Source organism: Vulpes vulpes, chromosome X, assembly GCF_048418805.1.
Source record: "Vulpes vulpes isolate BD-2025 chromosome X, VulVul3, whole genome shotgun sequence".
NCBI classification, from domain to species: domain Eukaryota; kingdom Metazoa; phylum Chordata; class Mammalia; order Carnivora; family Canidae; genus Vulpes; species Vulpes vulpes.
In genome coordinates this window covers 29,025,024-29,097,112 of record NC_132796.1, presented here as the reverse complement: position 1 = coordinate 29,097,112, position 72,089 = coordinate 29,025,024, and the positions used below count along the sequence as shown (strand labels likewise).

The 72,089-nt window shown below is 36.5% G+C and overlaps 1 pseudogene; it reads left to right on the top strand.

The window, feature by feature from the left end:
* The first annotated feature begins 19,507 nt into the window (after positions 1-19,507).
* Positions 19,508-65,536, top strand: LOC112919014 (small ribosomal subunit protein eS8 pseudogene; annotated as a pseudogene).
* The last annotated feature ends 6,553 nt before the right edge of the window (positions 65,537-72,089 follow it).

Sequence of the window (72,089 nt, the reverse complement as noted above, 5' to 3'; positions counted from 1 at the left end):
TAATAAGTTTTTAAATTCATTTGTATTTCCTTGATATTAGTGGTGATCTCTCCTTTTTCATTAGTGATTTTATTAATTTGAGTCCTTTCTCTTTTGTTTTTAATAAGGCTGGCTGATGGTTGATCTATCTACTATTCTTTCAAAGAACCAACTCCTGGTTTTGCTGACTGTTCTACAGTTCTTCTGGTGTCTATTTCATTGAGTTCTGCTTGAATCTTATTAACTCTATTCTTCCATGTGTAGGATCTATTTGTTGTTCTTCTCCAGTTCCTTTAGTTGCAAGGGTAGCTTTCATATTTGAGTTCTTTCCAGTTTTTGGATGGATGCTTGTATTGTGATGTATTTCCCCCTCCAGACTGCTTTTGCTGTATCCCAAATATTCTGAATGGTTGTATCTTCTTCATTCTCATAGTTTCCATGAATCTTTTCATTCTTCTCTAATTTCCTGGTTGACCCTTTCATCTATTAGCAGTAAGGTCATTAACCTCCACATGTTTGAATTCCAAGTTTCTTCTTGTGGTTTAGTTCTAGTTTCAAAGCATTATGGTCTGAAAATAGGCAGGGGACAATCACAATCTTTTGGTTTTAGTTAAGACCTGATTTGTGATCCAGTATGTGGTCTATTCTGGAGAAAGTTCCATGTGCACTTGAGAAGAATGTGTATTCAGTTGCGTTTGGATGTAAAGTTCTATAAATATCGGTGAAATGCATCTGGTCCAGTGTATCATTTAAAGCTCTTGTTTCTTTCTTTTAAGCTCTTGTTTCTTTAGATATGTTGTGCATATAAGCTCTGTCAATTACAGAAAGTGCTGTATTCAAGTTTCCCAGTATAAATATATTATTATCTAAGTATGTCTGAACTTTGGTTATTAATTGATTGATATACTTGGCAGCTCCCACATTCGGGGCATAAATATTTATAATATTTGTTAGTTCCTCTTGTTGGATAGATCCTTGAAGTAAGATGTAATGTCCCTCTTCATCTCTTACTACACAGTCTTTGGGATACACTTTAATTTATCTGATAAGAAGATGGTTACCCCTGCTTTCTTTTCAGAACCATTTGAATGGTAAATTGTTCTGCAACCTTTTATTTTCAGGATGTAGGTGACCTTAGGTCTAAAATGAGTCTCTTGTAGACAGCAAATAGATGGGTCTTGCTTTTTTATCCAGTCTGAGACCCTGAGCCTTTTGATGGGATTATTAAGCCCATTCATGTTCAGAGTTACTATTGAAAGATATGAATTTAGTGTCATCATGATACCTACTCAGTCCCTGTTTTGTGGATTGTTTCCTTGGACTTCCTCCAAGGATTGGAGGATTGTTTCCTTCCCCTTCCAGAGTCCCCCTTAACATTTCTTGCAGAGCTGGTTTGGTGATCACATATTCTTTCAGTTTCTGCCTATCTTGGAAGCTCTTTATCTCTCCTTCTATTCTGAATGAGAGCCTTGCTGGATAGAGTATTCTTGGCTGCAGGTTCTTCTCATTTAGGACCCTGAATATATCCTGCCAGCCCTTTCTGGCCTGCCAGGTCTCTGTGGAGCGGGCTCTGTTAACTTAATATTTTTCCCCATATAAGTTAGGATCTCTTGTCTCTTGCTGCTTTAAGAATCTTATCTTTATCTTTGGAATTTGCAAGTTTCACTATTAAATATCAGGGTGTTGAACGGTTTTTATTGATTTTAGGGGGGGACCTCTCTATATCCTGGATCTGAATGCCTATTTCCCTCCCCAAATTAGGGAAGTTCTCAGCTATGATTTGTTCAAATATGCTTTCTGGCCCTCTGTTCCTCTTGGCACCCTCTGGAACCCCAGTTCTACGTAGATTTTTCCTTCTGAGGCTGTCATTTATTTCCCTTAACCTTTCCTCATGATCTTTTAATTTTTTTCTCTTTTTTCCTCAGCTTCCTTCCTTGCCATCAACTTGTCTTCTATGTCACTCATTTGTTCTTCTACCTCATTAACCCTCATCGTTAGGACCTCCAGTTTGGATTGCATCTCATGTAATTGATTTTTAATTTCAGCCTGATTAGATCTAAGTTCTGCAGTCATGAAGTCTCTTGATTCCTGTGTGTTTTTTTCCAGAGTCTCCAGTAGCTTTATAATTGTGCTTCTGAATTGGCTTTCTGACATCAAATTGTAATCCAAATTCTGTAACTCTGTGGGAGAGAGGACTGTTTCTGATTCTTTCTTTTGAGGTGAGTTTTTCCTTCTAGTCATTTTGCTCAGTGCAGAATGGCTAAAAACAAGTTGTACTGGAAAAAGGAAGGAAAAAGGGGGGAAAAGGGGAAAACAAACAAACAAACAAACAAAAACAAGAAGGGGTATCCTCTGATTCTATATACTGTAAGTCCCTCAACTTCCCCTGGAGCTTTCCAGCACTGCTTGGTCTAGAACTTGCTCTTCCCCTGTCCTTCCAGCTGGTCTTCTGGGTGAGGGGCCTGCTGTGCTGATTCTTAGGTGTGTGCACATGGGGAGCTGCCCCGCCCCCTGCCAGGTGCAGGGCTCAGTGGGAGCTGTTTATCCTGTGAGGCCCCTGCTCCCTGGTGGCCCCGCTTAGTCCCAGGCACAAGGTGACACCAGGAGGAACAACAACCTAGGTGGCGTCCAGCTCTCCAGCCCTGGAGTCAGCTCCCGCAGTAACTATCGCAGCTCCCAGTCTGCAGGGGCCTGGATGCTCCCGGAGGGGGACGCTGATCTGCACACCTCAGGGCGGCCCGGCGCCAGGAGCCTCCTTGCTGTCTTGTGCCTCCCGGCCTCTGCCTGTCCCAAAGGGAGCCCCGGATCCTGGGCTGTGTCCCCTAGCACCTTGGACTCCTGGGTCTGCGCCGCTAGAATCGCGCTCTCGGGCAGCGTAGTCCCCTCCGCGCAGAGCCTCACCTGAGCCACCGCCTGAGCTACTCCCAGGGGTGCTGAAGCCCTTTAGGGAGCTCGGCCCACGTGTATGGCACTCTCCCCCAAGCCCACCTCCTCTGTTAGTGCCCCTTGTAGCCTGAGGGCATCACTGCCCCTCCTGCGGTTCTGCTGGAGTTCCCTGCAAGCACCTTTCCGTTGGGGAAGATTGGTAAAGTTCTTGCTTTTCTGGGCTGGGCTTTCCTGTCCTGGAGGCTCCTGGGCCCTCCTTGGTCCAGCTCCTCGTGGGAACCCCTCTCCCACTGGATGCTTTATTTATTTATTTTTTTTCTGTCTTCCTACCTTGATAGAAGCATGAACTCTTCTCTCTGTAGCATTCCAGCTGTTCTCTCTTTAAATCTCATGCCGAATTCACAGGTTTTCAGGATGATTTGAAAATTATCTAGGTAAGTTGGTGGGAACAGTGACTTGGGGACCCTACACTTCCACCATCTTCCAGTTTTCCTTTTAATATCTCCTGAATTTACTGTTCCATTTTCTCTGCCTCTACCTAATTAAGGTACATAACATATCAGCTAAATTAATACAACCTCCCAATTGGTTTTCCTGACTCCAGGCTCCTCCAAGACACTTCATCTTATACAATGATTAAAAAATAATCTTCCTGAAACACCTAAAAACAGCTGAAAATCCTTCACCTGATGTTCAGAAGCCCTCCTTATCTTGGCCTTATCCTCGCTTTCCAGGCTTACTCCCATTATAATCTTTCAAGATGCTTGGTGCCTGAAGGATCCCCAAAAGATACCACTGCTCATTTTCACTTTCCTCCTGAAATGACCCTTTTCCACTCTACATAAACAAATCTTACTCATCATTGAAACTCTTGCCAAAGTCTATTTCCTCTTTATGCCAACTCAAATAACAACACATTACCAGTCAGAGGTCAGTTAATATTCACTTGGAGAAGCAATTTAGTCAACTTGACTGATTGAATTTTTGAAGTTGGCTTGAAAATTCACAAGAAATATGTAACTGAAATGCTGGTGCTAGAATAGATATTATAAATGGATAAAGTTAACCAATAAGTACTCCAGAACACGATAAGTTCTGTACATATATATTTCATAAAAAAGACCAGAGAAATGATATATTCCAATGCAGATTACACATAGAATTCAAAACTGATCAGTGGAAATGTTAAACTTTCCATCAATAACATTGAAAATTTCTAGGAGCTTGGGAAGATGGTAGAGTAGAAGGACCCTGAGCTCACTCCATTCCATGTTTACAACTAGATAGCATTCACATCCAAGTCAGTAACCCAGAAATCGATCCAAAGACTGGCAGAACAAATTCCACAACTAAATATAGAGAAGAAGCTGCATCTGGAAGGTTAGGAAGGTCAGAAAGGCAGAGGGAGGCTCCCCCAGGAGGGAGGGAGCTGTGTGCATGGAGAGGGCAGAGAAACAGGCCCTCACACCAGGAAGCACACATATGGAAGACTAATCCCTATAAAGTTTGGCTTTAAAACTAGATGTGCTGAATTCCATGAGTTTTTAAAACCAGTGGGACTTGGGGCCTGGAGTTTCTAAAGTCAGCTGACTCAGCACTGGGCAAACCTGTGGGTGAGTGAAAGCTAGGTCACTGCTCTTAAAGAGACAGCAATCTGTGCAGAGAGACAAGATAAAAAAAAGGCAGTTTGTACAATGCTTGGGCAAACAGGTGACAGATTTCTTCATACTGATTTCAGAGCATGTTGAGGGACGACTTAGGAAACAAGGGAGTGAGCAGGCCCCATTTTCCTCCCCCATCTCCCAGCAGAAACACAGAGCTACCTGCCAGAGGCAGGACTGCACAGACACCTGTTGCTTTGGGCAAGGGCTCAGGGAAAATCTTCTTAAAATTGTGCATGTGCCCCATTCAGCCACTGGGTGCACAGCTGCTTCAGCAATAGCTCCTACCTATTGCCCTGGGCCACCTTTGTATGCCGAACCCAGCACAGTCCAGCCTCACCAAAATATCATTATGCATGGTGTCAAGCCTCATGCCTTCAGTTGCTGCAGCATTTCAGGGGATCCAACATAAGACTAGTGTCCCAAAGCAAATTTTACTAACCTTGCCAACCTGCTCCCAGTTCCCCAGTGGTCACACGACCCACAAAGCTAGCCTGACTGGGTCCCACTAACACCACAAAGGGCAAGCATATCCCTCCAACAGGCAGAGAGTCACTGCAGATAACTGTACTGAAAAGAAAAGTGACTCAGACACAACAGCAGAGCATAAACAGCATACACAGGGAACTCTCCTGAAGTGCCAGGTTCTGATAAGCAGGGGACGTTGTATTGCAGGGCATTCCAGGACCTCTTCTTCATAAAGTAACTACTCTCCTGACCAAAAGACACAGCTGACTTTCTTAACACAGAGAGACATACAAAATGAGGAGACAGAAAAATTTACTTCAGATGAAAGTAGAATACAAGACGTTTCCAGACATCTAAGCAAAAATAAAATAAAATAAAATAAAATAACATGCCTGATAGAGAATCTAAAACAATGATCATAAGAATACTCACTGGGCTTGAGGAAAGCGGGGAAGACAAGAGTGAGACTCTTAACACAGAGATAAGGAACAACATATAGATAAAGGGCTCAATAAACAAAATGAGAAACAAAACATACTTCATGGAATAAATAGCAGTATGAAAGAAGGAGAGGAACCAATTAGTATCCCAGAACACAGAGTAATGGAGAGTAATGAAGCCTAACAAAGGAGAGAAAAAAAGAATGATTCAAACTGAGAAAAGACCTAGGGATATCACTCACTCCATCAAAAAGGTATTAACATTTGTATTATAGGAGTCCCAGAAGAAGAAGAGAAAAGGTGACAGAAAACTTATTTAAGGAAATAATAGCTGAAAACTTCCCTAATCTGGGGAATGAAACATACATCCAGATTCAGGAGGCACAGAGAACTCCCATCAAAATAAAAAAGAAAAAGCAGACCAACACCAAGACATATTGCACTTAACCTTGCAAAAATATAGTGATAAAAAAATCTTAAAAGAAGCAAGACAAAAGAAGAAAGTAACACACAAGGGAAAACACATAAGACTAGCAAAAAAACAAAGGTTTTTCAACACAAACTTGGCAAACCAGAAGGGAGTGTCATGATATATTCAAAGTGCTTAGTGGGAAAAATCTGCAGCCAGGAATCCTGTATCCAGTGAGGCTATCATTCAGAATAGAAGGAGAGATAGAGTTTCCCAGCCAAAACCAACAAAAAAACCAACTAACTAAAGAAGTTCATAATAACTAAACCAGCTCTGCAAGAAATTTTAAAGGGGACTCTGAGTGGAAAGGAGAGACCAAAAGTAACAGTATAAGGATAGTAAACAGAAAAGCAGTAATAACGAATATTTCTGTAAAAACATCAGTCATGGAACTCCCAAAAAGGTATATAAGATATAATAAAATATACCTAAAATGTGGGGAGAAGATGAGAAAAGGATGGGTTCAAACTTAAATGACCATTAACTTAATATAGACTGCTATATGCAGAAAAGGCTGTATATAAACTTAATGGTAACCATATTTCAGAAACCACGAATAAACATGCAAAGAATAAAGAGAAATAAATCCAAATATATCACTAAAGAAAATCAGCAAAACATGAAAGAAAGACAAGAAAAGATCAGAGAAAATCTTTAGAAACAACCACAAAACAAGTAATAAAATGGCAATAAACACATATCCAACAATAATTACTTTGAATGTAATGGACTAAATGCACTAACCAACAGACATAGGGTAACAGAATGGATAAAAAATAAGACTCATCTATATGCTGCCTACAAGAGACTCATTTTAGACCTAAACACACCTGCAGGTTGAAAGTGATGTGATGGAGAAACATATATCATGACAATGGATTTAAAGAGAAAGCCAGGGTGCCTGGAAGGCTCAGTAGGTTGAGCATCTACCTTCAGCTCAGGTCATGGTCCTGGGATCTGAGATTGAGCCCTGCATTGGGTTCCTTGCTTAGCAGGGACTCTGCTTTTCCCTCTCCCTGGGCTTCTATCCCCTATTCATGCTCTCTCTCTATCTCTCTCTCTCTCCTCCTCCTCCTCCTCAAGTAAATAAATAGATTAGATAGATTAGATAGATAGATAGATAGATAGATAGATAGATAGATAAGAAAAGAAGAAAAAAGAAGTCGAAGAAGAAGAAGAAGAAGAAGAAGAAGAAGAAGAAGAAGAAGAAGAAGAAGAGGAGGAGGAGGAGGAGGAGGAGGAGGAGGAGGAGGAGGAGGAGGAGGAGAAAGCCAGAGTATCAATAATTATTTTGGACAAACTAGACTTTATTTTTTAAAGATTTTTATTCATTTATTCATGATAGACACACACACACACACAGAGAGAGAGAGAGAGAGAGAGAGAGAGAGAGGCAGAGACACAGGCAGAGGGAGAAGCAGGCTCCATGCCAGGAGCCCGACACGGGACTCGATCCCGGGACTCTAGGATCACGCCCTGGGCAGAAGGCAAGGCGCTGAACCGCTGAGCCTCCCAGGGATCCCCACAAACTAGACTTTAAACCAAACACTGTAACAAGAGACAAAGAAAGACACTATAGGGCAGCCCGGGTGGCTCGGCGGTTTAGCGCCGCTTTCCGCCCGGGGCGTGATCCTGGAGACTCAGGATCGAGTCCCACGTCGGGCTCCCTGCATGGAGCCTGCTTCACCTTCGGCCTGTGTCTCTGCCTCTCTCTCTCTCTCTGTCTCTCATGAATAATAAATAAAAAAAATATTTTTTAAAAACGACACTATAATCATAATAAAGTGGACAATCCAACAAAAAGATATAACCATTATAAATATTTATGTAACCAATATAGGAGCACCTAAATACATAAAACAGTTAATAACAAACATAGAGGAACTAACTGAAAATGATACAATAATAATAGGGGACCTTAACACCCCACTTGCATCAATGGAGAGATCTTCTAAACAGAAATCAACAGGGAAAGGATGGCTTTAAATGACACACCAGACCAAATGGATTTAACAAATACATCCAGAGCATTCCATCCCATAAGAGCAGAATACACATTATTTTCAAGTGCATGGCTATCATCAAGAAGACAGATAACAAATGTTTTGAGGCTGTAGAGCAAAAAGAACCCTTGAATACTATTAATGGAATTGTAAGTTGGTATAGCCACTCTGAAAAACAATATGGAGGTTCCTCCAAAAATTAAAAATAGAACTACCATATGAGCCAGCAATCCCACTTCTGAGTATATATCCAAAGGAAGTGAAAACAAGATAGCGAAGAGGTATCTGCACTCATGTGTTTACTGCAGCATGGTTCACAATAGCCAAGATACTGAAACAAACTAAATGTCCATCAATGGATGAATAGATAAAGATGTGAGATATATATGTACAATGGAATATTATTTAGCCATGAGAAAGAAAGAAATCCTGCCATTTACAAAAACATAGATGGACCTCGAAGACATTAAGGAAATAAGCCAGAGAAGGAAAGAAAAATATTGCATGATATCACTTATACATGGAATCTTAAAAAGCTAACCTTCTAGAAATAGAGTTGAATGTTGGTTACTGGGGCCTGGTGTTGGGGGAGATGGAGAAGAGTATAAAATTCCTTTTAGAAGATTAATACATTCTGAGAATCTAAAGCAGAGCACTGTGATTATACTTAACAATACTGCATTATACACTTAGAAGTTGCTGAGAAAATATATATTAAATGTTCTCACCACAATAAAGAAATGATAATTATATGGAGTGATAGAGGTGTTGATTTGACCTATTGTGGTAATCATTCCATGAATATAAGTGTATCAGTAAATAAATGGAGGTTTAATGGACCTAAAGGAGTTCTGAAGGAGTCTAAGACAAAAACATCTCAAATCTCCTGACTATTTTGTCTTCCTAAAAGAAACAGCCTCACCTCTGAAAGGAATCTGCCTACAAAAGGACCCAGTTCACCTATTATGCTGTTGATGGAATATAAACTAGTACTGCTACTCTGGAAAACAGTCTGGAGTTTCCTCAAAAAGTTAAAAATAGATCTACACTATTACCCAGTAATTTCACTACTAGGTGTTTATACAAAGGATACAAATAGAGTGATTCTAGAGGGATTATGCACCCCAATGTTTATAGCAGCAATGTCCACAATAGTCAATCTATTGAAAGAGCCAAGATGTCCATCAACAGATGAATGGATAAAGAATATGTGGTATAGATACACAATGGAATATTACTCAGCCATCAAAAATAATGAAATCTTGCCATTTGCAACAATGTAGATGGAACTATAGGGTATTATGCTAAGTGAAATACGTCAGAGAAAGACAAATACCATATGATTTCACTCATATGTGGAATTTAAGAAACAAAGCTGATGAACATAGGAGAAAGGAAGGAAAAATAAAATAGGATGAAAATAGGGAGGTAAATCATAAGACATGCTGAACTCTAGGAAACAAACTGATGGTTGCTAGAAGTGGTGGGTGGAGGAATGGGGTACCTGGGTGCTGGACATTACAGAGGGCACTTGATGTAATGAGCACTGGCTGTTATATGCAACTGATGAATCACTAAATTCTACCTCTGAAACTAATAATACAGTATATGTTAAGTACATTGAATTTAAATAAAGAATTTTAAAAACAAAAACAGAAAGAAGGACCCAGTTCAAATAAGCTTTAATTTCTGGTTAAAGTAGAAATTAAAGGGGCGCCTGGGTGGCACAGTTGGCTAAGCATCTAACTCTTAGTTTTGGCTCAGGTAATCATCTTGGGGGTGTGGGATTGAGCCCTGCATTGGACTCCACATCCAGCAGGGAGTCTACTTAGACTCTCTCCCTCTCCCTTTCTCCCTTCCCCCACTAAAATAAATAAGTCTTAAAAAAAAAAAAAAAGCAGAGACTGAAGAATTGGAAAGCACGGGAATTAGAAGTTATCCCAAGATGTCAGCAAAGTATACATCTATAAGAATGAGTCAATTACAGCTAAGGCTGTTAAGACTTCTAGGAAACATAGGGTGGGAAAATAGAGCCTTACCTGAAACAAGTTAGCCTCAAAAGTTGGAAAAGTAGCAAACAGACAATTATGTTAAGTCCCTGACTATAGTCATGAAGAAGAGAGACAGGGGCACCTGAGTGGCTCAGTGTTTGACCATCTGCCTTTGGCTCAGGTCACGATCCTGGAGTCCCAGAATTGAGTTGCATAACAATAATAGATTTTAATGAAAAATTGTGACTATCTACAGTGATGGATGTTAAAAAGACTTAGGGTAATGATAATTTTATAATATATGCATATATATTTTTAATTTTTAAATTTGAGTATATTTGACACAATGTTACATTAGTGTCAAGTGCACAACACTGTGATTCATCATCTTTATACATGCTATAAATGCTTTGCTATGCTCACAAGTGTAGCTACCATCTGCCACCATACATGCTATTGCATGTATTATTGACTATATTCCTTATGCTGTACATAATATCCCCATGATTTATTCATTCCATAACTGGAAGCCTGTATCTCCCACTCCCAAATATATGCTTATATTGAACCATTGTGTTGTACACCTGAAACTAATTTGGTATGAGATGTCAATTATATCTTAATAAAAAAATTAATAAGAAAAATAATATTTTAATGCATTTAGACTAGAAAAAATCAAGTGAACAAAAATAAAGATATAAAAGATATCAATATCTTTATAATAATGTACATATTATAGCCATATATTACATTTCTTACTTGATGAAAGAAAATACATTTTGCTTAAGGTCCCATGGAATATCTATAAAAATAAACCATATGCTAGGTCACAAATGAAACTGGAAAAAAATCCAAAATTGGAATTAATACAAAAAATATTTGTACAAAATATATAACTAGGAAATAATAACAAAATCAGATGAAAAGAGGTCTTTTCACCAAGGAATTATAAAACTTCGTAGTAGGTTACTCATGAGTCATAGGAAAAAATAAACCAAAATTGCAGAATATCAAGCAAACGGTAATAATGAGAATACTAATTATCAGGATCAATGAAATCCACCTAAATCTCTTCTCAGAAGAAAGTGCATAACCTTAGTAATTTATATGAATGAATATTTTGGAATTCAAAAATTGATACCCTGACTCAAAAATTTAGATAAAAAATAATGATAAGGAAATGAAAAAGGTACTCAGTAAAATAAGAATTAGGAATTGAGGGCAGCCTGGGTGGCTCAACGGTTTAGCGCCGCCTTCAGCCCAGGGCATGATCCTGGAGACCCCAGATGGAGTCCCACGTCGGGCTCCCTGCATGGAGCCTGCTTCTCCCTCAGCCTGTGTCTCTGCCTCTCTCTCTCTCTCTCTCTCTCTCTCTCTCTGTCGCTCATGAATAAATAAATAAAATATTTTTTAAAAAGAAATTGAGCTATAAAAGAAAAAATGGCAGGATTATTTTTGGGCTTTGTTACTAATTCCGAATTTTGTGATTTGTGATTACATAATACAAAAAAATAAATCCAATTTCAGACATTACAGGAAGGTACTCCTAGACCTAATTCCAGTCATATTCTTTAGAGAAACTACTTTTGATTATTTCTTTTTTAGATATTTGAGTAGTGCTTGTAATATTCTAAAATGTATTCTTCTTTATTTATCACCTTTGAGAAGTTTTTGTTGACTGGTTCATTGAGAGATGAAGATTGAGCTTACTTAAAGTCCCTTTCAATTGTCTCCTCCCAATTTTAAAATATTAAATGGACGTTAAAATTTTTAGAAGTTTTAAATTTACAGGAAATTTGAGAAAACAGTACAAAGTTCCCAAATAGATCACATCTAATTTCCCCCACTTTTAACATGTTATATTGATATGGTACATTTGTTACAGTTAATGAATCAATATTGATATTTTTCAAACCAAAGTCTATACTTCACTCAGATTTCCTTATTTTTTACTTAACGCCTTTTTCAGTTTGGGCTTCTATAAAAAATGCCATAGACTGGGTAGTTTTTTAAATAACAAACATCCATTTCTCATAGATCTGAGAGCTGGGAAGTTGAAGATCAAGGTGTTGACTGATTCAGTTACTGGTGAGAGCCCTCTTCCTGGTTTGTAGAGAGACACATTCTTGCTCTATCTTCATATAGTGGAGAGAAAGAGACCAAGATTCCTCTTATGTTGCTCTTTACAGGGCAGTAATCTTATCCTGAGGGTTCAACCCTCATGACTTAATCATCTCCCAAAAGTCCCTGTAAACTATCTTTTAGATAAGTGGTATCTCATTGTGTATTTGATTTGCATTGCCCTAATGACTAATGATATTCAGCATCTCTTCATGTGCTAATTGGACATTTGTATACCTTCTCTGTAGAAATGTCTATTCAAGTTTTTAGTTGACTTTTTAAAGTGGGTTGTTTTTTTATTATTGGGTTGTAACAGTTCTTTAAATATTATAGATATAAGTTCATTATCAGAAAATGATTTGCAGATATTTTTTCCCAAGTGAGTTGTCTTTTCACTTTATTTTTTTTTAAGATTTTATTTGTCAGAGAGAGAGAGAGAGAGAGAGAGCACAAGCAGGGGGAGTGGCAGGCAGAGGGAGAAGCAGGCTCCCCACTGAGCAAGAAGCTCAATGTGGGACTCTATCCCAGAACCCTGGGATCATGACCTGAGCTGAAGGTAGATGCTTAACCAACTGAGCCACCCAGAATGTCCTGTCTTTTCACTTTACTGGTGGTATCTTTTGAACCAGAGAAGTCTTTAAGCTTCATGAAATCCAATGTATCCATTTCTTTCTTTTATCCATTTCTTTGTGGTTTTGGTGTCATAACTGAGAGAGCTCTACCTAACCTAGGATCAAGATTTATTTCTCTAATTTCTTCTAAGATTTATACAGCTTCTACTCCTACATATAGACCTATAACCCATTTTGAATTAACTTTTGTGTACATAGGATGTCTTCCTATTTATTTGGGTCTTTTTTATATCTTTCAAAATTTTTTGTAGTTTTTAGAAGACAAATTCTACACTTTCTTTATTAAATTTATTCCTAAGTATTTTATTCTTTCTAATGCTCCTTTAAATGGAATTATTCTCTTAATTTTGCTTTTCACTGTTCATTCTTAGTGTTTAGAAATATATTAGCTTTTTATATATTGCTCTTATATTCTTCAACCCTACTGAACTAGTGTATCAGTTCCAAAAGTTTTTGAGTGGATTCCTTAGATTTTTGTATGTACAAGATCATAGTTTCACTTATTCTTTTCTAATCTAGATGCCTTTTTACTTACCTAATTTTCCTGCAATGTTAATACAAGCAGCAAGGGTAGACTGCATCCTTGTTTTATTGTAGATTTTAGGAGGAAAGTATTCAGTATCTCACCACTGTATGTTCTAACTAGCCACCACAAACTTCATGGCTTAAAACAATAGAAATTTATTGCCTTACAGTTCTGGAGGTCACAAGTCTTAAATGTTTCTTACCGCGCTTAAATCAGGATGCTGCAGAGCTGCATTCCTTTCAGGAAGCTCTAGGTGAAAATCAATGTTCTTTCCTTTTTCAGATCCCAGAATCTCCTATTATTGCTTGGCCCATGCCCTCTTCCATTTTAAAAGCCAGCAATGGCCAGTCAAGTGTTTCTCATCTGACAAACTTATGCCTCCCTCCTCCACATTTAAAGATAAAAAAAGATAAGCCAGGTATTTCCCTATTTTGAAATCAGCTGTTTAGCAACCTTAATTCTATCTGCAAATTTAATTACTTTTTGCCATGTAATGTAATTAGGATGCAGGCATCTTTAGGAGGCCATTATTCTGCCTACCACAGTGTGTTTTCTGGCCCTTAAAGATCCATGTCTGTCCTACATGCAGAATATATTTGCCTTATCCCAACATGCTCCCAAATATCAACATATTGCAGCATTGATGAAAAGTCCAGAATCTCATCTAAATCTTGTCACCTCAAAAGCCTCAAATCTAATAATTTAACCTATTTAAATCAGGTATGGGTAAGGCTCTGGATATAATCCATCCTGAGGCACAATTCTCCATATGTAATCCTGTGAACTTAAAAATCAAGTTATCTGCTCACAAAATACCCTTTTGGGGAAGTATAGAATAATAACTATAGACACACACATTTAAAAAGGGTGAAAATGAAAAGTATTAAAGGAGTCACCAGTTTCAGCGCATTGAAAATCTAGCAGGGCAAATTCCATTTGGTTTCAAGGCCTGGGAATAATCGTCTTTGATTTTTGGCTCTGCAATCTGACCTTATGGCTCCTCTCTCTGAGTCATTCTTCCTTTTTCATAAAGGGTGACTTGTGTTTGCAGCTGGGTAGTTTTTATCAGTCTGTTTACCATCTGTAGAATTTTGTGAGTACAATGACCATCTTTTATTTTGGCTCTGTCACACTTTTAATCCTAGCTGGCAGTGTTTCTGCTAGTATAAAATTCTCAAGAACCTTATGGGTTACCCACATATGTCACAAGAATTCATTCCTTTTGACAAGAGACTCCTCCATAGATTTTTCTTCAATATTTCCATCTCTATTTTTGGCTACTACTAAGATGGCTAAGGGACTGTATGTGTCACAAATTTAATATCTTCAAACACAACTCAATGCTCTGTCATTTTGGTCTTTCAAAGGTATTAGCAGAAACTCTCCAGCCACATGCAGTTTTTTTCACTAGAGCTCTCTTTTGTAACAGTGACTCTAAATTTTAGCATCTTTTGCAATCAGGACAAGCTAAGAATTTCCCAAATCATAAAGTTTTGGTTCCTTTTTGTCTAATAGCTCTTCTCTCAATTTATCTTTATCCTCTTCCATTTTACTAGTAGCAGCAAGGAGATAATAGTACCTTCAAAACATTGCTAGAAGGGCGCCTGGGTGCTTCATCTGGTTAAGCATCTGCCTTCGGCTCAGGTCATGATCCTAGGGTCCTGGGATTGAGTCCTGCATTGGGCTCCCTGCTCAGTGGGGATGCTGCTTCTCCCTTTACCCCCCCCCCCGCCCCCCATATGCATGCTCTCTCTGACAAATAAATCAATACAATATTTTTTAAAAAAATATTTTTAAAAACTTTGCTAGGAAATCTCAGCTTAGTAGCCAACGTCAGCACTTAAACTTCTGCTTTCCTCATAACTAAAGGGCACAATTCTGCTAAATTTTCCATCAGTATATAATAAAGATTCTCTTTCCTCTTTTATCCAACATGTTCTTCATTCTCCTCTATGACTTCAACAGTAGAACTTTTAGGAGGAGGGGCAAGATGGCTGAAGAGTAGGGTCCCCAAGTCACCTGTCCCCACCAAATTACCTAGAAAACCTTCCAATCATCCTGAAAATCTACGAATTCGGCCTGAGATTTAAAGAGAGACCAGCTGGAACGCTACAGAGAGAAGAGTTCGCGCTTCTATCAAGGTAGGAAGACGGGGGAAAAGAAATAAAGAAACAAAAGGCCTCCAAGGGGGAGGGGCCCTGAGGAGCCGGGCTGAGGCCAGGGCGAGTGTCCCCAGGACAGGAGAGCCCCGTCCCGGAGAAGCAGGAGCTGCACCGACCTTCCCCGCGGAAAGGCCTCCCGGGGAATTGGAGCAGGATCCCCAGAAAGGCGGGGATGCCCTGGGGCTCCCTGGGACACTAACAGGCACCTGCGCCCCGGGGAGAGCGCGCCACACCCCGCGGACGAGCTCCCTAAAGGGGGGCAGCGCCCCGCGGGGCCCCGAGAACAGCTCCACTATAAAATCAGACTTCCAGGATTGACCAGATGTTTCTTTGGCAGGATTCACTGCTGATTAACGCTGGAAAGGGGGTATATCTTTGGGGAGGTTATGGGGCATATTATAGAATTAATGTCATAAAGGAAAGCATAATATAGAAATCTCTTAAGTGGATAGTTTCTGTATGAGTCAAATTGAGTACCCCAGAGAAAGGAAATTAAGATTTCACTAAAGTAGGGCACCCCAGGTGGCTCAGCAGTTTAGTACAGCCTTCAGCCTGGGGCCTGATCCTGGAGAGCCAGGATCGAGTCCCACATCAGGCTCCCTGCAGGGAGCCTGCTTCTCTTTCTGCCTATGTCTCTGCCTCTCTCTGTGTCTATCATGAATAAATAAATAAAATCTTAAAAAAATAAAATTTAAACTACCTTCAAAACAATATCCACTTAAAATGAAGAGTTACAATTTCTAATAATGATTACATACAGTTAACACCTGCAACAGATTGTGGGTTAAGTTGCAAGATCCAATGATGATATTATCATACGATCATAAATTTCAATTCCATAGTAAGAAGAAAAATGTGCACAAATATATCTTAAGTTTTTTCATCAATTTATCTGAAATGAATTGTGAAGGAACCATGCAGAACTTCCAACATTAGCAGGCATTGGGATGTTTTACTCCTAATTGGTTTTCCTGAATTTTTTTAAGTTAATCGGGTTCCTAAAATTACTTTATGATATACACATATTGTCAGTAATATTAAAGCAAGTCAAATAGTGAGAATATCAGCTAAGATTCTGTGTTCTTGGTAATCCTCTTCGGTTTCTCTACAATGAGAATTATGTAGGTCTACAAGTACTGAGATTCTAACAAATGGATAACTGTTTAATAGTAAAGCTTGCTTTCTTTCCAGGAGTGTGAGTGGGGCCCATTATTTCTTTACTTGAAATAATTTTTCTTTTAAGTTTTATTTCAGCATATACTATTTGAAAATATGGCATACATATTTCATAAGATATTTTAACAAATAGTTATTAAATAAACAATTATAAAACCACCATTCAAGTCAAAAACAGTATCACCCATCAGACAGAAAGTCCTAACTTATCCCGTTCTAATGCAAACAACTTCCTCAACTTATCCTGATACTTTAGTAATTATTTCCTTATTATCATTATCATTTTGCAACCAGTGATGCACCACTAACTGATATTTTATTTTTATGGTAATAAAATAAAAGTATGTGTTATTTTGCATCTTTTTCTTTCAATAATCTGTTGCCAAGATTCAACAAGTGATGTATATCTATAGTTCATTTTCACCAATAAATATATTCCAATTTCACTGTGTTTATCCAATGTGTTTATCCATTCTACAGTCAAAGAGTGAGGTATTTCCAGTTTTGGGTTATTAAATGTAATGTTAGTTAGGATGAACACTGGGTGTTATACTATATGTTGGCAATTGAATTTAAATTAAAAATTAAAAAATTAATTTAATGTTAGGAATATTTTGTGACTGTGTATCTAGTACATATATTTACTTAGGTTTCTAGGGTAGCATTATCTAATGTAACTCCTGCACTGACTGAAATGTTCTATTTGCACTGTACATTAGAGTAGCCAGTAGCCACTTGTGGTTTTTCAGCATTTCAAATGTGGCTAGTGACAATGAAAGAGTGAATTATTTATTTTATTTCATTTCACTAAAATTAAATTTACATTTAAGCAGACACATGTGAAGGGTAGCTACCACTGGACAGCATAGATGAACTTGAGCATTATGTTAGCATTAATGACCACAAGAATTGAGGAGTAGAAAAGCTACTTCTGATTAATGTCAAGTCACAGTCAGACGAACAGAGAGATTATATGGCAGTCTTATAAACAATCTCTTACTTCTTGTAATACCATATGTCTTTTAAAATAGGACCCAAAATTAACTAACTGCATTATATGTATAATTATAATGAGAATTTAATTTACAGATTGTAAAGCTTATAATGCGAAATTGATAGTATCAATTGAAAATGAGTAAGACTTTAAGAATTAGAATGTGGACCTCTGGAGAAATAAAATGAAAAAGATATGAGGCAAACTTCCAAGTCTCTCTGATGTTGCCTTGCTATATGAAGCAGACCCTCCTTCTGTGTATGAAAAGATGAGGTTTCACTTATGTTAAAGCAATATAATAACATCAACTGAGGCAACTGTCTTGCAGGCAGAAGCATATTCTGAGCAAGCTCCAACACAACCACTCTTTATTAATTCTAGAACTATAAATAGGGTTAGACTTTGGCTTATTCTGGAGAATAAGTGCTAAGTCAGTCCCAGGAAGAAATAATTTGTACTCCAAAAAATTTCAGAAATGTGTGGAAAATACTTACAGAAATAGATTCTAAGGGAAGCTTTGGTCTAAGCCAAGTATGATATTTTAAATTATTGAACCAGGCAGAATTTATTGATATGGAAATAAGTGCCAAAAAATGAAGATTAAAAATATTAAGGTGAACTGCAAGTGGCTTTAAGAAATTGCTTGATTGGTTAAGTGAAACTTTGATTAGCAATGGCTTACCAAGAATGAATAAAGCTGAGATACTAGAACTTTCACAGCATAGTGTAGAAGAAATACAAGAGGTTATACAGATAGAGACATTGTAGTGGATATATCATCTGCATCCTATAAATCTACCCCAAACACTATAACCTTTGAGAGGGTCCAGAAGGCACACCCTTCACTAAGATATTACAAGATACCTTTAGATGAGAGCATTAACTTCTTGGAAACGTTCTATACTAGCTTTCTTCTGTATAATGCAGAGAGTAGAAAATGCCACTATTGAATGAGTCTCCCTATTTCAGTGGGGATGATGGTATTCTAGGGTGAGAAAGACCAAATGTTTAACCATCAGAAACAAGGTTGGAGCATTTAACAAACCAGGCAGCAGGAACAAACCTTTAATCACAATATTTGACCTATGGAATCATTGACAGTAGCTTATTAATCATATAAATTTTATAGATGGCAGTCTGTGAACATATTACTTCATCTCCAAAGCAGAGAAATATCTACATCTTGTAGCCAGAAACCTGACTTAAGTTGCCAAAATGGAAAGCCAGTCAGTTTCTGGACTTAAGTTCACAGGCCTAAATCTCTTTGACTGATGAAGAGGCCAGGCCTCCTTGATTGTGACTCTTCAAGCCTTCCCTAAAATGATCTATAGCCATTTGCAAAGGTTATTTTATAGTGGAAAATAGGAAATATCCATATGTTTCATGGATTATTAGATATTGACCTGAATTGGCAATAATTTCTGGACACACGCACAAAAAATGTCACTCTGGTCTATTAGGCAAAGTGTGAATATGGAAGTCAAGTGATAAAAAGAAGAATTGGCCCAAGTCAGTCTCCTATAGTGCCAGTAGAACAAAAATTCAGCTTGTGTCTGCTTTTTGCCAGTTCTTGAATATGTAACTGTCACCATGAACCAGAGGTGACAGACTAGGAAGGGCTGAATTCAGGCCTCCTGACTTCTTTTTCCTACCAGGAAAATAAACCCAAAGCAATTCGGATTCCCAGAAGAAACTACTGAGATTAGTCCCATCATCAAAGACTTGAAAAATGGACATTCAGTTTAACTCACTTACTTGGTCTGTGCCTATCTCAGATATTGACTGTGAATTATTATTAATATAGATTTTTTAAAATTACAGCTGTTATTATAGCTGTGGCATCCTTACTAGAACAAATGAACATAGCCCTGGCAAGGGTACATGACTATTGGTCTGGCAAGTGCTTCTATCTCTACACCAATCTGTAAGGAGCAGCAGCAGAAGTTCATTTTCACTGCAGTTTCAGAATTATGTCAATATAATTACTTCCTGCCATAGGATGGTTGAAACATATATTCATAATGATATGCCTCAAAAAATCAAAGTAGTCCTCTATATTGATAACATCACGCTGATTGGACCTGATGAACAGGAATTAGCAGGAAACTTTATGGTAAAGTTACTGAACATTTAGGACATGCCTCTCAGCCAACAAGCAAATAAGGGGGTTACATACCAGCTGAGGCGGTTGCTGCAGATTACCAAGAAAAAATGGGGTATATGATGGGGAAAGATATGTTATGCTTACAATCCAGGGTACTATATATCCACTACTTTCTTGTGCAATAATAAATATTAACAGAAAGTCACAGCAGCAATAACAACACAATCCTGCAGAACAAATGAGTATTCAGATCTTTTAGTTATGAAATTTTGGATCATCCTGCCAGGTTAAGAATCCAGACTAATTAAAATGCTTGTTGAGAACAATGATGATATGGAATGGTATTCAAGAAGGGAATTATAATTATCAACTCTGGCCTTTTGGCCACTTATAAAAATGACAAGTGCATTAGATATACATATTTCCTTTCTTGATTGTTATATATATATAATATATATATAAATATATATATAAATATATATATATAAATATATATATATATTATATTGATTTTATATATATATAAAATTTTTTCATTCCTTATCCTTTTAAACAACTGTTTTACATGAAGATTTTGGAGGTAGTTAACTTTAACATTTATTTTTTAGGTTACAGATCATTCAGATAAGATTGTGATTGAACTGGCAGCAAATTTGCCACTGCCCAAGGATAGATACATTATCTGTTGTGATTTAGTATCTCCTCTATTAGGAAAGAGGATGTGAATGTCTTTGTACAAAGAATTGACATCTTGTTAGCAGAAGCATAAATAAGTTAATATTCCTGTTGCATGGAAGTTCAAACATGTGGTGTGGCATGTAAGCTAATGCTTCACAGACAAAGGGCAGGACTGCACAGATATTTATATGGCATATTGCAAAGACAAATAAACTCTTTAATAATGTCTTGCATGATGCTAGAGAAAAGACTGGGTAAAAAGAACTTAGCTTTGTCAGCAAGGGCTGAGAAGGCTAGCAGATGGGAGGAGGAAAGAAGGAATATCCTTACTGTTTGCTTGCTGTTCCTGTCAATGCCATCCCAACATAATCACTTTGCCATGAAATCTGCAGTTGCTTCCAAGCAACACCTACTTCCTGTGTTCCCAGAACCAACAGCATTATGCTTTACCAGTGGTGCTCAATAAATGTTAATGAAAAAAAAGGAATGAATAAATAAATAAATAAATTTCAGAGTTGAAAGCAACTAAATATACTAGTCCAACCCTTTTATTACATAGAAATCCTCAAGAAATATATTTGGTGACATCAAGTAGCCATGAGAGGAAACACACAATGAAGAATAACAAAACTGAAGCATAATAAATACCAAGTTCTATGAAATCTTGCCATTTGCAATGACATGGATGGAACTGGAGGGTATTACGCTAAGGGAAATAAGTCAGTCGGAGAAAGACAACTATCATATGATCTCACTCATACGTGGAATTTAAGAAACAAAACAGATGAACATAGGGGAAGGGAAGGAAAAATAAAATAAGACAAGATCAGAGAAGGAGACAAACCATAAGAATCTCTTAACTCTAGGGAACAAACTGAGTGTTGCTCGAGGGGAGGTGGGTGAGAGGATGGGCACTGAGTGATGGGCATTAAGGAGGGCACTTGATGGAATGAACACTGGGGGTTATTTTTTAAAGATTTTATTTATTTATTCATAAGAGACAGAGAGAGAGAGAGAGGCAGAGACAGGCAGAGGGAGAAGCAGGCTCCATGCAGGGAGCCCGACATGGGACTGGATCCCAGGTCTCCAGGATCAGGCCCTGGGCTGAAGGCAGCGCTAAACAGCTGAGTCACCTGGGCTGCTGCCCAACACTGGGTGTTATATGCAACTGATGAATCACTGAACTCTACTCTGAACCTAATAATAAAAATAGAGAAATATCAAGTTCTATAAATCGCCCATCTTTTCTTTAAAGTTCACATTAAATTACATATGTATAACATACATGTAGGAAACAGTGAAACTGTTATGTGTAGCAAGCATACAGGAAAACACAGATATATATCTTTATACCAAAAAAATCATAAAAATGCTCTAAAGAAAATGATAGTTAAATTATGAGAAAAAGATTTCTAGGAAACACTTAGTTTGAAATATATTTTCCCTGCATCTGAAAACATGGAACTTTTATATCACTTGTAAGACTGTTAAAGTAGTTACACAGGAGAACTAGATGTCTAGACATTATTGTACTGCGAAGACTTTTACCAGAACAAGACTTCTAAGAATGAGAAATATCAATTGGAAGATATATACAAAATACAATTGATGAATTTTACCTAATCAGTACAGAAGCCTATACTTTAAGTACTGATCAATTACATAGGAGAAAATTATTCCGTGACCTAGCAGCACTTAGAGCAAACAGTTCAGTATTGATTAGAAATAGACATAGAGGGTAGCCAGGGTCACTCAGCGGTTTAGCACCTGCCTTCAGCCCAGGCCGTGACCTTGGAGACCTGGGATCCAGTCCCATGTCAGGCTCCCTGCATGGAGCCTGCTTCTCCCTCTGCCTGTGTCTCTGTCTCTCTCTGTGTGTGTCTCTCATGAATAAATAAATAAAATCTTAAAAAAAAAAGAAGAAATAGACATAGAACTGCATGAATTGGGTTGGAGATAGATCTAGGAATTAAAAACCTCATGTGTCTTTACTTTCAGAGCAATTATGCCTAATGTAGGCCTAGTACCTATAGCACTTATTAGAGAACCTCACAAAATGTTGTTTCTTATTTAGTACATTTTACATTTCTAACAAGCTCTCAAGTTAACCAGTTGAAGAGGTAAGGGACTCTGTTTTGTCATTCTTTGTTTTCACAATATAAGCACTATGTCTAGCAAATGAAGGATAGCAAATGATTACTGATGGATAAAATGCATAATAAGGATAATATTCATGAATAACTCTAAAGAATAAAAAAATGCCCTTAACACTTTACCAGATAGGAAGTGCTTTCTAAAGCTATACATATTTGGGGACACTTGCAAGCCCGGATAGCTTTTTCAGATAATTTCCAGCTTTAGCACACTAACAGGAGTGGGAATCTGAAATGTTTAAATATCATGTAACAACTTCCTCTGGTTGTGGTTGAAAAGACATCTGATCCAACCCAGGGCACATAGTTTCTGTCCTCTGTTAATTTGTAGACAGAATCTTTTAAGTTATATGTGAGCATTAGGCATTAAAGGTCATGTAACCTCAAGGGCTAAGAGTGACCTTATCTACATTTCACCATGATGGGCTGGTCCAAAAAAGAAAAGAAAGGCAGGATTCAGAGAGAGGGGGACAACGACAAAAAGACACACATACAAATAGAAAAAGGAAAGGAAAAACCATAAAGAAAATGAACAAGCGATGGTGAGATGAAGGGACTCTGGTCGGGAAGACTTTTTCACATTCTGGTTTGAGTTACAGGTGAGACTGTTTTTGCTACTTTGATTTTCTTAAAATCTCTTTTATTTTTTCACTTCACTTTGACTCAATTTTTTCAGCTAAATAATCCTATCACAAGAAAGCTCAAATTCTGTCATTCCTTTCTCCAATACATGAGAAAATTGAAGCTAAAAGACATTATGAGTAATTCTTGCCCAAGATCATGTGTCTAAGAAGTTTAGCCACTCCTCAGAGGCTGAATCAGAAAAAAATAAGGTCATTCTAAAAAAAATGTGTATCCATGTATCCCCACAGAGTAAATTCATATCACAGATTTTGTACTAGTGAAAATCAGAAGTAAAACATGTTCACTGGAGTGTTGGTAATGATAACAAAAAATGGAGGGGGGAACCTTCAATATACAACAGCAGAAAAATGGTTATGTAAATCATACCACAGGAATACATTTATATTTACACCTTATGCAGGCATTGAAAATGACTGTTATAAAACTATGTAACAATATTGACATTTCTATAACAAAATGTTTATTTCATAAAAGAGAAAACAACTGTTTATTAAAGATACTGCAACCTAGTAAAATTTATATTTGTATAGGAAAAAATGGAAGGAATCAGATCTGCAAACAGTATACTTAGTTTTGGTTTGTGGAATGTCTGGAAATATTTAGGAAATTGGTGACTGCTATCAATAATATTATAACTTTTATATACGAAATAAATACAGATTATGAGTGACCTTACATTCAAATATGTATAGAACATAATCTTAGCTGGGGAAATACCAAATATTTCTATCCTCCACAATTTCACTACCAAGAAAATATTTTGGTGTGTCAGTCTTATGATGGTAAAAAGTGAGAATTACCAGGAACATATTTATGTTAATCATTGTCAGTGGTTAAACTTCCTGATGAAAAATTAAAAACAATGTGGAATATGTAATGTAATTTAGTGTGTAGTTTATGGAAGTAAATTATTTTGTTTAACTTAATGCAACAAGCATTTGTGTAATAGACAATGTACTTAAAACTAAGGGAAGAGATAAACAATATTTATGCTCAATAAATTTATAGTCAAGTGGCAAAATAGATATAAAATAATTAAAAATAATATACTGGATTAAATAAGATTAATGTATGAAGTGCACACTTCCATTCCTTGGATTTTTGAATAAATTTCCTTAACAGCAACCCCATTGTCTAATAACTAAATTGCCTTTTCTCTTTTAAGACATAGTTTTCCTTTCATATTTTCACAACACTTATGTATTCGTCGGAGATTTCCTTCTACAAAATGTGCCTCATTTGTCCATTGAGGTATCCTACTAATTCTCATTCCAGCAACCATGCTGTTCAAATGACTGTGACTGATTATGAGGCTTAATTAACTTGTCAAGGGAAAGATAGTAATTTTCAGTCCATTTTCACTTTTCCATATGGCCAAAAAGGAAAAAGCCTATCTTCAGCATACACTCATACGTACATGTGCTACATCACAAAATGATGGAAAATTACTGAAACTTCTTTCCTGGAACTTAGAATGAGGGCTACAAATAAAGAATAATAGGTATCAGAGTTTTATTTTGTGGGGATTTTCATCATGTCAGGATTTGGTAGCAACAATATTTAGAAATAAATGTCATTAGTTGCTTATCCAATAAACGGCTGCCTATACAGCATACATTACCCCTCTCTGTTCCTAAAAAAGCTCCAATTCTGTTGAGGTATCAAGAGGGTAACATGCATCTCATCTGCCACAAGAGGTGTCACAATGCCAGGATGATAGGTTAGAGAGTAATCTCATTTTCTTGGCCAATGTTAGCTTCAGAAATGGGCCTGTAATGCGATTTACAACATTGAGACACAAAAGACAGTTTTGCTGGGGAGTTTTGGGAAAGATTTTATATCACCTTTCTAATTTTTTTCCAAAAGCAGCTAGCTCTCCCTTTTCTTTTTCTCTGGTCACTCTTAGAGATGAGGACTGGGTTTCAGTAAGCAATTTTGCTCCTAATCTGTGAATGAAACCAACCGTTCAATAGTAGAGAATAAAGCCAGAATCTCTGAGGAAAAGTATCACAACTAATTGTCAACCTTGAAAACTGCATCTGTGTTATGAAACAACACATTCAATCTAAATATTTAAGATAGATTAGCTTACCCTTTTGTTGTTTGATACAACTGCATTCATTAATCCACTCACAAATATTGACTGGGTAATCACTATGAGCTCGGAAATGTCGTAAGTGTGGGGTGATAAACGTAGTGAAAAACAAAAACAAGTATTTCTTCCTGCATAGATACCACATTCCTTTGGGATGTAATGGAATCATGCTACCTGACAGAAATGTCTAAGAGTGATTTAAAAAAAAATAACAACATGATATGAACAAGTCCCAGAGTATAGATGACCTCCAAAGCATAAGCTTTTTTTTATTCTCTGTGTGAAAATAAAGAATATTACATGGTTATAGCAGAAGCTGTTGTGGTTTCCTCAGGTTCCCATGTACATCTACGCATTGCTGTTTCGATTCTCTGTGTGTAGGACTCCAGAAACGGCCTGGAGGAGAGTGAGTGCCCCTGGAGGTAATCTTCAGCCAATGAGGGATGAGAGTTGAATATGCCTCAGTGGACAAACTCCACAGTTTATTCTCCCACAGTTTTTGAACTGCTGATAGATGCACAATTTAGAGCCCTTCCTCCCTTCTTGGTTTTGCTTCCTCATTCCATCACCATACTTCTGAGATCACATTCCAAATAATCCACTCATGCTCAAATCCTTATCAAAGATTCTGTAGTTGAAGGAACCCAAAGAAGACAATGCTAAATATAGCTGTCAATCACTTACCTGCTCCTCTTCATACTGCTTCTGGAAGTTTGAGAATAAATGTCTCCACTAAATACCAAAATACCGGCATAAAGACAAGTAAAGACAATCCTGATGCCTATCTTTCTGGCACCAGACATCATGAGTGACAAAAGAGAACTACTATGTGGTTTATTTCGATGTATCTTCTCTAATTTTAAGCAATGGTTCTTTGCACATCCTTCTCTGAACTTTTTTCTGTATCTTCTACCTTCCAAATGAGTTTCTGAGTTTCTTTTCATGAACTGACTTTATCTTACTCCATTTAGCTTTCCTACTCATAAATAGTCAATAAAGTTTTTAATACTGTGGGCTTTGGATATATGGTTGTGAATCTATTTCTTTACCACATTTTCTCTACGCTTCACATTCCTCTTTGTAAGACTGAATCTACATTTCTTTTTTTTTGTTGTTTTTTTTAAATAATAAATTTATTTTTATTGGTGTTCAATTAACCAACATACAGAATAACACCCAGTGCTCATCCTGTCAAGTGCCCCCCTCAGTGCCCATCACCCGGTCACCCCCAACCCCCGCCCTCCTCCCCTTCCACCACCCCTAGTTCGTTTCCCAGAATTAGGAGTCTTTATGTTCTGTCTCCCGTTCTGATATTTCCCACACATTTCTTCTCCCTTCCATTATATTCCCTTTCACTATTATTTATATTCCCCAAATGAATGAGAACATACAATGTTTGTCCTTCTCCAATTGACTTACTTCACTCAGCATAATACCCTCCAGTTCCATCCACGTTGAGCAAATGGTGGGTATTTGTCATTTCTAATGGCTGAATAATATTCCATTGTATACAAAGACCACATCTTCTTTATCCATTCATCTTTCGATGGACACCGAGGCTCCTTCCACAGTTTGGCTATTGTGGACATTGCTGCTGTAAACATCGGGGTGCAGGTGTCCCGGCATTTCATTGCATCTGAATGTTTGGGTAAATCCTCAACAGCGCAATTGCTGGGTCGTAGGGCAGGCCTATTTTTAACTCTTTCAGGAACCCCCACACAGTTTTCCAGAGTGGCTGCACCAGTTCACATTCCCATCAACAGTGTAAGAGGGTTCCCTTTTCTCTGCATCCTCTCCAACATTTGTGGTTTCCTGCCTTGTTAATTTTCCCCATTCTCACTGGTGTGAGGTGGCATCTCATTGTGGTTTTGATTTGTATTTCCCTGATGGCAAGTGATGCAGAGCATTTTCTCATGTGCATGTTGGCCATGTCCATGTCTTCCTCTGTGAGATTTCTCTTCATGTCTTTTGCCCATTTCATGATTGGATTGTTTGTTTCTTTGGTGTTGAGTTTAATAAGTTCTTCATAGATCTTGGAAACTAACCCTTTATCTGATATGTCATTTGCAAATATCTTCTCCCATTCTGTAGGTTGTCTTTTAGTTTTGTTGACTGTATCCTTTGCTGTGCAAAAGCTTCTTATCTTGATGAAGTCCCAATAGTTCATTTTTGCTTTTGTTTCTTTTGCATTCGTGGATGAATATTGCAAGAAGTTACTGTGGCTGAGTTCAAAAAGGGTGTTGCCTGTGTTCTCCTCTCAGATTTTGATGGAATCTTGTCTCACATTTAGATCTTTCATCCATTTTGAGTTTATCTTTGTGTATGGTGAAAGAGAGTGGTCTAGTTTCATTCTTCTGCATGTGGCTGTCCAATTTTCCCAGCACCATTTATTGAAGAGACTGTCTTTCTTCCAGTGGATAGTTTTTCCCCCTTTATCGAATATTAGTTGACCATAAAGTTCAGCCTCCACTTCTGGGTTCTCTATTCTGTTCCATTGATCTATGTGTCTGTTTTTGTGTCAGAACCACACTGTCTTGATGACCACAACTTTGTAGTACCACCTGAAATCTGGCATTGTGATGCCCCCAGGTATGATTTTCTTTTTTAAAATTCCCCTGGCTATTCGGGGTCTTTTCTGATTCCACACAAATCTTAAAATAATTTGTTCTAACTCTCTGAAGAAAGTCCATGGTATTTTGATAGGGATTGCATTAAACGTGTAAATTGCCCTGGGTAACATTGACATTTTCACAATATTAATTCTGCCAATCCATGAGCATGGAATATTTTTCCATCTCTTTGTGTCTTCCTCAATTTCTTTCAGAAGTGTTCTATAGTTTTTAGGGTATAGATCCTTTACCTCTTTGGTTAGGTTTATTCCTAGGTATCTTATGCTTTTGGGTGCAATTGTCAATGGGATTGACTCCTTAATTTCTCTTTCTTCAGTCTCATTGTTAGTGTATAGAAATGCCATTGATTTCTGGGCATTGATTTTGTATCCTGCCACGCTACTAAATTGCTGTATGAGTTCTAGCAATCTTGGGGTGGAGGCTTTTGGGTTTTCTATGTAGAGTATCATGTCATCGGCAAAGAGGGAGAGTTTGACTTCTTCTTTGCCAATTTGAATGCCTTTAATGTCTTTTTGTTGTCTGATTGCTAAGGCGAGGACTTCCAGTACTATGTTGAATAGCAGTGGTGAGAGCGGACATCCCTGTCTTGTTCCTGATCTTAGGGCAAAGGCTCCCAGTGCTTCATTCTCAATATCATTGAGAATGATATTTGCTGTGGGCTTTTCGTAGATGGCTTTTAAGATGTCGAGGAATGTTCCCTCTATCCCTACACTCTGAAGAGTTTTGATCAGGAATGGATGCTGTATTTTGTCAAATGCTTTCTCTGCATCTATTGAGAGGATCATATGGTTCTTGGTTTTCTCTTGCTGATATGATGAAGCACATCGATTGTTTTACGAGTGTTGAACCAGCCTTGTGTCCTGGGGATAAATCCTACTAGGTCATGGTGAATAATTTTCTTAATGTACTGTTGGATCCTATTGGCTAGTATCTTGTGGAGAATTTTTGCATCCATGTTCATCAGGGATATTGGTCTGTAATTCTCCTTTTTGGTGGGGTCTTTGTCTGGTTTTGGAATTAAGGTGATGCTGCCTCATAGAACGAATTTGGAAGTACTCCATCTGTTTCTATCTTTCCAAACAGCTTCAGTAGAATAGGTATGGTTTCTTCTTTAAACGTTTGACAGAATTCCCCTGGGAAGCCATCTGGCCCTGGTCTTTTGTGTCTTGGGAGGTTTTGGTGACTGCTTCAATTTCCTCCCTGGTTATTGGTCTGTGCAGATTTTCTATTTCTTCCTGCTCCAGTTTTGGTAGTTTGTGGCTTTCTAGGAATGCATCCATTTCTTCTAGACTGCTTAATTTATTGGCGTATAGCTGTTCATAATGTTTTTAAAATCGTTTGTATTTCCTTGGTGTTGGTAGTGATCTCTCCTTTCTCATTCATGATTTTATTAATTTGAGTCTTCTCTCTCTTCTTTTTAATAAGGCTGGCTAATGGTTTATGTATCTTATTAATTCTTTCAAAGAACCAACTCCTGGTTTTGTTGATCTGTTCCACAGTTCTTCTGGTCTTGATTTCGTTGAGTTCTGCTCGAATCTTAATTAACTCTCTTCTTCTGCTGGGTGTAGGATCTATCTGCTGTTTTTTCTCTAGCTCCTTAAGGGGTAAGGTTAGCTTTTGTATTTGAGTTCTTTCCAGTTTTTGAATGGATTCTTGTATTGTGATGTATTTCCCCCTTAGGACTGCTTTTGCTGCATCCCAAAGATTTTGAATGGTTGTATCTTCATTTTCATTAGTTTTCATGAATCTTTTAAATTCTTCCTTAATTTCCTGGTTGACCTTTTCATCTTTTAGAAGGATGGTCCTTAACCTCCACGTGTTTGAGGTTCTTCCAAACTTCTTGTTGTGATTTAGTTCTAATTTCAAGGCATTATGGTCTGAGAATATGCAGGGGACGATCCCAATCTTTTGGTATCGGTTCAGACCCAATTTGTGACCCAGTATGTGGTCTATTCTGGAGAAAGTTCCATGTGCACTTGAGAAGAATGTGTATTCAGTTGAGTTTGGATGTAAAGTTCTATAGATATCTGTGAAATCCATCTGGTCCAGTGTATCATTTAAAGCTCTTGTTTCTTTGGAGATGTTGTGCTTAGAAGACCTATGGAGTATAGAAAGAGCTAGATTGAAGTCACCAAGTATAAGTGTATTATTATCTAAGTATTTCTTCACTTTGGTTATTAATTGAGTGATATATTTGGCAGCTCCCACATTCGGGACATATATATTGAGGATTGTTAAGTCCTTCTTGTTGGATAGATCCTTTGAGTATGATACAGTGTCGCTCTTCATCTCTCACTACAGACTTCGGGGTAAATTTTAGTTTATCTGATATAAGGATGGCTACCCCTGCTTTCTTTTGAGGACCATTTGAATGGTAAATGGTTCTCCAACCTTTTATTTTCAGGCTGTAGGTGTCTTTCTGTCTAAAATGAGTCTCTTGTAGACAGCAAATAAATGGGTCCTGCTTTTTTATCCAGTCTGAAACCCTGCGCCTTTTGATGGGGTCATTAAGTCCGTTTACGTTCCGAGTTACTATCGAAAGATATGAGTTTAGGGTCATCATGATATTTATTCAGTCCTTGTTTTTGTGGATTGTTCCACTGAACTTCTTCTTCAAGGGGAATTTTAAGAGTCCCCCTTAAAATTTCTTGCAGATCTGGTTTGGAGGTCACATATTCTTTCTGTTCTTGCCTGTCTCGGAAGCTCTTTATCTCTCCTTCCATTTTGAATGAGAGCCTTGCTAAAGTATTCTTGGTTGCATGTTCTTCTCATTTAGGACCCTGAATATATCCTGCCAGCCCTTTCTGGCCTGCCAGGTCTCTGTGGAGAGGTCTGCTGTTACCCTAATACTCCTCCCCATAAAGGTCAAGGATTTCTTGTCTCTTGCTGCTTTAAGGATCTTCTCTTTATCTTTGGAATTCACAAGTTTCACTATTAAATGTCGAGGTGTTGAACGGTTTTTATTGATTTGGGGGGGGGGAATCTCTCTGTTTCCTGGATTTGTATGCCTGTTTCCCTTCCCAGATTAAGAAAGTTTTCAGCTAGGATTTGTTCAAATACATATTCTGGCCCTCTGTCCCTTTCGGCGCCCTTGGGGACCCCAATTAAACGTAGGTTTTTCTTCCTCAGGCTGTCGTTTATTTCCCTTAATGTATCCTCATGGTCTTTTAATTGTTTGTCTCTCTTTTCCTCAGTTTCCCTCTTTGCCATCAACTTGTCTTCTATGTCACTCACTCGTTCTTCCACCTCGTCAAGCCTCGTCGTTAGGACTTCTAGTTTGGATTACATCTCATTTAATTGATTTTTAATTTCTGCCTGACTGGATCTAAATTCTGCAGTCATGAAGTCTCTTGAGTCCTTTATGGTTTTTTCTAGAGCCACCAGTAGCTGTATAATAGTGCTTCTGAATTGGCTTTCTGACATTGAATTGTAATCCAGATTTTGTAACTCTGTGGGAGAGAGGACTGTTTCTGATTCTTTCTTTTGAGGTGAGGTTTTCCTTCTAGTCATTCTGCTCAGTGCAGAGTGGCCAAAAACAAGTTGTATTGGGAAAAGAAGAAAGAGAGAGGATAGAAAGAAGGAAAGAAAAGAGAAAAAGAAAAAAGAAAAAAGGAAGAAAAAAAGAAAAAACAAGAGAAGAAAAAGAGAAAGAAAAAGAAAAAGAAAGAAAGGAAAGAAAAGGGTGGGGTAAGCAAACAGAAATCAAAAAGAAAAAAAAAAACACGGGGGAGTATCTTCCGATTCTGTATACTTTAAGTCCCTTGACTTCCCCTGGAACTGGTCCGTCTCGCTGGTCTTCTGGGGGAGGGGCCTGCTGTGCTGATTCTCAGGTGTTAGCACTTGGGGGAGCTGCTCTGCCCCTGCGTGGTGCAGGGCTCAGTGGGGGTTGTTCACCCTGTGAGGCCCCGGGAGGAAGCCACAGTGGCGGGGCGGCAGCTCTGGGACCCTGAAGTCAGCCCCCGCAGTAGCTCCGGGGCTCTCCGTCTGCAGGGCCTGGAGGCTCCCGGGCGGGGCCGCTGATCTGCTCAGTTCCAGGCAGGAGCGTCCTCGCTGTCCTGGGCCCTCCCGGCCTCTGCCTGTCCCGGGGGGAGGCCGGATCCTGGGCTGTGTCCCGGCGCCCTGTGCTCCGGGGCCTGAGCTGTTGGATTCGCGCTCCTGCCCCGCAGCCCCCTCCGCGGAGCCACCGCCCGAGCCCCTCCGAGCTGCTCCGGGTCCCGCCGTGCGCGCTGCAGCCCTTAGGGAGCTCAGCGCACTCTCCTGAGCACACCGCAGGTGCCTGTTAGTGTCCCAGGGAGCCCGAGGGCATCCCCGCCCTCCTGGGTCCTGCTCTAACTCCCTGCGGGCGCCTTTCCACGGGGAAGGTTGGTGCAGCTCCTGCTCCTCCGGGACGGGGCTCTCCTGTCCTGGGGACACTCGCCCCGGCCTCAGCCCGGCTCCTCGCGGGGCCCCTCCCCCTTGGAGGCCTTTTGTGTCTTTATTTCTTTTTCCCCGTCTTCCTGCCTTGATAGAGGCGCGAACTCTTCTCACTGTAGCGTTCCAGCTGGTCTCTCTTTAAGTCTCAGGCCGAATTCGTAGATTTTCAGGATGATTTGAAGGTTATCTAGGTAATTTGGTGGGGACAGGTGACTTGGGGACCCTACTCTTCCGCCGTCTTGCCCCTCCCTCCTGAATCTACATTTGATGTGGCTTTTCCTGCCCTTCTTCCTTTCCTCTCTCCCTTTCTTTTTTTCCACCTGCCTTTCTTTTTTTCCTTTGTTCACTCATTCTTTCATTTTTTTCCTTTTCTATTTTCATTTTCAGCCAATATCTTGGGCCTTATCCAGGTACTCATTAGACCTATTCTATTTTCTGTGACTAATTATTCTGATTTATTCAGCAATGTATTATGTCAAAAACTTAAAATCATTATCATCATCATCATTCTCATTTGACAGACTTTTTAAAACTAAGGTTTAAGGATATTGAGTGACTTGACTTCTTGAAGTACATGCAACAAATATGTAGCATATTTTAGGTATAAGTTCAGATCCCCAATATAAAAAATATATTTTTCTACCATACTACTCAAAGAAAGACTTGATAAATTTTCAAACAACAATTCAAAACATTTACAAGCATTTATTCTATGTCAAATGCTATTTTCAAGGTGCTTATAATGTAGTGAGACAGATCACACTGTACTAAATAAAAACTACAGCAGAAAGAAGAAACGGACAGTAGTTATATACAGTTGACCCTTGAACAATATGGATTTGAACTGTACAGGTTCAGTTATATGCAGATTTTGTGTAGTATAGAACTGTAATGTATTCTATCTTTCAATTTTCTTAATAACATTTTCTTTTCCCTAGCTTAATTTATTGTAAGAATATAGTATATATTATATACTGTATACAGTATATAATATATATAATAATATAACATACAAAATATGTGTTAATTTACTATTTACATTATCAGTGAGGCTTCACGTCAACATTAAGCTATTAGTAAAATTTTTGAGGAATGAAAAGTTATATATAGATTTTTGGCTGCACAGGGGGTCACCCTCCTCTAAACCCCATGTAGTTCAGGGTCAATTGTTATGTACCTGTTAATAGTATAGTTTTTAGAATCCTTACCCTGCTTTTGTGTAACTTTGGCCAAGTGCTTTAAACTCTAAGTCTCTGTTCCCCAAGGTTCATATCCAGTAAATGAAGAGAGCTCTGCATGATAGTTTTGAAAAATAAGCATTAGCAAGGTCATTGTTATGTGGTACATTTTCAATAAAAGTTCATTTAGCAAAATTTGGATATGGGGAAAAGAGGAAGATGTGATTATTAGATAGATACATGATAGATAGATAGATAGATAGATAGATGATAGATAGATGATAAATTGATAGATAGATACAGTTAGTTCAGCAAATAGAGTGGGGGAATATGTGTAGTCTAGATTACAGGGAGATCTTATGCTAAGGTATAGAAAGAACAAAAATCCAAATGCCATGGCTCCAACAAAGTGTATAAGGAATTAGGGGACAGGGAGAATGTGGACTAGGGGAGGAAGATAAATCTGGAAAGGTAGCATGGAATCAGCTGATTAAAATAAATAAGGTGAATGAGTTGAGGATATCCTCAAGATTTTAATTTTGTTCACCAGGATAGATAGTGATCACATTACTATATTTTGTCATGTTTAGGTACTTTGTATTTCAGGGTATAGCAGTAATTTAGTCACACCATTTCTGGGGAATAAAGGACATATTACATTTTGTTATTCACAAAAAAATCACTGATGTTTACAAATATAATTATATACATTCTGTTTTTAAAGTATTTTAAAATGTGAGGACAAAGGCACTATTTTTCAGTTTGATACATTTTTTGAGCAAAAAAAATTATAAAAGACATTCATTGAGTGTTGATGTGTAAGAAATTGCCTAAGGGTGTCATTTACTTATTTCCTAAAACTTTAATAGAGCTCTATGAGTAGTATAGCTCATTTACATATGACAAAATTCAGAAAGCACTACCATAATTATTTTATGATCTTTTATTATGCCTTAGACTTAGACAATACTTAGAATGATTCAAGGAAATGGAGTGGTCCAAGATGGTTGGCGTTGGCAAGTGCAAATGGATATGGCATTCTCCTGCTCCCTTGCTAAAGCCAGCAAGGACAGACAGTTGCAGCATTCTCCCAAATTCCTTGACTGGCACTGATGAGCTTGAGTGGTCACAACATTTTCCTTTTCCTTTGCTAAAGTCAGCAGGCACACACAGACAAAGCACTCTCCCACTGCAGTCGTGATGCTGGCAGGCCTGTGCAGTCAAGGCATTTTCCTGCTGCCTTTCTCAAGCCAGTGAGTACACCCCACCCCCTACACTCTCCAGCTGGCTTGCTAAAGCTGATGAGTGTGTGCATTTCACACAGAGTACACCCCTTGATTGCATGGCCCATTTGGCCAGGAGAGCTGGTGTTCCAAAGCTCCACAGGACTGTAACAATTGAATAGACAGTTCTTGGCAGGCCACCACCCCAGGGCACTGCAGACAGCCGAAACATATCTCAGTCTTCCTGAGAAGAAGGCCTATTAACTTGCTTCAGAGCTTCAGCCTAAGTGACAAGCTTCAGATTTTTCAAACATCTAAAAGCTAAAGAGGTCCTTTCAGGCAATGAAAGCAGGGAGACACCACCCTTGCACACTTCCTTGATGTCACTACAGCTCAACAATACCTCTCAGAAAGGAGCTTGCAACTTCACCTAGGAGAAACTCCAGATCTCTTGGTGTGGAGGCCAGCAGGGATTATAATTGTGGCCCCACAGGACTGTGTATATTTGCATATTTTAAAATATGTTGCTACATGTAGGTCTGGCTTCCATCAGCCTGAAACTAGGTGCTAAGTGACATTCCTCCCCTTGGATCACTGACAGGTCTTGGCACTTTCAACAATGAGAGCATATCAAGAATAATCAAGAACAATAAAGTTCACCTACGCAAGGCCACTTCTTTAAGACTATTAGACAAGCTACTTCACATAATAAATAAAAACAAATACACAGAATCAAGCAATATGAGGAAACTGTGCAGTATATTCTAGGTGAAAGAATTGGATAAAACCTCAGAAAAAGATCTTAATGAAAAGGAGATGATATTTTACCTGATAGAGTTCAAAGTAATGGTCATAAAGATACTCACTGAACTTGGAATAAGAATGGGTAAACACAGTAATAATTTCACAAAGACAGAAAACATAAGTAAGTACCAAACTGAAGTCACACAGCTGAAGAATACAATAAATGAACTGAAAAAAATACACTATAGGGGTTCAATAGCAGACAACATAAAGTAGAAGAAAGGATCAGAAAGCTGAAAGACAGGGTAATGGAACTTACCTAACCAGAGAAGTGAAAAGAATTTTAAAAACAGAAGCTAACTTAAGAGAACTATGGGTCAACATCAAGCAAAATAACATTCACAGCATACAGGTCCCAGAAGGAGAAGAAAGAAGAAATGAGACAGAAAACTTATTTGAAGAAATAATGGCTAAGAATTTCCCTTACTTGGGGGAATGAGACAGACAGCCAGATCTAGGAAGCCCAGAGAGTTTCAAACAAGATGAACCCATAGGGATCCACATAAATTCACATTATCAGTAAAATGTCAAAAGTTAAAGAGAATCTTAGAAGAAGCAAGAGAAAAACAACTTGTCCTATACAAGGGAAACTCCATAATGCTATCAGCAGATTTTTCAGCAGAAACTTTGCAGGCCAGATAAGAATGGCATGACATATTCAAAGGGCTAGAAGGAAGAAACTTTCAACCAAGAATATTCTACTCAGGAAGATTATTATTCAGAATTGAAGGAGAGATAGTTTTCCAGACAAGCAAGCTGAAGAAGTTCTCACCATTGAACTAGCTTTAAAAGAAATGTTAAAGGGACTTTAAGCTGAAAAGAAATGACACTAATTAATAACATAAAAACATACCAAAGTAAAAATCACATTGGTAAAGGGAAATATTTAGTATGGGTAAGTGGATTAATTACTTATAAAGCCGGTATGAAGGTTATAAGACAAAAGTAATAAAATTAGCTAAAACCATAATAATTAAAGGATACATAAAATGAAAAAGGATGTAAAATGTGACATCAAAATATAAAATATTTGGTGAGGAGCAAATATGTTAAGTTTTGGAATGTTTTCAAATTTAACTTCCTATCAAGATAGAACTGACCATATGACATAGGACGTTATATGTGAAACCACACAGCAAAAATAAAACAAGAAACCACCATCACAACAACAAAAAACCCTAAAAAACATAATACAGCTCTTCTACATTTTATTATTTTTTACTATGTGCAATTATATCTTCTCTAAAACTGGTCATGCTTTAGTATGTAACTTAAAATCTCCTGTAGCCTCATATATTTCAGTGTAGTTTCCTTCAATTGCTTTTTTTTAAAACTAAAATCCGGCTTTTCCCTTTTGACACTACTTCTGTTTTAGTTTTTACAAGTAATGACTGTTTTTCCCATATCCTCCTAGAATTAAACCTGAAAGAAGCCTAAATGTTCTCTTCCTTTTCTGTTGTGATTTCCAAAGCATTCTCTCACCCCTCCATATAAATTTTTGACTTTGAAGTTTTCATTCTCCATATTAGAATATAAAACCTAAATTCAGTATTGTATTTTTCCTTGTGGTATTTTCCAATTCAGTTGGCACAGAGTGAGAAGAAAGTGAAAGCTAGTGAACTGAGAATCAAAGAAAATCTTTCAAAACTTTTGTGGGGTTGAGGAAAAGTGGGAGTTCAGTCTTCCCAGTAGAGGAACCTAACTAAGCATCCTAAACTTTCTGTTGATATTCCAAAAGGTTCTGCTGTAAGAGTAAGAAAGAACCATAAATGACCAACCTCAATAAGGACTAAAGCCCGGCTTCCAATCATAAGGTCATTCCCATTTGATAGAAGCAATATTCCATCAGCATAACTGCCTAAGAAAATCAAAGGCAAATCCTTTAGGAGGTGAATAATATTAAATAGAGCTTCAAAGTTTCAGGACACTTTTTTATATATACCATCCTATAATCTTTAGAAAATATAAGACATAGGAAAAGATACAATCTAAGGAAAAATTAAGAAGGAAAAAAATGGCAATTGTAGCTAATCTACAATATAGTCTAATAATGGAGATATTATACAAAGACTAAAATTACTAACAGTGATATGTTGGAAAATTTTAGCATAAAACTGAAACTTTTTTAAATGACACTCTAGAGAGGTGCCTGGGTGGTTTAGTTGATTAAGCATCTTTGTGTACTGACTACTTTGGTAAATTCACTGTTCTCATGATTTTAATATATATATGCTTATAATTCCAAAGTGTCCAGAAAGAACTTTTCCTTGAGCTTCAGATTTGAATTATTAGTGGTTTAGATATCTAGAAAGAATTTCAAATTCAACATATCTGCACCAGATTATTCTATTTTCAAGTTGGTTGGACTTAGAACTACAATGCATGAAATCTGTTTCTCTATGGCTTCAAGTTGGAGTTGTCCAAAAGATGAACTTGTACAAAAATTAAGAAGGATATCACTCTCTGAAGATCATTATGGTTAAATATGGTGATAGATGGATGAAGCATTTGCAGTAATTTGCAGTTTGTCCTTGTTCTTCTCTCCTCCATGTCTATTTCTTCTTTTTCACTGCTTGAGCTTGAACTATGGTCTGATAGATCATCTGTGTTGTTTCAGATCTAATCTCTTCTTACTCATTCTACCCTTATAAGAAATAACAGTGGCCTCCTTTGACCTTTGGGTTCCAGGTAGTTTCAGTCAGTTAATGGCCTGGCAGAAAATTGGAGAACATTAAGAAAATTATTTTATGGTATTTATTTATCTGGCTCCCACTCTTTTGAGCTGTCAATGGCTATGTCCCTCTGAAGAAAATAACAGCTGTTTTGTTTGAAATCCTATATGTGTAGCTACGACTCAACCATGGCTCTTTCTGGCAAGCACTCGTTTCCTTTTCCTCTTCATTTCTGGGGCAGGTATGTTTTATTTTTTTCCAGTGTTTCTACTACCAGCATTCTTCATCATCGCTTTTCAGTTTCCAGTGTCCCATAATTTCCCTTGTTCAAGTCTGTTCCTTAAACTCTCCACTGTTTCCCCATTTGAATGTGGCATCAGTTTCCTATTGACATCTAGATTAATATATATTGAATATTTTTATATTAAGGGTGATACTTATACCCTTTGAGTTGTGATATAATAGGAAGAGCTGTATGAATTATACCTTATTAAGCAATGCATTTAACTTAATTTTCACAACTGTCCTGGAAAACATCATTCATGTACAGATATTCATGATTTTTAAATTACACCATTATAAGTCACATAGCCATTTTCTTTTGTTCTTGGTTTTCTCTGACGATTTTCCTTTAGTAAAGAGAAAATAAACAAGTGCCTAGTGAACATGATAGTCTTGCAAATAAGTAGTCTGGGGATCTTAATTCTAGTCACAATTCTGCCATTATTAGCTCTATGGCCTAAAATAATTTAACCACTTTAGAGCTCAGTTTTTGTAATCTGTAAAAAATTTAAACTATCTTCAGGATCTTCAGGGCCTCCTTACTCTAATATTTATAATTCTAATAATTTTCTCATTTAATATTTTGAGATGATTAACTGTTTAGCAGAAATGTATAATGGTTTAAACAAACCTTCCAAAACTGAACATTTATCACCACCCTAGAGAAAACAAACAGGAGGTTGTAAAATCTTGGCCTGGCTTTGCAGGACCTATTTGCCCAAAAAAAGAATTCAAAATAGTTGTTTTAAGGAAGCTCAGTGAACTACAAGAAAACACAGAAAGACAATATATTGAAATCAGGAAAACAGCACAAGAAAAAAAAAAAAAAAACAAGAGAGAGATGATTAAAAAAGCCAAACTAGAAAATCTGGAACTGAGGATTTCAGTGAATGAAATGAAAAATGCAATAGAGAGCATTGACAACAGACTTGATCAAACAGAAGTAAGAATCTGTGTGCATGAAATAGGTCATTTAAAATTATCCAGTCAGAGGAGAACAAAGAATAAAAAAGCCTGAATAAAGTATACCTAAAATATGAGAATCAATCGAATGAAACAACTTATGTGTTAGTAGAATTCTAGAAGGAGAGAGGAAGAAAGGGGCAATAATTTCTTTATTTAAAGAAACAAATGCTAAGAACTTCCCAAATTTGGGAAGAGGTTTAGATATTCAAGTTTATGAAGCTTCAAATTTCTCACCAGATTTTAATGCAAAACGATTTTGTTCAAGACATGTTACAATAAAACTGTCTAAAATAGAATGGAAAGAATTTTAAAAGTGACAAAAGAAAAAAATTCCTCACATCTGAGAAACCTTCCATAAGGCTATGAGCAGATTTCTCAGCAGAAACCTTTCAGGCCAAAAGAATGGGAAGATATATTCAAAGTGCTGAAAGAAAAAAAAAAAAAAAACAGCTAGCCAAGAAATCTTGCCCTAGTAAAGAGGTTATTCAAAAATGAAGAAGAAATAAAGACCTTCCCACAAAACAAAATTGAGGGAGTTCATCACCAGTAGATATATCTTACAAGAAATGTTGAAGGAGTTCTACAAATTAAAATGAAAGAATACTAATCAGGAACATGAAAACATATGAAAGTATGAAATACTTCGGATAAAGATAAGTGTATAATCAACTTAGAATAATATAATACTATAATATGATATGTTAGTCACTTTATTAGAGACAAAAGTATTAAAAGACAACTATAGGTACAATAGCTTGTTAATGGATAAACAATATAAAATATGTAAATTTTAACATCAAAAGAATAATATGGGGTGAGGAGTAAAAGAGAAGTTTTAGCAGCTTAAAATATACTCTTATAAGATGTTTTATATAATCCTCATAATAGCAAGAAAACAAAAACCTACAGCTGATCCACCAAAGATAAGGACAAGGTAAATCAGCTTTTTTATATATATATATATATCTGTATGAGGTGATGGATGCTAACTAAACTTATTGCAGTAATCATTTTGAAATATTTTTAAGTGAAACAATTATGCTATACATCTTATACAGTGAGGTATGTCAAATGTATCTCAATAAAACTAGAAAAAAAGACATGGGAACCACAGCATAGCACTGTAAAAAAAATTTAATTCACAAAGTAAGCCAACAAGAGATGAAGAAAGGAGTAAAAAAACCACAGTCCAGCTATAAAACAATCAGATGGAATTGGTAAATTCTTTTCTATAAATAATTATTTTAAATGTAAATAGATTAAATTATTTAATCAAAAGACAGTGCAGGTGAATTGATACCCATGCAAAAGGATGAAACTGGCTCCCTATTTACCATCATTCTCAAAAGTTAACTGTAAATAGATTAAGAACTTAAATGTAAGACCTGGAAAGATAAATCATAGAAGAAAATAAAGAATTACTTAACATCAGTCTTGGCAGTGATTTATTTAAATACGACACCAAAAGCCCAGGCAATAGAAGCAAATAAGTGAGGCTACATCAAACTAAAAAGCTTCTGCACAGGAAAGAAAACAATCAACAAAGTGGAAAGGTAACTTATGTAATGGAAAAAATATTTGCAAATTATATATCTTAAAAGGGGTTAATATTGAAAACATGCAAGGAATTTATTCAACTCAGTAGCAAACATAAATAAATAACCCAATTAAAAATGAACAAAATGCCCAAATAGACATTTTCCCTAAAGACATAGAAATTGCTAATGGGTGCATGAAAATATGCTAAACATCACTAATTATCAAGGAAATTCTTATGATATCTTTTATAAAAAAGAGAAGAGATAACAAGTGTTAGCAAAGATGTGGAGAAAAGGGAACACTTACACAATGTTGGTGGGATGTAATTTGCTATAGACATTATGGGAGAACTGTGGAATGTGCTCAAAAAATTAAAAATAGAACTATCATATGATCCAGCAATTCTTCTGGGTATCTAGCCAGGGGAAATAAAACCTGGAATTTGAAAAGATCATCTTCACTCCCATGGTCATTGCAGAAGTATTCACCATAGCAGAGATGTGAAAACAACCTAAGTGTCCATCGTGGCTGCATAGATAAAGAAATTTTTAAAAATGTGACTACGCACATACATATGCATCCACACAAACAATGCAATATCATTCAGCCTTAAAACAGAAGGAAATCCTGTTATCTGTGAAAATACAAATGAACTTGTAGGACTTTATGGTAAGTGAAAAAGCAAGACAGAAAAAGAGATGTCAAAGATTCGAGAAAGATATATCATGCTAACAGTAATCAAAAAGAACATGAAGAAGCTATATTAATCTTAGACAAAGCAGACTTCTGAGGAAGGAAAATTATCGGTGAGAAAAAGGAGTATTGCATAATGATAAAATTACCACTTTCCCAAGAAGGTATAATAATCTTTCAAGTGCATACAACTAACAAAAGAGCATCAAAATACGTGGTGCAAGATCTGATAGAACTGCAAGGGAAAAAGATGGATCTACTATTATAGTTGGAGACTTTAACATACTTCTATCAGTAATTGACAAATTCAATTAGCAGAAAATCGGTAATATAAACTGAACAGTTTCACCACGTGGATCTAATCTACATGTACAGAATATTTCATAAAACATTACAAGAATACACATTCTTCTGAAGCTCATCAACAACAATCACCAAGATAGACTGCATTCTGGATCATAATCACAATTTAACTAATTTAAAAGAATATATATCATACAAAATATGCTATCATAACACAATGAAATTAAACTAGAAACCAATAACAGAATGATAGCCAGAAACCCCAATAAACTTGAAGATTAAACAACACATTTTTAATTATGTTTTTTATTTTGACTCTAGTATGATTAACATAAAGTGTCACATTAGTTTCAAGTGTACAATATATTGATTTGACAATTTTTTACATGACTCATTGCCCATCATGATTAGTACACTCTAAATCCCCATTTTATTTCTTCCATCCTCACACCTACCCGCCTCTGATAACTCTCTGTTTCTTCTCTATAGTTAAGAGTCTTGGTTTTGGTTTGTTTATTTTTTCCTGTAAACAACATACTTTTATTTTTATTTATTGGATTTTTTTATTGGAGTTTGATTTGCCAACATATAGTATAACACCCAGTGCTCATCCTGCCAAGTGCTGCCATAGTACCTGACACCCAGTCACCTGATCCCCCTGCCTCCGCTTCCACTACCCCTTGTTCACTTCCCAGAGTTAGCAGTCTCTCATGTTTTTTCACCCTATCTGATTTTTCCAATTCATTTTCTCTCCTTTCCCCTATAATCCCTTTCACTATTTTTATATTGCCCATATGGTGAAACCATATAATGATTATCCTTATCCAATTGACTTCACTCAGCATAATACCCTCCAGTTCCAGCCACGTCGAGGCAAATGGTGGGTATTTGTCATTTCTAATGGCTGAGTAATATTCCATTGTATACATAGACCACAGCTTCTTTATCCATTCATCTTTCGATGGACGCCGAGGCTCCTTCCACAGTTTGGCTATTGTGGACATTGCTGCTATAAACACTGGGGTGCAGGTTTCCCGACATTTCACTGCATCTGTATCTTTGGGGTAAATCCCCATCAATGCAATTGCTGGGTCCTAGGGCAGATCTATTTTTCACTCTTTGAGGAACCTCCACACAGTTTTCCAGAGTGGCTGCAACAGTTCGCATTGCCACCAACAGTGCAAGAGGGTTCCCCTTTTTCCACATCCTCTCCAACATTTGTTGTTTCCTGTCTTGTTAATTTTTGCCATTCTCACTGGTGTGAGGTGGGATATTATTGTGGTTTTGATTTGTATTTCCCTGATGGGAAGTGATGCGGAACATTTTCTCATGTGCTTGTTGGCCATGTGTATTTCTTCTGGTAAAATATCTGTTCATGTCTTTTGCCCATTTCATGATTGGATTGTTTGTTTCTTTGGTGTTGAGTTTACTAAGTTCTTTATAGATCTTGGATACTAGCCCTTTATCTGATAGGTCATTTGCAAATATCTTCTCCCATTCTGTGGTTATCTTTTAGCTTTGTTGACTGTTTTTTTTTTTGCTGTGCAAAAAGAGTGTTTTTTTTTGTTTTGTTTTGTTTGGTTTTTTTGTTTTGTTTTGTTTTTGTTTTTGTTTTTTTGTTTTTGCTTTTGTTTCCCTTCATAGACGTCTTGCAAGAAGTTGCTGTGGCCACGTTCAAAAAGGGTGTTGCCTGTGTTCTCCTCTAGGATTTTGATGGATTCTTGGTTCACATTTAGGTCTTTCATCCATTTTGAGTTTATCTTCGTGTATGGTGTAAGAGAATGGTCTAGTTTCATTCTTCTGCATGTGGATGTCCAATGTTCCCAGCAGCATTTATTGAAGAGACAGTCCTTTTTCCAGTTTATAGTCTTTCCTGCTTTGTCGAATACTGCTTGACAATAGAGTTGAGGGCCCATTTCTGGGTTCTCTAGTCTGTTCCATTGATCTATGTGTCTGTTTTTGTGCCAGTACCACACTGTCTTGATGATCACAGCTTTGTAGTACAACTTGAAACCCGGCATTGTAATGTCCCCGACTCTGGTTTCCTTTTTCAATATTGCCCTGGCTATTAGGGGTCTCTTCTGATTCCACACAAATCTTAAGATTATTTGTTCCAACTCTCTGAAAAAATTCCATGGTATTTTGATACGGATTGCACTGAACGTGTAAATTTCCCTGGGCAGCATAGACATTTTTACAATATTAATTCTTCCAATCCACGAGCATGGTATGTTTTTCCATCTCTTTGTGTCTTCCTCAATTTCTTTCAGAAGTGTTCTGTAGTTTTTAGGGTATACATCCTTTACCTCTTTGGTTAGGTTTATTTCTAGGTATCTTATGCTTTTGGTGCAATTGTAAATGGGATTGACTCATTAATTTCTCTTTCTTCAGTCCCATTGTTAGTGTATAGAAATGCCACTGATTTCTGGGCATTGATTTTTGTATCGCACCACATTGCGGAATCACTGTATGAGTTCTAGCAATCTTAGGGTGGAGTCGTTTGGGTTTTCTCTATACAGTATTGTGTCATCTATGAAGAGGGAGAGTTTGACTTCTTTGCCAATTTGAATGCCTTTTATTTCTTTTTGTTGTCTGATTGCTGAGGCTAGGACTTCTAGTACTATGTTGAATAGCAGTGGGGAGAGTGCACAACACTGTCATGTTCCTCATCTTAGGGGAAAGGCTGTCAATGTTTTCCAGTTGAGAATATATTTGCTGTGCGCTTTTCATAGATAGCTTTTAAGATGCTGAGAAATGTTCCCTCTGTCTACACTCTGAAGAGATTTGATCAGGAATGGATGCTGTATTTTTTTTTTTTGGATGCTGTATTTTATCAAATGCTTTCTCTGCATCTATTGAGAGGATCACATGGTTCTTGTTTTTTCTCTTGTTGATGTGATCTATCATGTTTTTTTACAAGTAATGAACCAACCTTGCATCCTGAGGATAGATCCCACTTGGTCTTGGTGAATAATCTTCTTAATGTACTGTTGGATCCTATTGGCTAGTATCTTGTTGAGAATTTTTGCATCTGTGTTCATCAGGCATATTGGTCTATAATTTCCTTTTCAGAGGGGTCTTTGTCTGGTTTTGGAATTAAGGTGATACTGGCCTCATAAAATGAGTTTGGAAGTATTCAGTCCCTTTCTATCCTTTGGAACAATGTTAGTAGAATAGGTATTATTTCTTCTTTAAATGTTCAACAGCGTGATCCTGAAGACCTGGAATCGAGTCCCATATCAGGCTCCCTGCACGGAGCCTGCTTCTCCTTCTGCCTGTGTCTCTGCCTCTCTCTCTCTCTCTCTCTGTCTCATGAATAAATAAATAAAATCTTTAAGAAAAAAAAAGTTTGATAGAATTCCCCTGGGGAACCATCTGGTCCTGGACTTTTGGGTCTTCGGAGGTTTTTCATAAATGCTTCAATTTCCTCCCTGGTTATTGGCCTCTCCAGGTTTTCTATTTCTTCCTGTTCCAGTTTTGGTAATTTATGGTTTTCCAGAAATGCATCCATTTCTTCTAGATTGCATAAATTATTGGCTTATAGCTGCTCATATGTTTTTCAAATCCTTTGTATTTCCTTGGTATTTGTTGTGATCTCTCCTTTTTCATTCATAATTTTATTAACTTGAGTCTTTTTTATTTTTAATAAGGATGTCTAGGGAATTATCCTTCTTATTAATTGTTTCAAAGAACCAACTCCTGATTTTGTTGATCTGTTCTACAGTTCTTCTGGTCTGTATTTCATTGAGTTCTGCTCGAATCTTTATTATCTCTCTTCTTCTGCTTGGTGTACATTTTATTTGCCATTCTTTCTCCAGTTCCTTTAGATGTGAATCTAGTTTGTGTATTTGTGGGTTTTTTTCCAAATTTTTGAGGGATGCTTGTATTATGATGTATTTCCCTCTTAAGACTGCTTTTGCTGTATCCCAAAGATTTTGAATGGTTGTATCTTCATTTTCAATAGTTTCCATGAATCTTTTTAATTCTTCTCTAATTTCCTGGTTGACCTTTTCATCTTTAGGCAAGATGCTCTTTAACCTCCACATGTTTGAGTTTCTTCCAAATTTCTTCTTCTGAGTGAGTTCAAGTTTCAAAGCATTGTAGTCTGAAAATATGCAGGGGACAATTCCAATCTTTTGGTATTGGTTAAGACCTGATTTGTTACCCAGTATGTGGTCTATTCTGGAGAAAGTTCCTTGTACACTTGAGAAAAATTTGTATTCCATTGCATTTAGATGGAAATTTCTGTATATATCTGTGAAATTCATCTGGTTCAGTGTATCATTTGAAGCTCTTCTTTCTTTGGAGATGTTGTGCTTAGAAGGTCTGTCATTTTCAGAAATCACCGTGTTGAAGTCTCCCAGTGTAAATGTAGTATTATCTAAGTATGTCTTTACTTTGGTTATTAATTGATTGATATACTTGGCAGCTCCCACATTCGGGGCATAAACATTCATGATTGTTAGCTCCTCTTGTTGGATAGACCCTCTAAGTATGATATAATGTCTCTCTTCATCTCTTACTACAGTCTTTGGGAGAAACTTTATCTGATATGAGGATTGCTACCTCTGCATTCTTTTGAGGACCATTTAAATGGTAAATGATTCTCCACCCTTTCATTTTAAGGCTGTAGGTGTCCTTAGGTCTAAAATGAGTCTCTTATAGACGGAAAATAGATGGGTCAAGCTTTTTTATCCAGTACAAAAACCTGCATCTTTTCACGGGATCATTTAGCCCATGCACGGTCAGAGTAACTATTGAAAGATATGAATTTAGGGTCATCGTCATACCTATCCAGTCCCTGTTTTTGTGGATTATTTCTTGGTACTTCCTCTTTCTGTTATAGGGTCCCCCTTTATATTTTTGCAGAGCTGGTTTGTGGTCACATATTCTTTCAGTTTCTTCCTATTTTGGAAGCTCTTTATCTCTCCGTCTATTCTGAATGAGAGCCTTGCTGGATAGAGTATTCTTGGATGCATGTCCTTCTCATTTAGGACCCTGTATATGTCCTGCCAGCTCTTTCTGGCCTGCCAGGTCTCTGTAGAGAGGCCTTCTGTTAACCCAGTACTTCTCCCCATAAAGGTTAGGGATTTCTTGTCTCTTGCTGCTTTAAGGATCTTCTCTTTATCTTTGGAATTTGCAAGTTTCACTATTAAATGTCTAGGTGTTGAATGGTTTTTATTGATTTTGGGGGGGGAACCTCTCTATCTCCTGGATCTGAATGCCTGTTTCCCTTCCCCAATTTATGGAAGTTCTCAGCTATGATTTGTTCACATATGCTTTCTGGCCCTCTGGCCCTCTTGGCATTTTCTGGACTCCAATTATATATAGATTCTTCCTTCTGAGGCTACCAGTTATTTCCCTTAACCTTTCCTCCTGGTCTTTTAATTGTTTTTCTCTTTTTTCATCAGTTTCCTTCCTTGCCATCAACTTGTCTTCTATGTCACTCTCTCTTTCTTCTACCTCATTAACCCTCATCATTTGGACTTTCAGTTTGGATTGCATCTCATTTAATTGATTTTTAATTTTGGCCTGATTAGATCTAAATTCTGCACTCATGAAGTCTCTTGAATCTTTACATTTTTTTTTCTAGAGCCATCAGTAGCTTTATAATTGTGCTTTTGAATTGGCTTTCTGACATCAAATTGTACCTCATAATCTGCAACTCTATGACAGACAGTGCTGTTTCTGATTCTTTCTTTTGTGGTGACTTTTTCCTTCTAGTCATTTTGCTCAGTTCAGAGTGGCTGTATGAGTAGGCTGCGTCAAGAATATCAACCACGGGATCCCTGGGTGGCGCAGCGGTTTGGCGCCTGCCTTTGGCCCAGGGCGCGATCCTGGAGACCCGGGATCGAATCCCACGTTGGGCTCCCAGTGCATGGAGCCTGCTTCTCCCTCTGCCTGTGTCTCTGCCTCTCTCTCTATCTCTCTGTGACTATCATAAATAAATAAAAATTAAAAAAAAAAAAGAAAAAAAAAAAAAGAATATCAACCACGACCTAACTAAATTTCACCCTAGATGATTCTGCCGAGGTCAGAGACCAGAAAATGAAAACAAAGTTCAGAACAAAACAAAACAGAAGGACCACTAAAGTGAAAAACAAATTTTAAAATGAAGTAGTAAAAAATAAAAGGCCAAGAATCCGAAAGAAGAAAAAAAGAAAAAAGAAAAATGAAGAGAAAAAAGCAAAAGAGGAAAAAAAGAGAAAGAGAGAAGAAAAAAAGGGGGGGTGTGACTGGAAGGTGGTGGTGGTGGTGACGAAGTTTTAGTGGAGGAAGAATGTAGTCTACCTGAGGGGTCCTAGAGGGTGATCCTCTTGTTTCTGAGAATATTAAGTTCTGTATGTTAGAAGATGCTCAGTCCCAAATTTATATAAACCAGAAATATGTGTAGAAGGCCCCAACATTGACCACCAAAAGATAAATGAGATAAAAGGAGGGGGCAGAATGGGAATGAAGAGAGAATATAATCTCATGGAAAGAACCAGCAGGATACCACTTGGTTTTGAGTGCATCCTGGTCATGTTTTAGAAGGTATTAACTTCTGCCATTGTAGAACAAAATGAGGCAGAGAAAAGAAAAAAACAGAAAACAAAAGAACATAAGTCATATACCTCCCAAAATTATGTTGAGTATGTTGAAGGGATTCTCAAAGTGGGAAATATACCTAAGATCTATAATTGTAGAAATATGAGAGTCAAAAAGGAAGATACCTAAAAATGAAGAGGTGGTAAAATGTAGTTAAGGTTGGAAAAGAGGAAAAATATTGGAAATATTTAGTCCAATATAAAAATGAGTTGTACTGGAAAAAGGGGGGAAATAGGAGGGGTAGGCTCTAGTTCTATATACTGTAAATCCCTTGACTTGCCCTGGAACTTTCCAGAGCTGCTTGGTCAAGAACTTGCTCTTCCCCTGTCCTTCCTGCTGGTCTTCTGGGAGAGGGGCTTGCTGTGCTGATTCTCAGCTGTGTGCACCTGGGGGAGCTGCCCCGCCCCCTGCCAGGTGCTCCGCTCAGTGGGAGCTGTTTATCCTGTGAGGCCCCTGTTCCCTGGTGGCCCTGCCTCTCCCAGGCACAGGGTAACAGAAGGAGGAACAACCCCACTGGTGGCCGCCAGCTCTCCAGCCCTGGAGTCAGCTTGTTGTGCCCAAGATCGCGAATCCGAGAAACCGCCAAGGAGCCGACACCGATGCAATCACACGAGGGTTTATTTACAAGCTGGAGCCTGGAACCAAGTATACCCGACGCAGCAGAGCAGGGACTTGGACCCCGAGACTAAGAGGCTTAGCAACTTTATAGGGGCCAGTGGCCAATGGGATACGCAGAAAGTTGCACAGTCATGCTGGTCCGCTGAGCCGGATTTCCGATTAGGGTGTGTCCTGGTCTTTGATTAGGGCATGGCAGTGCCCTAAGTAATAAGCAGGTCAGCGCAAGGTGCAGCCCAGAATAGAGTCAGTCCTGCTGTTTGTCCATGGGTAGGGGATTTTGTTCAATTTCCTGGGTCCCACAAGCTCCTGCAGTAACTCCCGCAGTTCCCAGTCCGCACTGGCCTGGATGCTCCGGGACGGGGGTGCTGACCTGCACAGCTCAGGGCCACCTGGAAGCAGGAGAGTCCTCACTGTCCTGGTCCCTCCCCGCTTCCGCCTGTCCTGGGTGGAGTGCAGGATCCTGGGCTGTGTCCCCCGGTGCCCTGGGATCCAGGGCCTGCGCTGCTGGAATCGCACTCCCAGCCCCTGGCTCCCCAAGGCAGCAGGCCCAGCCCCCTCCGCCTGGAGCTGCCGCCTGACCGACAGGCTTCTCCTCAATGCCCCGCTGGGCATGCGCTCCAGCCCTTTACTGAGCTCGGCCGGCGGTGTGTGGGGCGCTTTACCCGAGGCGCACTTCCTCTGTTAGTGACCCCGGGAACCTGGAGGCTCCACTGTCCCTCCTGCAGTTCTGCCCAGTTTCCTTGCTGAGCACCTCTCCCCTTAGGAAGAATCCGGGGCAGATTGTTAAAGTTCCTGCTTCTCCAGGGCTGGGCTCTCCTGTCCTCTCCTGCCTGGCCCCTTGTGGAGGCCCTCCCCCACTAGATTCTTTTTATCTTCCGCCTTCCTACCTTGTTAGATGCACAAACTGTTCTCTCTGTAGCATTCCAGCTGCTCTCTCTTTAAATCTCAGGTCGAATTCGCAGGTGTTCAGGGTTGAAAGTTATCTAGGTAAATTGGTGGGGCCGGGTGAGGTGAGGACCCTACTCCTCCGCCATCTTGCCCCGCTCCCTTCCAACAAACATATTTTAAAATTACATGTGGATCAAAAAAGAATCCTCAAGAAAATTTAAAAATACTTTGAACTATAGGAAAGTAAATGCACAACTTATCAAATTTTGTGAGGTACAATGAAAACAGTGCTTAGAGGAATTTTATAGACTTGAATGCAAACATTAGAATTGAAGAAAGTTATAAAATGAATGTTCTAAGCTGCCACCTTAGGAAACTAGAAGTAACAATAAATTTACCACAAGTAAGAAAAATAATTTTTAAAATAAGATTTAGAGCAGAAATCAATGAAATTGAAAATAAGAAATCAGTACTTTAAATGTGCTAGTAGTATAGATCTTAAAAACTCTCACCATATGCACACACACACACAACTATGTGAAGTAATGGATATGTTAATTATCTTGATTGTGGTAATAATTTCATAAGGTATACATATATCAAAACATCAGGCTGTATACAGTAAATCAACCAAACCATAAGCTTATTCTTTGAAAATATTGATAAAATTGATAAAACTCTACCCAGATTAACTAAGAAAAAAAAAACAAGACATAAATTGCTAATATCAGAAATCTAAGAGAAGCCATCACTACTAATCTAAAGGACATTAAATGATTAAAAAATATTATGAACCATTCTATAACCATAAATCTGGTAACCTAGATTTTGTCTAATCATAAAAAAAATCACAAGGGAGAAATAATCTGAAGACGTTGATTTTTTTCAAAGAAATTCAATCAATAATAACCTTTTCAAAAATACAGCACTATAGAACAGTTCATAAAAAAACAGAATACACATTCATAGCGTGATCATCCCCAAATCCCTGCCATATCTGAACCTGGTTTGATGCTTGCATGATCTTTTCCAAACGTGTTTTTGTCTTTTACTGTGACTTTTAATTTTTCTTGAATGCCACATATGATGTATTGAATAAAAGGAATTGAAGAAAATAGTCCTTTAGTGTTAGGTTTTAGATTTATCTGGCTAGACATTAGGCTGTACCTGTGGGTGTCAGAAATTAGTTTCCTCTGGTGTTATTGTTTTTGCCTTCCCTGTTGTCTTAGAGTTTCCCTAGAAACTTACTCTTTTTTTTCTTAAATCAGTCTGAGACATGCTATTCTTTCTATTGTATTCTCCTATTATTATTGTTATACAGGACCCCTACTGATGTTGTGATAAAATGTGGGAGGAGAAGTGTTCTTATAGTCCTATGATTGGGTCTTAGACTATTAGTGACCCTTTGTTCTGGTATGTGACCCTCACAAGTGTTTCTCAGGTACTACCACTCCTTTACCTGAAATGGAAATTTAGAGGGGGCTGAAGTTGATGTAATCCTTCCCCCACAAAGAAGGCTTGATGGGGCTGGACTTAGGTAGTTAGACTCTAGTAAAATTGATACTCTGGAAGGTGAACCTTGTTAAGAACAAAGAAGTTTTGGGTGAATTTCAAAAGACTATTTTTTTCTCCTCCACTTACTGGAAGCTTAAGAAGATTTTCTTCTGATCTTCACTGTAAAAACCCAGGAGATCCTTGAAGTAAAACTCACCAAAGTATGGGGACCAATATTGGAGTTTTTAACCTTCAACTGTGTCTACATTGGGTCTCCAGCAATTCATCATAGTAGCATATGTTTGCCTACTTGGTACTAGTTCCCATATTTGTTTCTGCTCCTGAACTTCTGCTCTCTTAAGTTATGATTCTTTGTGTGTAGCTTCGTGTCTCTTCAATGGATTCTGTAGTTTGCTCTGTGGCCTTGATTCTCTGATGAGTCTAAGAAGAGGTGTTCATTTTCAGATTGTTCAGCTTTTTTCTTGTTGTGAGGATTGGAGTGATGGCTTCCAAACTCCTTAGATGCCAGAACAGAAACTAGAAGTCTCTATTTTTTTTAAATCATCATTTCTTCAACTCAGAGTTACATGAAGATCACTTTTTATATTGTCACCTTTAGTAGCCTTCTGTTATTTCATAGATGCTTTCTTTAAGTTCTCCTATATTCGAGGAACTTTGTACTTCTTATTATTGTTTTATTTTCTTCTTCTGTTTCAGAATTTCTTAATCTTAGCCCTCTAGACATTTGGGGCAAGATAATTAGTTGTCCTGGGGGTATATTTTGTGAATTGTAAGATGTTTAGCACCATCTCTGGCCTAAAGGGTTTTAGCACCATCTAATAGATTCCTGCAGCACCTCACTAATTGTGATAATCAAACTACTAGCGTACATTGCAGAATATCCCTTGGGAGAAAATTATACCCGGTTGAAAGCCACTGTTCAATCTATATTGTCTCTTCATTTTTTAATTTTCTTTTCTAGATTTTTTTTGTCTTGGTCTCATTTGTTAAAGCTTTCTTAAAAATCTTGGAAGCTTTAAAAGAATGAGGACTTAAAAAGCCAGTTGTAAGCCTTAAACATTTGAGTGGGCCTTATTGAGCAGAGTGCTTTATGATGATGAAAGTGGTTGACCATTGATGGGTCTTTTCCTGTATCCATTCAGTTTTTCCAAAGATAAATTTTCTCATATCTATCTGGCACATAGATGTACCTGGCTACAGTAACTTCTTTTCATTTCACCCTTAAAACTTTGTGCTCCACTAATTTTTCTAAATCAATATTTTAAAGGAATAATCAAGTTATTCCTTGTTTAAAACTTCAGTGATTCTTCACTACCCAGAGAAGTAACAATGGTGCTCTTGACTTTTAGGTCAATGTTCAGTATGACAAATCATTCCATTTTCTACATTTATTTACCACTGTTTACCTGACGTCAAATAGAACATGTGCTCATCCTGCCTCCAGAGCTTTGGTTCCTATTGTTTCTTACTTTCTTACTGGTGGAGCTACTTTTCTCTTTCAGGAAATATTAGCCTTTCCTTTGAACACCATTTGAAATGCCATGTTTTAAACGCCATGTCATTTTTCTAAATCTTTTTTATTTACTTGTGATAACTCCCTTCTCTGAACTTTGTCATACTTTTATTCTATATTTTGTTTCATTTGCAAAATATGATATTTTGCTTTATATCACAGTTATAAATTGTGAACTCATTATTCTCCTGGATTATAAAATCTTTGAGAACAGGGTTCAATCATTTTTATATGTTCTGCACCATATAGTACAGAATCTCACACATAGATGGTACTAAAATATGTTGGTTGTATATAAATTTTTAAAAATCTATATCAATGACAGCAAAAATGCCATTGCTTTCATGAAGACTTCCTGATTATTCAAGATTTTTTTCTATTTCTCTCTAGTCTGAAATTCTATAGTACCCAATCTCTGTACCAGTTGTTTCAGCAGTTAATTACTTATTTAATGGTACCATGTGTCATCCCTGGTAGTTTAAAAGTTGCTTGAGGGCTGGGGCAGTTTTCATTATCTCTTTTGTATTCTTTATAGTGCCTTGAATACATAAGTGGATTCATGAATACTTGTTGAATTAGATTGAACATAGTAGTCTTTCATATTTCTTTCAAAATGCCACACATTTGGCATGCAAATTAAGCATCAATAAATTAGTGGACGATTGTGAAAATATCCTGAAAGTTGCCCATAAAATTCAGCTTCTTTAGAGGAATATTTTTCTCATCAAGATAGGCTACTAACTCCATTCCAGCTTCATTTACTCTAAAATGATTTATTACAAAGCTAGAATTTGGTGTACACATTATTATTCTGTATAACCAACCATTTGTTCATCCTTCAAGTCTTTATTTCAAAAGGATTTTTCCCATTACTCATTTCTTTGTACTTTTCAAAATATAAGTATTGTACCTGCTATTTTGCCTTTGCCTTCTTTATTGGCAGGATTCCAATCACAGTGAATTATCGTCAAAATAAGAAGTATATTTCTCAGTCAAGAGAAAAACTACATGTAAATAAATCTTCCTTAAAGTTTCACATATTTCCCAATGTGAGAAATACATTTTCAGGAAGTAATGTAGAATCTGGTTATAGAGAGGAATATGATTCCCTCTTTAATATTCATCTGACATTTATGTTTTATAGGTTTATATGTGACTTCAGAGTTGATCAGGGCAATACTAATACTATTCCTCCCTCTTGAAGTTGATAGTTATTGAAAGCATTATAATTAACAGAAACCTCTATTATTTTTTACAGAAAATTAATATTTTTATTTTATTCATTTATTTTTTACAGAAAATTAATAATTAAAAACTTCATAGAATTTGCTTTATTATTTTAATGAAGGCAGTGAACTTATATAAATCTAGAAGCTAACTATGAGGCTTTATTATCAATTTTTAAATCATCACATTGTGATCATCAGAATTTTTAAATTACTAATTACTTCTTAATTTGATATGTCCCAGGTGTTAACATATGGTCTAGACAATAAAAATAGCTGAACAATATATATGACAGAAAATCACTGACCACACTAACCCGTTTTTTTGACATATATGCCACTTTCTAAAATCATGTCAGTCTATTTTACAAATAGGACCAGAGTAGCTCCAAATCATTACTCCTCAATTAACATTAATATGCCAGATACTTTTACTGATATATTTATTATACACACACACAGAAAAAACTCAAGGTTTTCAAGGTTTTTATTTCAAGATTTCAAGAGGAAGCTGCAGGGAAATTTGCCAAAGGTATTTGAAAATACCACTGTGGAATCTTCAAATTTAAAAGAGAAGAATGGGAAAAGTATAAAATTAATTTTATTGTTTTCTAGTGATGACCAGGATGTTTAAATGTAAACACTTCATAAAAAATGGGCCTCATTTTCATTATCATTTTAATATGCTTTCAGACATATGCAGTATTATTGCTATATTACTAATGGTGTTCTTTCAAGCCTGCCTTCACACCCAATGCTTTTAAACTGCTATTATAATGCTTTTTTATAACAATTTCTATTTAAATGCAAAGTCCTATGGGGCTAAGCATTGCTGGCTTTTTCTTTTTATGTGCATTTTTAGAATACAATTCAACTTAACATTTCCTCCATTTATTGATTTTATGATGAAAATAAAATGCCTTAAAATATTTTGTAAATAATATTATTTTTATATTTACTGCAAAATATCAGACTGGAAAATTAACATATAACTAAACATTTTACAATTATTGGAACTTTTTAAAGATTATTACTCACTCCTGTCTCTTACTGTTCCAAGCAAAACCTTTATTTCATCATAATGTCTGAAATGTATCTCTTCAGAGAATATATACTTTCATATTGCTTTAAAATACTATTCTCTTTATAGCTGTGAGCATCCATAAGATTGTACTTTGGCTTGTTGTATGAGGCTCAGATTTTCACTATGTGAATTCTTACTTGCTGGTAACTTTTAATTAGCTATGTAGGTAGACCAAAACACTAATAAAAATTTCAGTTAGAACAAAAGTTCTGCCTTAATCTGGTGTTTTGAAATTTAAAAATTTTACTCTGTCCCTTCCCCTTCTGTTTGGGCTTCTATAAGGCACTGCATAATACAATTTGTTTCCCATTCCTTATTAATCTTCATATTGGAAGTCTCCATCATTTCCTAAATTTGCATTCCATGTCCAGTTTCATCACTAGCCTATCTTAGCTCTCATTCTTTCAAAGACTGGAGAAATAGTAAAACAAAATTTATGAAGAAGAAAATGGAGGGGGGCGGGAAGAGGCAAGGTGGTGGAAGAGTAGGGATCCTCATTCCATCTGGTCCCCCAAACTTACCCAGAAAATGGAAAGCAAAGAAGATGGCAAAAACAGAGGGAGATTCATAGAATGCTTGAAGTAAAAGAGAGCCTTAGAACTTTCAATTTTGCCTTAAGATGGAGTAAACTCATTCCATTGCATTTCTCTCACTGTATACAGCTATGAAACCTGGATAGAATGCATAAGGCAGGTATTTGAGCTTTCTAAAAAGTAAATATTAACAGTCAGGTTAGGGAAAATGACTGGAATCTGAAATGCCCCCAAACTGGTGGTGAATTTACCATTTTCTCTTTACCAGTATCTCCCAGTCTGAAATTAATGAATCCAAGTGGCACCAAAATGCAGAAAAAAGAGACCTGAGAAGCCTTCTAATTCTAGCTAAAGGAGAATGAAGGGAAACTCCTAAAGTTCAGAGAGAGGGGAAAAATCCCTCATAAATAAATATTTTATTTTCTCTCTTCTTTCTCTCTCCAATCCCCAAGTAATTCTATGGTGGTTGTGGCAGCAGGAGCCAAAACTCTGATTAAGGGGAACCTTCATTTCTATTCAGTGGATTTGTGGTTCCAAGAGTATGAGGACAAAATTTGTTCCCCATTTTCTCGTTCTTCCTATAACTTGGGCCCTCTCAGATAGGGACAACTGCATAAGTGTATAGTAGAGTCAGGAAATCGAAGCCCAACTTTCTGGACAGAGGAGTGAAAAGAGGAGCCTTAGGGAAAAGAGGAGGAATCACTGAGAGGGAGGAGCTGGGACAGTGAACTCATAACATTGTTTATGAAATTCTAGGTTCACCCTTAAATGGCTCATGCAGTGGATCTGTTCCTATTCAACACAGCAAAAACTTTGAACACTAAACTAATAGACCAAAGCTCAGATTCCAGATTGATGGCACATGGTAGATGAATCAGAACAGTACCGTAAATACTTTGAAAACTGTATTGTCATTGGAACCATATTGGAACCATTGTCATTTGAACAGAATGTGAGAAGGAAAGATGAGATTGAAAAAAAAGGTTGGCTAGGTTCTAAAACAAAAATATCAGTGTTATTCTTGGGATTTAAATAAGACTCAGTGTTTCATAATATGTTCAAAATATCTAGGATACATAAGTGAGTTCAATATCAATGCACAGGGAACAGAAGCAAATGCCAAAATGACACAGATTTGGAATAATCTGACAAAGATTTAAAATAGCTATTACAAAAATGACATAGGAGGCAATCACAAACTCTCTTAAAACTAGGGATATTTCAGAAAAATTCAAATCTAAAAAGGAATCAAATGGAAAGTTTAGAACTAGAAGTGCTTTAAGGAAAGAAGGAAGGAAGGAAAAAAAGAAAAGAAAAGAAAAAAAGAAAAGAAAAGAAGGAAGGAAGGAAGGAAGGAAGGAAGGAAGGAAGGAAGGAAGGAAGGAAAAGAAGGAATGGAAGAAAAGAAAAAAGTAAGAAAAAAAGAAAATATAGAAAAGATGAAAACAAAAAAAAAAAACCAAAATTTACCTGATAGAAAAAAAATAACAGAATGGAAATAATGGAAGAAACAGTGAACACAAGTAAATCTATAATTATATCAAAAAAATTAAAGTCTTACTCCTCTAACTTGAACGATTATCAAACTGGAAAAAATCCTAGCTGTATGTTGCTCAAAAGAGACAACCATTAAATGTAAGTAAGAAATAAGTTTTATTTTATTTTCTTAAAGATTTTATTTGTTTATTCATGAGAACCACACACACAGAGAGGCATAGACACAGGCAGAGAGAGAAGCAGCCTCCATGCAGGGAGCCTGATGTGGGACTTGATCCCGGGATTCCAGGATCATGCCCTGGGCTGAAAGCAAGCACTTAACCACTGAGCCACCCAGGCATTCCAAGAAACAAGTTTTAAATAAAATAATAAAAGTATGTGATGAAAATATTCAACAATAAACTTGTAGAGCTACAAAAATTTCAAATATAATTGTCTTAAAGTTAAGAATTGTTATTAAGTATAAAGAAAGATATCATAATGATAAAATGGTCCATCAACTAAGAACATATAACTATTCAGAATTTTTATGATTTTAATTACATATTTTAAAAACAGAGAGAAAGAAAATGACAAAATTAAAAAGACAAACTTCAGAATCAGAATGGGGGATGTTAGCAGATATCTCTCAATACTTGTTAGGCAAAAAATCAGTAAGGATAAAAAAACTCAGGGGACAATTATCAAATTTTATTTAATTTGCCAGAGCACCTGTAAGAAAAACATCTTAGCAAAGCATGTTTTTCTGAGATTATAACATTTATAAATTTTCTAAAATTCATTATATGCTCAGTTATGAAACAGTTTCCAATAAATTTTATAGGAGTAACATCATACTGGGTATATTATCTATACTTAACTGAATTAATAAAAAAACTTAAAAATAATAACAAAACCTCCAGTGCTTTAAAAATCAGGCACAACATCTTCATAGAAGAGGATGAAAGAGGACGAAAGCAAAATTAGAGACATGAGCAAAAATTAATAAAATAGAAAACAATATAAAATACATGAAATTAGCAAAGCTAAGAGTTGGTTTTTGGAAATTTCTAATACAATTTATAACAGCTTGTCACAACTGACCAAGAAACAACAAAAGAGGCACGGACTTCCAATATCAGGAATAAGAACGGGAGTAATACTACACGTCATACAGATGTTATTGACACAAAAAGTATAAATGGATTTATGTCATAAATCCTATACTATTTAAATATACATGTGCTTTCCCCCAGTATATACACGTTAATTTTTTTCTTTTCTTTTTCAATGCATGTATACCCTTTCAAAGTGAGAAATGCCCACAGGCTCATCTAGTTACCAAATCTAGCTTGAAACAAATGATGTTTGGTTTTTGCATTTAATTGTTAAGTTCAGATGTGGCTTCTTTACCTAAAGAAGATAAATTTCAGGGTGCCTTGGTGGCTCAGTCAGTTAGGCTTCTGCCTTTCTTTCAGGTCATGATCTCAGGGTCCTGGGATAGAGATGAAACCTTGGGCTCTCTGCTCAGTGGGGAGTCTGCTTCTCCCTATCCCCTGTCCCTCCCCCCTGTTCACACTCTCTCTTAAATAAATAAAATCTTAAATAAAATAAAAAAGATAAATTTCCCACCCCCAACTTACTCATTATACAATGATGGAGAAGGAATAAAGCAGCTTCATTTGAAGTGGAAGGGGAAGGGACTCACAGTTATTGTTGGTCCTCAGTATATATCATAACTTACTGGAAAGGATTAGTATTGATTTCCTCTCTTCAGTAGGATAAGCTATTTGCTGATGTGATGGATTAATTATATTAATTGATTTTTGAATATTGAGTTAGCCTTTTATATCTGGAATAAATCCTACTTGATCATCCTGTATTATTTATTTTATACATTGTTGAAGTCAATTTGCTAATATTGTGTTGAGGGTTCCTGCATCTATGTTCACTGCAGATATTGGTCTGCTCTATTCCCTTCTTGTAATGTTTTTACGAGGTTTTGGTATTAGAGAAATGCTGGCCTTGTAGAATTAGTTAGAAAGTATTCCCTCTGCTTCCATTAGCTGGGAGAGATTGTGAAGAATTGGTATGATTTCTTAAATTATGGTGGAATTTATGGTGAAACCATCTGGGCCTGGTACTTTGTTTTGGAAGGTAATTAATTATTAAGTCGATTTCTTTCATAGATATAGGCTTATTCGGAGTAGATATTTCTGCTTGTTTGAATTGTGGTAGCTATCTTTTTCAAATAATTTGTCCATTTTATCTAGATTATCAAATTTGTGGGACTAGAGTTGTTCAGAATATTCTATTTCCTTTTAATAATTTGGGATCAGTAGTAATATCTTCCTTTTTTTCTGAAATTAGGAATTTGTGTCTTTTTGTTTTTTTACTCTGGATTAGCCTGGCTGGAATTTTTATCACTGAATCTCCTCAAAGCACAAATTTTTGGTTTTACTAATTTTCTATTGATTTCCTGTTATCAATTTCATTTATTTTTGCTATATTTACTCTTTGCTTTATTTTTATATGTCTCTTCTTCCTCTAGTTTCTTAAGGAGAAAGCTTGGACCGTTAATTTTAGATACTTGTTCTTTAATAATATATGCATTTGATATTATAAATTTCACCTTAAACACACTGTTTATCAATCACACACATTTCGATGAGTAGCTATTTCACCTTCATTTAGTTCAAAATAATTTTAAATTTCTCGTAGGACTTCTTTGACCCATTTGCTACTTAGAAGTGTGTTGTTTACTCTCCAATTATTTTGGGACTTTTCCAGCTACCTTTCTGTTATTTTGTAGCTTAATTCCATTGTGGTCTGAGAGTATGATTTTTCTATTTAAAAAGTTTCTTAAAGTGTGTTTTATAACCAGAAGGTGGTCTATTTTGTTGAACGTTCAATGTGAGCTTGAGAAAAATGTGTATTTTCCTGTTGTTGGATGAAGTGTTTTATAAATGTCAATTAGATACAGTTGATTGATGGTGCTGCTCTGTTCAACTGTAACCTCACTGATTTTCTGCCTGCTGGTCTGTCAATTACTGATAGAGAGGTGTTGAAGTCTCCAACTATAATAGCAGATTCATCTATTTTTCCTTGCAGTTCTATCAGTTTTGCCTTACTCATTTTGACATTCTCCCATTAAGCACATGCACATTAAGATTGTTATGTTATATCATTTTGGGGAAATGACCAGTTTATCATGATAAAATATCTCTTTTTATTCCTGATAATTTCCCTTGTTCTAAAGTATGCTTTATTTGACATTTTTATAGCTATGCAAGTTTTTCTTTTTTTTTGGTTAGTGTTAGCATTATGTATCTTCCTCCATCCTTCACTATTAATATAGTTATATCTTACATTTAAAGTGGATTTCTTGTAGACAACATGTAGTTGGGTCTTGTCTTTTTAATCCATTCTTTAAGTCTCTTTTTTTGGCATATGTAGAATATCACTGCCTAAAATGATTATTGATTTAGTTGAATTAATATGTACCATATTTGTAAATATTTACTATTTTCCTTATTTTTGTCCACTTTTTTGTTTCTTTTGTTTTGAGTGTTTATATAATTCCATTTTTTCCTCTTCTATAAGCTTGTCAATTACAGTTCTTTTGAAGATTTTTTGTGGTTGCTCTAGAATTTATAATACATGTACATTTATGAATAATTTAAGTTCACTTTCATATGACACTCCACCGCTTAATGGCTAATGCGGGTACTTTATAGCAGGGTACTTCCAATTTGTCCCTCTTATCTCTTAAAACATTGCTGTCATTAATTTAAATTATCCATAAGCTATAATTATTCAATACATTGTTGAGATAGTGATTATGAAGAGTTAATTCTGTTAAATCAAATAAAGGCAAGAAAAAATAAAACTTTAATTTATCCTCATGAATCCTTCTCTAATGTGTTTCTCTTTTTTTAACAAAAAGACTTTATTTATTTATTCATGAGACACACACACACACACACAGAGAGAGAGAGAGAGAGAGAGAGAGAATGGCAGAGACATAGGCAGAGGGAGAAGCAGGCTCCATGCAGGGAGCTCGATGTGGAACTTGATCCTGGGACTCCAGGATCATGACCTGAGCTGAAGGAAGACGCTTAACTGCTGAGCCACCCAGGCATCCCTGTGGTTTCCTTTTTCACGTGGTTTTTAGTTTTTGACCTATGTCTTATTCCTTCTCTTCAAAGAATATATTTTAACCTTTGTTACAAGGCAGGTCTACTGGACAAAATTTCTGTTTTTGTTTGTGTGAGAAAGCCTTTAATTCTCCTTCACTTTTTTTTTTAATTTTTATTTATTTATGATAGTCACAGAGAGAGAGAGAGAGGCAGAGACACAGGCAGAGGGAGAAGCAGGCTCCATGCACCGGGAGCCCGACGTGGGATTCGATCCCAGGTCTCCAGGATCGCGCCCTGGGCCAAAGGCAGGCGCCAAACCACTGCGCCACCCAGGGATCCCTCCTTCACTTTTTAATTTTTAAAAAATCTAGTTGAAATTCACATAACATGGAACAATTTTAAACTATACAATTCAGTGCATCACCTGAAAGGGAATTTCCATACCCTTAAAATAGTCAGTCTTTATCCCGCTCCCCAATCCCTGGCCCCTGACAGTCACTAATCTGCTTTTTTTGTCTATAGAGTTACCTACACTGGAAATTTTCTATAATGAAAGCAAATTATATATCTTGATTTTGGTCTTCATTCTTTCATTTAGCATAATGCTTTTAAGGTTCATACATTCTATTGTGTTGAATTGGTACCCTACTGCTTTGCTGAATTCATTTGTTAGTTCTAACAATTTTTTGAAGACTTTTTGGGTTTTCTATATATAAGGTTATATCATCTACAAACAGAGATAATTTTACTTCGCTTCCATTTTGGATGCTTTTTCTTTCTTTTTCTGGCCTAATTACTCTGTCTGGAACTTCCAGTACTATGTTGAATAGAGAGCAGGCATCCTTGCCTTGTTCTGGATTTTATTGGAAAATCTTTCAGCCTTTGAGTATGATGTTTGCTATCGAGTGTTTATATAGGGCTTTTATTATGTTGATTAGTTTCCTTATATTCCTACTTTATTTCATGCTTTTATCATAAAAGAATACTGAATTGGATCAAATGCTTTTTATGTACCAGTTGAGATGTTTTTTTTCCCTTCATTCTGTTGATGTGGCATATTCCATTGATTAATTTTTGTATGTTGAACCATCCTTGCATTTTAGGAATAAGTCCCACTTAGTTCTGGTGTATAATCCTTTTAATATGCTGCTGAGTTCTGTTTGCTAGTACTTTTGGAGGGTTTTTGCATCAATGTTCATAAACAATATTGGTTTATAATTTACTTTCCTTCTAGTATTTTTGCCTGGCTTTGGTATCACGGGAATGCTGGCTTTATAGAATGAGTTAGCACATGTTCTCTTCAAGTTTTTTGAAAGACTTGCAAAACATTATTATTAATTCTTCTTTAAATGTTTGGTAGAATTTGCCAGTGAATCTGTCAGATCCAAGGCTTTTTGTTACTGGTAAATTTCTGATTACTGATTTAACCTCCCTACTAGTTATAAGTCTATTCTGATTTTCCATTTCTTTGTATTTTATTAATGATAGGTTTCTGTTTCTAAGAATTTGTCTATTTCATCCAAGTTCTCCAATTTGATTTTTATTGATTTTCTCTATTGTTTTTCTGCTCTCTATTTGATTTATCTATTTTCTAATCTTTATTATTTATTTCCTTCTTCTAGCTTTGGTTTCATTTGTTCTTAATTTTTTAGTTCTATCAGACTATCCACATTTAACCAAAGCACCCCTCTCTCTTATGGATGTTTCAAGAAAGAGACAACACATGACAATACCCTGAAATTTCCTCTGACTTCTTATTTTATGTCATCATCTGGCATGTAGGTTGAATCACAGGATATAACAGGAGAAAATTTGACCACATGTTTTACTCCATATAAAAAGAGTAACAGGTTTCTCATCCTGATACGACTGGGTCACCACTTGCTTTCCTTTATCTATACTCCACAGTTTAGGGACTGTTATTTATACCACCTAATTTTTAGTAATCAAGGTATTTACCAAATATGAAATGTTTATCTAAAATTAATAGCAGGGATCCCTGGGTGGCGCAGCGGTTTAGCGCCTGCCTTTGGCCCAGGGCGCGATCCTGGAGTCGCGGGATCGAATCCCACGTCGGGCTCCCGGTGCATGGAGCCTGCTTCTTCCTCTGCCTGTGTCTCTGCCTCTCTCTCTCTCTGTGACTATCATAAATAAATAAATAAAAAATAAAAAATAAAAAAAAATAAAATAAAATTAATAGCAAATACTACTATTAGTGGCTTAAATAATAAAGACCTCTATATACAATCAGAAAACTGTAATTCTTTTTAGAACCCTCCAGAAATTTTCCCCTGACTTCTCATTGACTAGCATTTTGTCACAAATAAATCTATAAAATAATCACCAGCAAAGGACTATGAGAATGGCACACATTATTAAGATCAATCATGATTCATCCTCTGTGGCTGTATACATCTCCTCCCTTCCCTGGGCATATTTGCTGACTTAACACAATTTAGCTTCTATAAAATCATGTTGAATGAGGGAATGGCCACTAGGTAAGCAACCAACTCTACCTCAAGCATATATTTCCTTTGATTTCTTTATATCACAGTCTCCTGAGTTTTCTCCCATTTCTCTAACTGCTCATACTTATTTTATGAGTCTTGCTTCTGCTTAACTCTTAAACTCTTAAATGCTGCTATTTAGCTCTTACACTGACTTTTGCTTTTTATCTCCATTTTCCTATTCTATAGACTATTCTACAATATCCTCATCTAGTCTCATGTTTTCAGTTGCCTCATAAGTACAATTGCTATATATATATATATTTTACTATTAGGACTCAGCTTGCTACTGAATATCTCTAACTGAATAATAGGCATCTCAAACTCATGAGGACCAAAACTAACAACTATTTTCTTACAAAACCTATTTCTTCTCTTGTCATTCTAATAGCAATTCATTAAACTGTCCAATAAAGAACCATAAGTGTCATTTTACATTCCTATCTTTCCTCAGTCTCTACATTGAGATAATTACCAAGTCAGGATAAATCTAGTTTTAAAAAGGTGAGAGAAGTTATAGAGTAAGAAATAGATCTAGTAATAAGTCTAAGAAATGTTAATATCTAAAGAATAGCCATGGAGATGAACTACAAAAGAATGCATTGTAATTATAACTAATAATGTACTGTATAATTGAAATTTGCTAGGAGAATAGATCTTAAGTGCTCTCCTCACACACATAAAATGGAACTATGTGAGGTGATGGATATATTAATTGATTATGGTAATTATTACACAAGGTATATTTACTTCAAAACACCATATTGTGCGCTTTAAGTATATTAACATTTTTGTCAAACTTATCCAATAAAACTAAAAAAAAATGAAGAATATACCTAAGTGACAAAAAACAGATATAAAGAGAAAAATATGATGTTCTGGAAGAAAATGAAAAAGGACCTTCAAGAAGGTAGAAATAACTCTTGCAGCCAGAGCCAATAGGGGTGGGCATCTCTCAGGACAAGTGGTGCACACACTGCAAGACCAGGAGTGAGATAAAAACTACCACAAGAAGTGGAAATATAGATTGTAGTGACTTGCTGCCAACACAAAGATTGGCCCCCACCGCACACACACTGTCCGTATTTGGGGAGTCAATAAGAAGTACTATGCCTTGGAGCTAGACATGGGGAACTTCTGGGGCTCTGAATGTTTTATGTGCAAAATAAGGATTATTGGCATTGGTTACAGTGTATCCAACAATGAACTGGTCTGCACTAAGACCCTTGTGAAGAACTGTATTGTGACTGACAGCACACCCTACCAACAGTGGTAGCAGTCTCATTATGCACTATTCTTGGGCCTCAAGAAGGAGGCCAAGTTGACTCCGGAGGAGGAAGAGATTTAAAAAAAAAATGACCAAAGAAAATTCAGAAGAAATATGATGAGAGGAAAAAGAACACCAAAATCAGCAGCCTTCTGGAGGAGGAGTTCTATCAGCACAGGCTTCTTGCATGCATCACTTTAAGACTAGTCCAGTGTGGCCAAGCAGATGGCTAGGTGCTGCTGGGCAAAATGCTAGAGTTCTAACTGTCGAAAATCAAAGCTTGGAAAGGCAAATAAATCTTCCTCCTATCTCTGGTCATGTCATACAAGTGTTTATTGTTCTTTTTAAAAAAAAGATTTTATTTATCCATTCATAGAGACACAAAGAGAGAGAGGCAGAGACACAGGCAGAGGGAGAAGCAGGCGCCATGCAGGGAGCCTGACGTGGGACTCGATCCCGGGTCTCCAGGATCACACCCTGGGCTGCAGACGGCGCTAAACTGTAGCGCCACCAGGGCTGCCTGTGTTTATTGTTCTGAAAAAAAAAAAGTATAGAAATAATCATTTTAAAATAAAGCAAAATAATTTAAGTACAGCAAAGTACCTCTTGTATTTAGCAAAAAAAAAAAAAAAAAGGAACGGAAACCTGATTTTGGTTGGCCAAAGACTGGATGCAGAAAGGAAATTTGAGGATATGTTAATTTGAATACATGTTATTTTTCTCATTTTTTAATTAAAACATTTTTTTTGAATATGTGTTCTTCTTCATCTGTTCTTCCACTCAGCTTCTTGGTTGGAACATTTTAACTAAAATGTGCTTCATGGTAATCTTGTTGGAAATTTTAGATGTATTTACGGAGGGTTTTTTTTTTTTAGTTTTTTTTTTTTTAATTTAAATCCAATTTGCTAACATACAGTATAACACCCAGTGCTCATCCCATCAAGTGCCCTCCTCATTGCCTGTCACACAGTTACCCCATCCCTCCACTCACCTTCCTTTCTGCAACCATTTGTTTGTTTCCCAGAGCTAGGAGGACCTCATGGTTTGTCTCTCTCTCTAATTTTTCCCACTCAGTTCCCTTGTGGAAAGTTTTCTACAAAAGAGAATAGGTCTTAAAGTTCATTGTTTGTAACAATTCCTATTTCTCCTTTAGAGCCTGGGGTCAAAAGTACAGCTTCCCAGCTATTCCAGTGACCCAAAGTTACAGCTTATAGGACCTGGAGGCAGTGTAAATTGCTACATGCAATCCTTGAAGAAGCTACTTCATCATGGAAATACAGGCAGCCTCCAAAGCTATTTGTCCTAACAAACTAAATTGATACTAGTCAGGACACTTAAAGAGTTGACTGCCTTTCTGTTTTACTAATAAAATTTAAAAAATATTAGTTTATCTAAAATAAGATGAAAGAAAGAAAATCAATTATATCAGTCATCATAATAAATTAGAATAGACTAATTCTTCCTACATGCCAGAAATTAAAGTGATAAATATTTGGGCAAATATTAACCCTCAAACATCACTTTTGAAAGATAACACAGATATGTTGAGAAAAGAATGAGAAACAATTCACCAGACAAATATGAATAAAAATCAATCAGAAGAGGCAATATTTATATCATAAAAGGCAGCATTCAATATCAGAGCTAAAATCATTAATTATGACAAAAGAGACAGTATTCCATCACCCCCAAGATGTGGATGCTCCAGTCCCTGTAATTTGTGAATATGTTAACTTAAACTAAAAGAGAGACCTTGAAAACACAACTGAGTTAAGGATCTGGAAAAGGGGAGATTATTTTGGATTATCTGGGATGACCCAACCTAATCACATAAATCCTTAAGAGCAGAGAACCTGTTCTCTATGTGGTCAGAGGGAGAAGTGACTACAAAAAGGATCAGAGTTATAACATTACTGACTTTGAAGATAAAGGAAGGGGGCCACGAATCAAGTAATGTGGGTGGCCACTGGAATCTGAAAGTGCCAAAGACACTGATTTTCCCTTAAAGCCTTCAGGAAGGAATGCAGTTGATTTAAATCCAATGAAACCCATGTGGAATTTATAATCTACAGAACTGTAGGATAATAAATGTGCATCATTTTAAGCCACTGAGTTGTAGTAATTTGTTACAATAGAAATATAAAGCTTATACAGGTTTTTATAATAACACAATTAATAATCAACAGAGAATATAAAACTGCCACAATTTTTATGTACCAAACAAAAATAGCAATAAAATATATAAAGCAAAAACTCCTAGACAATACCCAAATTCCAGAAACATCCTAGTAAAATGTTTTAATATGTTTGTTTAAGCCAAAAAAGTAAAGTATGGTTGCTTGGGATTTAAGCAATACAATAATTTCATGAGTAGAGAGAGTGAGGGGAAGGGATTATCCTCTGTTAGAAGCTAAGTTTTTCCCTATATAAGAGAGTATATATTAATTCATTTGTATAAAGCTTAAAAATATCAATTTCAAGCTTGGCTGCAAACAAAAAATGAATATATTCTCCGAAACAAATTTTTATAGGCCATATTCTCAAACCATAAAAAAATCAAATGTCAAAAGCAAAGAATCCAAAAAAAGGACATGATCCTCTGAAAACAATTTTTCTCTACTGGAGAATAATGAATAGTCACCAGAGTATCTTATGGATTAAAGAGAAAATATATAGATTTTGAAAGCAAATAGTAGAATATAAAAATGCATTGTTTAAATGGAATTCTATTTGTTTTTTTAAAGTCTGCATATTTCAATTACATAACTGTATAGTTCATGTGTGGTTACTCCTGTCCTTTCAGGGTTCTTGCTATTCTCATTTTATTGAATAGTCCTTGCTTCTTTAAGATGAGTATTAATAACTTTTTTTTACATGGCCCGGGAAATTTCCATCTAATCAATTTCTGATAACCTTATTTGTATAAGGAAGGCATTACATAAAACACTGTTTAGTGGTTACAGCTTAAAAATGATCACTTCAAGAGAGAAAATTTCATTTTTTGAAAAATCAAAATCTATAAAAAGTTTAAAAAGCAGAAATTTTTAGATAAATTTGGAATTTCTTGTAATTTTTAAGGATGAGATTTTTTTTGTCAAAAACTAATTATTAATTGCGAAGTAACCAACCATGTTTTTAACTTAAAAGAGACTGAAATAATAATAAAATAGCTTTCTCTCCCATCTCCCTAGTATCCAATAACTGTTGGAAGGTATGTGATGATCTACACAATTGAGACATTTTTACACAACAGTTTTAAAAAATGGTTTTGTAGAATTCTTTCAATTCACTCACAAATCACTCATCTTATGGAGTAAAATGCAAGTGTCAAAGCAGGATTGCTTCTCCTATGGACTTTTAGAGGAATTCACTTACTGTAGAAAACATTCTTGTACAAACAGGGAAAATCATCAATTAGTGGTTTGAAATTATTCACCATGATGCTATTTTTGGTAAAGAAACTAGGAACAATGGCCTTAATATAGAAAACCTGAATGTCTTAAAACCTACTTGCCTGGTGTTTTGAGACTTCCAATTGTGGTTGTCTTATTTTAACAACAAAGAATAAAATAGTTGGCAAGGCATGTGTAAACATCTAGAGAAAGCTGAAAGCAATAAAAACGAGCAGAGATTCATTGATTTTTAATAAAGGGTTGAACATTACTTTAAATGTAAAATGAATTAAATGTATAATCTGTAAGGCCACTTATTCAATTAATGCCTATTAATCCTTTACATTTAAGAGAACTTTCTTTTTTTAATAAATTTTATTTTTTATTGGTGTTCAATTTGCCAACATATAGAATAACACCCAGTGCTCATCCCATCAAGTGCCCTCCTCAGTGCCCATCACCCAGTCACTCCCACCCCCCGCCCACCTCCCTTTCTACCACCCCTTGTTCGTTTTCCAGAGTTAGGAGTCAAGAGAGAACTTTCTGAAGAAAATTGCAAATATAAATACTGGTATATTTTTGCTCAAGAGTGTGACTTTTTTTCAGGCAATCAAAGCTGGATATCCTGAAGTCATTTTTTGATGTATTTAATGTGTTCCTTCTCTATATGCAAGCTATTAAAAGTTGAAAAATTCCTTCCTTGAAATTCTTCTTAATTATGTATCCTTTTTTTCTATTTTTCCTTGCCATTGTCTTTGTTCTGAATTATATTTGCCTATATCTGGAGTATTATAATAGATTAATAGCTGGATTTTTAAATTTAAATTCAATTAGCCAACATATAGTACATCATTAGTTTCAGATGTATTTTTAAATAATTTATCAGTTGCATATAACAACCAGTGTTCATCATATCATCATATCATGTGTCCTCCTTAAGGCTAATCACCCAGTTACCCCATCTTCCAACCTACCTCTCCTATAGCAAACCTTCAATTTGTTTCCCAGAGTTAAGAGTCTCTCATAGTTAGTTTCCCTCTCTGATTTCTTTCTATTCAGTTTTCCCTCCCTTCCCTATGGTCTTCTGTACTATTTCTTACATTCCACACATGAGTGAAACCATATGATAATTGTCTTTCTCCAATCAACTTATTTCACTTAGTATAATACACTACAGTTCCATCCACATTGATGTAAATGGTGGGTGTTCATCCTTTCTGATGGCTGAGTAATATTCCATTACACACACACACACACACACACACATACACACATACACTGCATCTTCTTTATCCATTCACCTGTAGAAAGACATCTTGGGCTCCTTCCACATTTTGGCATTGTAGACATTGCTGATATGAATATTGGGTTGTAGTTACCCCTTTGTTTCACTACATCTATGTTTGGTGTAAATACTCAGTAGTGCAATTGCTGGGTTTAAGGGTTTTTAGCTGGATATTTTTTTGTTGGTCTTAATTACTTTGAGATCATCCCAAATAGCCCCCGTTTAATTGTCCTTACAATATAATATCAACTGTAATACAAATGCTTCTCATGGAACACAGCAGCTTTAAAAAATCTGTTATCAGGCATCTTCACCTTACCTACAAAGCTAAGGGTGTCAGCATCACTTCTGATATTCCAAGAGTAGGCATTATCTTCAATCTACTGGGATGCATAGGGCTATTATCATCAAAGGCTCATACTGAATGGTATAATTGGCTTTCTAGAGTAATCTGACAACTTCTACTTTCTTGTCAACTTCCTTCAGTCTTCCCCTTCAATTATATCTTTTCAAATAAGTGTGCTATTTGATCAATAATTAATTTTTAGTTAAATTATATTTATGTTTATGTGTATTTATGTATATGTATTTATAAATATACACACATATATCCAAATAAGATTTTCATGTATATGTGTTACTAGAGCTATGATTACTTAATTTAATTATATTTGAATATGAAATGCATAACACACAAGTTATAAATATGGAAATATGGAAATCTCTCAAGAAACAGTTGATGGCCTTTTGTCTGGCATTAGACATGGACGTGGGGTTTCTTGTAGCCACATTATGATCTTGAGTATGGATGCCACGTGAAAACGGATCAAAGGAAGAAATATAGAAAAAGCCTAAATCATTGATGTCTCCTTAGAAAACAAGATTAACACTGGACTCTTTAGGAAATAAGATTAGCACTCCTTAGAAAACAAAAAAACAAAAAAACAAAAAAACTACCTCAGGTTTTTTTTATTGTTGTTGTTTCTAAGATTTAGGTTTCTGATAATAATAACCATAAGCTATTATTGCCTATGATACATCATGATCTAAACTGCATTAAATTGGAAACAACCATTAACAGGCATTTGGTTTGGGTAGCCCGGGTGGCTCAGCGGTTTAGTGCCGCCTTCAGCCCAGGGTGTGATCCTGGAGACCTGGGATCAAGTCCCACATCAGGCTCCCTGCATGGAGCCTGCTTCTCTCTCTGCCTCTGTCTCTCTCTGTGTCTCTCACGAATAAATAAAATCTTTAAAAAAAAAAACAGGCATTTGGTTTTTCACATTATGTCCAATGAACATTATAGATTTTGGCCAAAAGATCCAGGGAAAGAATTTTGCGTGGGGTAACTCTTTTCCTTTCTTGAATGTGACCTATACTCTCAACCCCTGCTTAATCTTGTTTCTATGCAGCATTTAATATAACAATTAAGGATTATGTAGATGCATAAGATATTATATATTTATATTATATACACATATGTATTAAATATATATACATCACATATAACATGACTGAAGTTAAGAAAAATATCTATGTACATAAAAACTTAAAGCTTATATGCAGAAATGAAAATTGTGTTTAGCTTGTGGGATCATAACTGATTTTCTTTTTCATTTTTCAAAGTTATTTTTGCTACTGTTGCAGCCTTCAAATTAAGCATTTAAGGGTTTTTATAAAGCAATTGATTGTTATTATATCTAGGATTTGGGAATAGGAGGCTATAATGAGGATGAGGAATGATTTTTCTATGTGTATATTTTATATTATTTAATACTTAAATTTTAGCTAAGTGTATCAGGAGGCAGAAGTATGATTAGAGTTTGAAGGTTATAAAATAATTGCATGAAAAAGAAAAATACGATATAACTATAAACACAGTAAGTTGAATGGCAATATTTTTTCTTCTTCAACTTTGACACTCTACTGATAATATCTTCCACATTTCACTTTAAAATATGTACTGTCTTCTGAGATGTCAGTCCAAAAATGTTGTTATATCCATGTCTATATTATGCTTGCTCCGAAAGCACTGAAATTAACAGAGTTCACAATGTAAGAGCTCTATCCATGAATTTCAAGTAATAAGAATCATTTATCTAAAAATGTTCCACTCTTTCTACCTTTTGAGACAAGAATAACATGAAAGAGGAATGATTTGTTTAAGGGGAAATA